The 54,432-nt window shown below is 43.9% G+C and overlaps 2 protein-coding genes and 1 long non-coding RNA gene across 5 annotated transcripts in view; 2 read left to right on the top strand and 1 right to left on the bottom strand.

The window, feature by feature from the left end:
* LOC146649625 (uncharacterized) overlaps positions 1-2,829 on the top strand; it is a 4,793-nt gene extending 1,964 nt beyond the window's left edge. The window contains exon 6 of one of the 2 annotated variants that reach the window (XM_085387787.1): positions 2,355-2,829. In XM_085387787.1, the coding sequence (XP_085243913.1) occupies positions 2,355-2,654 (300 nt within the window). In that variant the 3' untranslated portion in view covers positions 2,655-2,829. Of the gene's footprint in view, positions 2,312-2,354 lie in introns of those variants that run through there. The other variant, XM_085387788.1, reaches the window with a different exon arrangement.
* Positions 2,830-10,712: 7,883 nt separating this feature from the next.
* LOC146649624 (uncharacterized) lies at positions 10,713-15,180 on the top strand. Of its 2 annotated transcripts, XR_014908359.1 has the most exons (4): positions 10,713-10,775; positions 13,835-13,883; positions 14,052-14,115; positions 14,456-15,180. It is a non-coding gene; the product is annotated as an uncharacterized LOC146649624 (long non-coding RNA). The 2 variants fall into 2 exon arrangements; XR_014908358.1 differs by lacking the exon at positions 10,713-10,775 and having other exon boundaries at positions 10,855-13,883.
* A 3,516-nt stretch (positions 15,181-18,696) lies between these two features.
* LOC146649623 (protein NLRC3-like) lies at positions 18,697-51,262 on the bottom strand. Its single transcript, XM_085387719.1, has 6 exons — positions 51,109-51,262; positions 28,666-28,850; positions 26,751-28,569; positions 25,902-26,075; positions 23,734-23,907; positions 18,697-18,874 (listed from the first exon to the last, which is right to left on the bottom strand). The coding sequence occupies exons 1-6, from the start codon at positions 51,234-51,236 to the stop codon at positions 18,697-18,699; spliced, it is 2,658 nt and encodes an 885-aa protein (XP_085243845.1). The 5' UTR covers positions 51,237-51,262.
* Positions 51,263-54,432: the final 3,170 nt, after the last annotated feature.

The raw sequence follows: 54,432 nt of genomic DNA, 5'->3' as shown, positions 1-54,432 counted from the left end.
CATGTCAGTCAGGCACATCACTGGGTGCATTTGATGAGCTGTTCAAGTGCCACTTTGTTTTCAGTGTGAAATATGAAGACGCTCTGTCCAGCCTGTACACATTTTTGCAGACCACTGTGTACAATATTGATGTAGGCACAACAGTGGAAAGTCCAAGAGTCAAAGAGTTGCGAGCAAAGCTGTTGAATAAGTAGTAACCAGGTTATGCATTCAAAATGTTGACCTGCTTTCTCTGTGCTTTATCCTTTGCTACAGCTTTACTTTTGTTCAGACATTTAAAACTAGTTCATGGAATGTATCCTGGCAAAAATTTGAAACTAAAATGTGGTCAGATAGGATGTTGTTTACAATTCTCAAGTTATTCTGGATTTAGAAGACATCTGAATAAGATACATGCTACTGTTAGCACATGTGTTCCTCATGAGACCCCTTCTGACCATGATACCCAACAGTTTAGTAGTTCTCAGTGCTTAAATGATGAAACACCATCCACATCATCTCAGTGCCAAAATTCTGAAGCAGGCCCTTCATTCTCAAATCAGAGCAAGGACATGTCTGCCTCCATTATTGCCAGACTTTTAGGAAGTGGTGTACCAAATACTGTAGTTCTTTCTACAGTTCAGAACTTAGAGGAATTTGTGGGAGATTGGCAATCTAATATTCAGGAACAATTATTGACCCTATTACCAAATGACAGTCCCTCCAGATCAGCCATTGCAGATTTATTTAAAAATTTGGACAATCCGTTTAGTCACTTGAATTCTGAAAGCAAATGTAAAAAATATTTTAGAGATAAGTGGGAAATGGTACAGCCAGTTGAATTGCACCTAGGAGTAAGATACGATACTAGACGATGTACCAAAACTAGAACCTATGAGCAAGTCCCAGTAAATGACAAATTCATATATATTCCCATATTGAAAACACTCCAGTTCATTTTTAAGAATGAAAGTATTTGTGAGATGATGCAAATATGCACCCAGTCTGACACATATCAGGACTTCTGTGATGGAAGCTACTTCAAAAGTCATCCTTTGTTTTCAGGTAGCAAGTTTGCTATCCAAGTCCAATTGTACTATGACGAATTTGAGTGTGCAAATCCTTTAGGTTCAAAAAAGGGTATACACAAAGTTGGCTGCCTTTACTTCATCCTTAGAAATCTTCCTCCCAGTCTGAATTCGGCTTTAATGAACATTCATCTGGTATCATTATTTTATGCACAAGACGCAAAAAAATATGGAATTGATGAAATCCTGAAGCCCCTAGTAAAGGACCTGAAAATATTAGAGACGAGTGGGATTGCTGTTCCATTTGCTAAATTTCCTGTATTTGGTACTCTGGCACAAATTACAGGTGATAACTTGGGGATGCATAGCATTCTTGGATTTTTGGAATCGTTTAGAGCTAATTATTTTTGTAGATTTTGCTTAATTGATCAGTCTTCAGCTCAATTAGTTTTCTCAGAGGACGACCCATGTTTAACTCTTAGATCACCAATTCTGAATAACCAACATTATAATAATTTGGTAGATGATCCAACATTAACATCTTCATTCGGCATAAAAAGAAAGAGCATACTTAATTCATTAAAATATTTCAATATTGCGGAAAATTATGCCGTTGACATCATGCATGATATTTTGGAAGGGGTTGGTCAATATGAAGTCAAGTTGCTATTTCAATATTTAATCGAATACTTCATCTCTAAAGATAGCTTGTTAAATAGGATATATGCTTTTAATTACGGCTATATGGAAAAGAAAAATAAACCAACGAATATTAACCTGGATCGTGCAGGGCATGGAATAGGTTTAAATGCATCACAAACACTTTGTTTGATCACAAACATACCTTTGATATTTGGTGACCTGGTACCAGAGGATGATTTGCACTGGCATTTGTTGCTTTTGTTGTTGCACATTCTAAACATAGTTTTCTCATACTCTATCACTGAAGGAATGACTGTGTATTTAAAGCACCTGATTATTGAACACCATAGACTCTTTAAGGAACTATACCCATCAAACAACTTAATTCCAAAACATCATTTCATGGTCCACTATCCAAGGTGCATTCGAAAGATTGGTCCTCTCATTCATATCTGGACCATGAGATTTGAAGCCAAACACAAATTTTTCAAAGACTGTGTTAAGAACTTTAAGAATTTGACTGTATCACTTGCAAGGAAACATCAGTTTGCATTAGCTTATCATTGGGAATGTATGAGTTTAAAAGAAGTTGAGTCTGGTCCAGTTAAAATGCGTTCACTTGAAACACAAGAATACTCAGAAATTATATCTCCATATCTTCATGTTGATTTACAGAACACTGTCAAACTCACAAACTGGGTAAAGTGTAGTGGAGTTGAATATCGTGTTGGGCTTTTTGTTTGCACAGGCACTTATGAAAACATGCCGGTTTTCAGCAAGATAACTTCAATCATTTTACATGATGGTAAAGCTGTTTTTGTTATGGTTGAGCATGAAACGTGTTTCCATTATCATTTTCATGCTTATCAGGTAAATGAAACCATTCCTAAGAAGATACTGGTCCTAGAAAGGGAGAAGTTAAGACATTTCAAAAGTTTTGATGGCCAAATGTCATATGGGTGTGATTCACAATTGTATGTCGTGTCAGACAGTTGCATTATTTAATTTGTTGGCTTAATGGAGACCTTATAGAGTCTTTTTCATGTTAACACTGCATTACAATAAGTGCTTATTCTGTAGTCTTTTTTTTTTTCTTTAATTCGTTTTTTTCCCCCAATATTAGGCCTATCTGACCACACAATGTCTCAACTGTTTAGCTGCCATAATTGTTGCTGTTTTAATGTCGAATGTTACACTATTATAGTGCTGTTACACAGAATGTATGTTAGTCCACTGAATTTTGAATATGATACTGTGGCGGACCACCAGGTGGCTCCACTCACACACAAGTTGAAGGGAAGTGTGGGGGTGGAGATTTTGGCGCTGACTATATGTGAAGTTCTGTCAGTTAATAAAGTTGTTGGAGTGAGACACTGAGACCTCTCCTGTCGTTGTTACATACCTCCACATTGGTGACCCCTGTAGTGAACATGCTAAGGCTCGACGACGAAGCCAGCTCTGGCCTGGAAGCATCGGCGGCCGCCGGACCTTCACCTCCGCCGATGGCTGCGTTTGTTGTGGCGCTTAAATTGCCGGATTTTTGGCTTCACGATCCTCCTTCATGGTTCATGCACGTAGAAGCTCAGTTTGCTCTTCGTGGAGTTTCAGCCGACGACACTAAATACCACCATGTGGTGGCCTCACTTGACCCGCTGTCAACCCGCCGTGTGATGACTCTCCTCCGGGATCCCCCAGCCCAGGGCAAGTACGCCGCCCTCAAGGGGCTGCTGCTGCGGCGTTACTCCCTCTCTGATGCTGAGCGGGCCGAGAAACTCCTTTCCATCGCGGGCCTAGGCGACGGCACCGCCCTCGAGCTCATGGAGAGCATGCTGTCCTTGCTGGGCGCGGAGGACGGAGGATTTCTCTTCACCCACCTCTTTCTTCGACAGCTGCCGGCTCCAGTGCGCGCTGGCCTTGCCAACTCCCCGCTATTGGCCACGAAGGATTACCGCTCCCTTGCGGAAGAGGCGGATCGCATCCTCCTGGCTACCAGGACTTTCGGCGTCCAGACGGTTATTCAGGACCCACCAGCGTTTTCCCCCTCCCCCTCACCGATGCTCCACGGGCCCTCCGACTCGTCCACTGTGGCCGGAATCGCTGCACGGCGGCACCGCGGAAAGGGGCTTTGTTTTTATCACCAGCGTTTTGGAGCGAAGGCACGGCGCTGCCTCCCGCCTTGCAGTTTCCAGACCCAGGGAAACGGGCATGTCAGCGCTCTGTAGCAGCCGCGACCGCTGGCAACAAGGAAAGGCTGCTTTTCTTAGAGGACTCACGCTCGGGGAGGCGTTTCCTGGTGGACTCCAGCTCACAGAAGAGCCTTCTTCCCCCGGCTGGCTCGGACAGGCTAGCTGAGGGTTGCGGGCCATTGCTAACAACGGCTAATGGCTCTCCCATCAAAACCTTCGGTGAAAGGTTGGTGACTGTTTGCTTTCACGACCGTGACTTTCAGTGGAACTTTGTTGTTGCTGCTAGCTCTGTGACTATAATAGGCGCTGATTTTCTTTGTGCTCATGGACTACTGGTTGATGTGGCTAACAGACGTTTAATTGATGTGTCCTTTTCCTCATTACCCTGTTTGACTCGGGGTGCTCAGCCCGTGGTGCATGCTAACTCAGTAGATTCGGGTGACGTTTTTCAGTGTTTGCTTTCTGAGTTTCCCTCACTCACTGTCCCCACTTTCTCGAGCACGGTGACGAAGCATGGGGTAGAGCATTACATAACTACAGTAGGGCCCCCGGTGTTCGCGCGCGCGCCGCCTCGACCCCGCCAAACTGGCTGTCGCTAGGGAAGAATTTGCCACCATGGAGCGTCTGGGCATCGTGCAGCGTTCGAACAGTGCCTGGGCTTCTCCGTTACACGTGGTGCCTAAATCTGATGGTCGGTGGCGACCTTGTGGGGATTTCCGCCGTCTTAATAATGTCACGGAGAACGATCGTTATCCCATTCCCCACATCCAAGATTTTTCCGCCCATCTTGCGGGGACCTCGGTTTTTTCTAAGATCGATTTGGTACGGGGATATCACCAGGTTCCCGTGCGCGCGGAGGATGTCCCCAAAACCGCCGTAATTACACCTTTCGGCCTTTTCGAGTTTCTGCGCATGCCGTTTGGCCTGAAAGGTGCCGCCCAAACCTTCCAGCGGTTGATGGACTCAGTCTTGCGCGGGCTGCCCTTTGTTTTTGTATATCTTGATGATATACTGGTGGCCAGCAGCTCGAAAGAGCAGCACATGTTCCATCTGCGTCAGGTTTTTCAGCGTTTGGCGGAGCATGGACTGATTATTAATCCGTCTAAATGCCAGTTTGGGTTGCCCGTTCTCGATTTCCTTGGGCACCGTGTTTCCGCCGAGGGCGCGGTTCCGTTGCCTGACAAAGTCCGAGCTGTTTCGGAATTTCCGCGTCCCACGACTGTTAAGGCACTGCAGGAATTTTTGGGGATGGTGAATTTTTACAACCGTTTTCTCCCCAGAGCGGCACATCTGCTGAAGCCCCTTTATGGGGCGTTAAAGGGTAAAAAAGCTAATGACCCCGTTGACTGGTTTCCGGACAGCATCCAAGCGTTTTCTGATGCTAAGTCAGCATTAGCTAATGCTGCCCTTCTGGCCCACCCATCCCCCTCAGCGCCGATTGCGTTGACCACTGATGCGTCGGACATAGCGGTGGGTGCGGTGCTGGAACAGCGAATCTCGGGTGTCTGGCAACCGCTCGCCTTTTTCAGCCGTACGCTACGTGACAGCGAACGCAATTACAGCGTTTTTGACAGGGAGCTACTGGCGCTCCACCTGGCGTCTCGTCATTTCCGGTTTTTTCTCGAGGGTCGTCACTTTACCGCATACGTGGACCACAAACCCTTGACGTTTGCCATATCCAAGGTTTCCGATCCATGGAGTGCACGCCAGCAGCGCCAGTTGGCAGCCATTTCTGAGTTTACCACGGACATTCGGCACGTGGCTGGTAAATCCAATCATGTGGCTGACTGTTTGTCCCGTGCGCTGGTTTCTCCCGTCTTTCTCGGCATAGACTACTCCGCCATGGCTGCCGATCAGAGCGGTGACCCTGACATCCTCGCGCTTAAATCCACCCAGACGGGCCTCATACTGGAGGACAGACCCGTGCAGGACGGTGGTCCCCTCCTCGTCTGTGACGTTGCCACCGGCCGCCCTCGCCCTGTGGTTCCCGCTTCCTGGCGTCGTCAAGTTTTTGACTCGGTACATGCTCTCTCTCATCCAGGGGTCCGGGCCTCTGTTAAACTGGTCAGCTCTAAATTTGTTTGGCCAGGCCTTCGCAAATCTGTTAAGGAATGGGCGTCGGCGTGCATTCCCTGCCAGCGCGCGAAGGTTCATAAACACACCAAGGCGCCCCTGGAGCCGTTCTTCATACCCGGCAAACGTTTCGATCATGTGCATGTCGATCTGGTGGGTCCCTTGCCGCAGTCACAAGGTTTTACGCACCTTTTGACTGTTGTTGACCGGACCACCAGGTGGCCGGAGGCGGTCCCCCTGGCGTCCACTACCGCAGCAGTGGTGGCCAAGGCATTTTTGTCGACCTGGGTCTCGCGTTTCGGCCCACCCGCGGACATTACGTCAGACAGAGGGCCCCAGTTCATTTCCGAGCTTTGGTCGGCCATGGCTGATGGACTGGGGGCTAAAGTCCACCGCACAACCGCATACAACCCGCAGGCTAATGGGATGTGTGAACGGTTCCACCGGTCGCTGAAGGCTGCCTTTCGCGCCTCCTTAAAGGATGGCAATTGGGTTGACCGCCTCCCGTGGGTTTTGCTTGGGCTGCGCTCTGCGGTTAAGGAGGATCTCGGCGCTTCCCCAGCTGAGCTAGTGTTTGGTCAGCCCCTCCGCGTGCCTGGAGAATTCTTGCCTGAAAATCCTCCTCCCTGCTTCGATCCATCGGTGCTCTCTCTCACCCCGCTTTTGCACTCGCTTCGGGTTCCTGGTCCGGTGCACCATTGCGTGCCTGACACCTTTGTTCCAAAGACTTTAGAGACTGCTAAGTTTGTTTTTGTCAGGCACGATGCCCACAGGACACCGCTGCGGCCGCTGTATGACGGCCCGTTCAGGGTTATTGAACCGGGCCAGAAACATTTTGTTTTGGATTTTGGGGGTCGAAGGGAGACTGTGTGTGTTGACAGACTTAAACCAGCACATGTTCTTCCGGACAGTGATGTAGTGCCGGCCCAGGCCCCTCGCCGTGGCAGACCTCCTGTGCTGGGGTTGACAGTCTCTGGTTTTCCCCCCAGGACTACCCCCGGACCACCAACGTTTGAGCCTCCTCCTGCCTTTCCTGCTCGCCTTCACCAGCCTCGTTCACAGGATGGACCTTCCTCTGCCTGTTCTCTCCCTCCCAGGTTCAGTCGTGCGGGTCGTTTGCTTAGACCCAGGGTCCTGGACTGAATGGAGACCTGACTGTGTGTTCTAGGGGGGGTATGTGTGGCGGACCACCAGGTGGCTCCACTCACACACAAGTTGAAGGGAAGTGTGGGGGTGGAGATTTTGGCGCTGACTATATGTGAAGTTCTGTCAGTTAATAAAGTTGTTGGAGTGAGACACTGAGACCTCTCCTGTCGTTGTTACATACCTCCACAATACTTTTGATAAATAAAATTCATACATTCATAATAATCAGTATTGTGTTTTTGTAGTAATTGTCACCCAAAACCTTTTTTCATTTGATGAGTAACACTATAAAAGAGTTAATATCAAAATGAACTCTAGTTATGAGTTACATTTTACTCTTTATGGTAGTAGAAATTTTACTCCATGAGAGTTTAGTTTTAACTCCTATAAAGAGTTGAAAAATCAACTCCCAGAAAAGAGTTACTCTAACTCTGCACTAGAGTTTATTCGATGGTCACGCATGTACACTCAAATGTAGTTAATCTGAACTCCCAGAGAGTTTATTCCAAAGACCAGAATTTGCTGTGTATGAGTACGAATTTTGACCTAATTGTGTGGATGCCCTCAAAGGCATCCACACAACTAGAAGTTAAGACATGAGGCTTGTGCCAATATATCTTCAGACACTCCTGATGCTCACAATTCAAGAATATATTTCTCACCTATTACCGTTCTGAGATGAGTTACACTTGTTTGAGGGTAGGAAATTTGTTCTTCGCTCAGATTTCATCAGATTTAAAACTCTGGAAATGAGGCACTTTTTTCTCTCATCATATCTTTTTGATGGATTTCCACAGAGCCCTGAAAATTTCCATGACTGTTTACCAAAGCCTGCTGTTTCTTACGGTGAAAGAATGATTTTGATGCTCCATAGAGATTTAGAGTTACAAAACATTGTTTGAGGGCATGTCAAGGCAGTTTTTGCTTCACCTCTACTTAGTTACAGTGTTTTACAAGTCATATATCTTTAACAATTTATATTTTATCTCTGAATTATGAAGACCTGAAGATTCCCCCCATCTCTTCTGAACAAAACGATGTCTAAATGTCCATTCTAGCCCCTACGGTTAGGAAATTATGGCCATTTGTTCGAGGGGAATCCTGAATGTCAGAAATACACTGAAGAAAACTCATACCTCTCTCTGTGTCTGTGTGTGTAAGGGCTGACTACAGCAGGTGCAGCTAATTCAACTGACCTACATATACCAAGCCCAGACTCTCAACAGCTCCTGTTCACTTTACGCTCTGTGTATGTGTGTCTGTGTATCAATATTTCTCCCATGTTAAAGTATTACTCCTCCATAATAGTATTTCTGCTAAATCAAAGTACTTCTACTACATTTTAGTACTTCTGCTCAATCATAGTATTTTTGCTAAATCATAGTATTTCCAGAAGAATTCTGGTAGCAGATCTAAGTGCTCGGACAGGAGTGTGTAACTTGAGAAGCTCATTGAGGTAGCTTGGTGCCAAGTTATTAATGGTTTTGTAGGTGAAAAGTAACATTTTAAATTGAATGCGGTATTTAATTGGAAGTCAGTGCAAGCCAGCGAGAACAGGAGTGATGGAAGAAAACTTCCTGCTACCTGTCAAAAGGCGTGCCGCCGCATTCTGGACAGTCTGCAATCTAACGAGAAGGGTGGAGGAAAGGCCAATGTAAAGAGAGTTGCAGTAGTCCAACCTGGAAGTCACGAATGCGTGAATGAGTTTTTCCAAGTCAGTGTGCGGAATATAGCGCTTAGCCTTAGAAATGAGGCGCAGCTGATTAAAACTAGACCTCACAACAGCAGACACTTGCTTGTCAAATTTAAGCGAGCTATCCAGTAGTATGCCCAAATTACTGGCATAATCAGAAGGAGAGCTAGCAAAAGGCATCAGAGCAGCGCACAGTTGGTCGCAGGGGATTTTACTATCAAACACCACGATCTCCGTTTTCTTTTCGTTCAGGACAAGAGAATTACTCTTGAACCAACCTTTAACCTCACGCATGCATTCATGAAAATAGTGAAAAGACATAGCAAGATCGTCAGTAATCTCAAAATAAATCTGTATATCATCAGCATAGCAATGAAAGGCAATATTATACTTCTCAAAAATTGCTCCAAGAGGGAGCAGATATAGCGAAAAGAGAATAGGGCCTAATACAGATCCTTGAGGCACACCACAGCGTACAGGTACCGAGGAAGATGAGAAGTTGCCCAAATTAACCGAAAAAGACCTGTCAGCAAGATAGGATTTAAACCAGTTGAGGGCAGTGCCTCTTATACCCACAGTATGCTCAAGTCTTAGTAGAAGAATGTTATGATCAACCATATATAAAGCAGAGGAAAGGTCCAATAAAACCAGGACCACAGAGCGTCCAGAGTCAGTGCTTACAAATAGGTCATTGAGAACTCTAAGCAAGGCCGTTTCAGTGCTGTGCCGTGGCTTAAAGGCAGACTGAAATTTCTCTGCAATGTTGTTCGCGTCTAAGTATGCCTGAAGCTGAGAAAGAACTAGTCGCTCCAGGATCTTGGACAGAAACGGAAGCTTAGAGATTGGTCGATAGTTCAAAAGATCATAACAATCAAGATTCTTCTTTTTCAGAATAGGCTGGACTACAGCATGCTTAAAGGCCAGTGGGACAGATCCAGAGAGTAGAGAAAAATTCATTAAGAACAGAATGCTCGGTCCAATTACATCAAAGCAGCCCTTAACAATGCGTGATGGGAGAATATCAAACACAGCATCGGTGTTTTTTAGTTGATCAACCAGCTGCTTCAGAGTCGAAAGCGACACAGGCTCAAATTGATGAAAAGTTGAATTACACTCAGAGGAAAAGACAGGATAAGATGTAGACGAAGAGGAAAGCTTAAGGGATGAAACCTTATCTAAAAAAAAGAATTTGAAAATGCTCACAAAGAGCTTGTGAATACAGTAAAGGCATATCAGGACCGGGATTAACAACAGAATTAAAAATTTTAAATAGCATACGGGGGTTGTGACAATTAGCCAAAATGACTTTGGAAAGAAAAGATGCCTTAGCCATTCTAGCAGCAGTTTGAAACTGTGAGCAGCTGGTCCGTAACATATCATAAGAAACCTGAAGTTTATCTTTTTTCCACCTCCTCTCATCACGGCGACAGACACGTCGTAAGGCACGTGTAGTATCGTTTAGCCAGCAATGAGAGTAGGTTCTAGGGCGCTTCATTTTGATGGGAGCAACAGAATCAAGAATAAAAGAACAAACAGATAACAGGATATTAGCACAACCATCAACCGAACAGAGAGAACAGTCGTCAGGTACAGTCAAATCAGAGGTAGATGAAAATAATGATAGCAAAATATCAGCATAACCATCAGATGAGCGAACTGAGCAGCAGTCAGGAATTATAGGTGCCAAATCTAAAAAAGACACAGCAAACTTTGACAAAGCTTCAGAGCTGAGTACGCGTTTATTTACCTCTTTTCAGCACATAGTTTTACTTCTTCTGCTCTTTTCAGCAGATTCCACTACAAGGCATCCACAGCATTTTCGCAGGAAATGCAAATTTTTCTAGTTTTTATTCCTTTCAGCTGATTGACCAATGTCATGTCAATCACAAATTTAACCGTCCAATCAGAGAACAGATGGGTTTGACCGTCGGAGGGGTGATTTTTCTGTCACACTTCACAGATTGTGTTGATTGCTGCACATCAACAGCTAAGCTGTGTGTCTCTGTGTTAATTTTGTTTCTCTTTATGGTATGTATTTGGCACTTTACTTTTGTTGCACTCTGGTACTCTGGCCGCGGCGCGGCAGTAGCACGCAGCGGCCACTCCGGAGCCAAAGTGGTGCTGCATTGTTTATTGTTTACGTTTTTGTGTGTAGCGTGTTTATTTTGCACTATGTATGGATATCGTCGCAATTGGTGTCGGTGTCCGTGCATACAACAGCCAGACACTTTTCAACCTAAATAACCCGGTTGACGACATCCAGGATGGGCTGCGGGAAACGCTGCGTGAACTCTGCTTGCTCCGCGAACCAGGCCTCGAAGCCTCGGCGTTGCCTGATGTCGGTGGCCGGAGGTGGGGACATCGGAAGCGTTGCGCGAGGAAGCGGAAGCGCGGCAAGCGGGCGGGAGTCTGTGATAGGCTAAAAACAAACCCTAGCCGGTGTTCCAGATCTACTGGCGTTTAGATCAACTGGCGTTGGTCGAACAGCTGTGTGGCAGTCTTGCGTTTCAGGAGCTGCTACCGACAAACCAGCAAAAAAACGCCAAATGTGGCATCTGTGACACTTGTGAGGTTATGTCAAACACACTCCGTCAGTCTTGATGCTGTTGAACAACAAAATGTTTAAAAATGTGGCGAGTTTACCTGGTGATATCCTCATGCGCGACGCGATCGCGAAAACAGCAAACAATTAACACCACGCCGATGTTGTTCACAGGACAGCAAGAGTAAACGATCGGGAGACTCTTGTCGTCGTTATCGTTCCCCTCGCACGGTTTATTTCTCCGAATTCAGCGTTTTTGCTTCACAACTACAGCGAGCAGTTTACTTTGTGCACTAACATGGACTCGAGTCAACCAGCGCCACCTCTGGCCAAGTGCCACAGCCTACAGCCAGATCAACCTGTGACACACATCTGCACCACGTTTGAATTCGTGTCATGCACATTTGTACCTTTCAATTGTGTCTGTTTGTGCGTCATGCAAATAAACCTTTGAAAAGAATGAAATGACACTAATATTTCACTAGTGTTGTAACATCACATGTTGTTAGTGTAGTCTGCCTGTGTCTTTTCTCTGCGAACAAACATTGTAGAGTTGGTTGTTATATACAGTATGGTTACTCCTAATGATCATTTGTAAGGAGATGGCAGTTACTGTGAATGTACAGCGGGTGATTAGTAATAAACAGTCAGACAATGACTCTGAAAATCTCATTCAGTCTTGCAGATTGAATGCACCTTCTGTGGAAAGTGGTACCACACAGTGTGTGTGGACTTCCCCTGTGCAGAAGGCGACTACAAATGTTGTGGGTGCTACATAAACAGAAACAAATGATCCCTGTTGTCTTTGCTTACTGATTGTTTTCAGTGTTGACAATCCACATTGCCGGGATTGTATCTGTCAACATGTTTGTGGGTAGATCTGGATGTACCAGGGGTTAGTGCAGCCACTCAGCCTCTACTCAATGTGATCATAGCAGCAGGTGCAGATGTGTCACAAATTAATCTAGTAGTAGGCTATGGTACTTGGCCACAGGTGGCAGCAGTGGACTCCATTGGAGACTGCTCCAGCTGCTGTGTGATAGTGGATCTGCTACAAATTGAAGATCATAAGCAAGTTTTGGAAATTAACCCTTGTATTAAGTTGAAGAACAAACAATTGACATTGATTTTGTTGCAGGTCATTTTGACCCGTACTGTGTAAATCCACTCAGAATTATCCAAAAACTGCAATAAAACAATAGCAACTTTATTTTCCATTAGATAAACATGTAGAACACAGACATACAACAGTTAGACTTTCCATAACTATTTTAGGAACAATTTGGTTTTTCGTTCTTACAAACACATTTCTTTTGAACTTGCCCAACGTTCTCAGTTTCTCAATGCTCAACATTTTCTATTTTGTCCACATGATGGACAGAATGTAACTGTGTGCTTTCTGCAGATGTACTTCTTGCATTTCTCACAAAAAGTGCTTGTTTTCAAACAGGAACCTTCCTAACTAAGATTTAAAACAAAGGATTTCTACGTCTCCTCCAGTCTCACAAACAGATGACAAACCAAGCGACACACCTGAGTCACTGACTTTCTTAAATCCACTCACTCTCACTGGCTGTTTATTACTAATGACCTGCGGTAGCGCTCTTTCCTAAACTGTGGGTGTAAAAGTCTATTGCGGAATGAGCTGCTCAGTACTCATACAGTGTCATGCAGGGGGTGGATGGTGTTGTCCATGATGGATGTTAGCTTAGATAACATGCTCTCCTCCCCAACCCGCTCAATGGACTTCAGCGGACAGTCCAGGACAGACTTAGCCCTCTTGACCAGTTTATTAAGTTTCCCCCTGCCCCTCTCTGCCATTCCAACACTCCAGCAGACCACAGCAGAAAAAATAAGAGATGCCACCACAGTGTCGTGAAACGTCCTTAGAAGAGTCCTGGATCTCAGCCGCCGTAGCAGGTGGAGACAACTTAGACCCTTACATCAAGAACATCTCTTTAAACAATGAAGCTTTAGTACTGCCTATAGGACACAATGCTGTTTGTGTCTCTTACAACACATAAAAACTGTAAAATAACTGTCCTATAAAATAGTAATTGTTTTTACTACACTGTAAAATGTAATATTGTGTTTAATTAAAAATATTAAATAGGCTGAACTCAATTTTTATCAATTTGTTATTAGAACTCGATTTAAATAAGTTACCAGTACTTTTTATGCAAAAATGCTGATAAACTCAATTTATTTGAGTTGTCTTAACTTAGAAAAACTAAGTAAGCTGGAAGTTTACTTTTAAGATATTTTCAGGCAAGAATGTAGCTGTGTAAAGTTCAAATATCTCCTCGATTTATCAAGACATCACATATTTGCAAAAATGCTCCGACGTTTTCAGAGACGTCCATTTTTTTCATGCTTTGTGGCAGCTTTTGAACATCTGTGGCATCTATTAATGCCAAATCTAGCCTTTATTTAACAACATAAGCAAACTCTATGTTACAATAATTGCACAGCCATTAAGGATCAAATCGGTTTCTGAAAAATGTTCTGTTTTTTCTCCCTCTGCTTGCTTCTTACTGTCTTTGAGGCTCGGGACCAGCACTCCTGTTGTTGGACAGAAAGACATCAACTCAGTGGTAAGTATTTTTGTTTTCCAATATATTAGCAACTGTCAGTGACATTTATATTAATCAGGCTGGACTTTAATCATACTTTAGATCAGCCTGTTTTACTTATTGTTTTATTTGTGCTTTGGTTTGGGGAAGTTGTTTCTTTACTGATCTTTTCCTGTCTTCTGTTATTAGACTTGAGATATGACTGCACTAGGCTGTTGCTGGTGACTCCAGTTAATTCTACAAGACATGCTGTGTAAGTAAACAAACAACAACAGTTTGGTCTGCATTTCTTGAAAGATCACATCCCCCAAACTTAGTTTAGAGGGTCAATCATTTTGCACATCATTAGAATGAAAGTTATTGGCCATGTTTGCATAGCCCTTTTTAAAATGATGCTTTCATGACATTATTGTTTGTTGGGTGGTGGTCACGGCTATCCAGACTGACAATTGGGACATTGAATGTCACCTCGCCGGTGGGGAGGGAGCCTGAGATTGTGTAAATTGGAGTCTGTTTTATACCAAATGCAGAAAAAAATGTTTTAAGAAAGCAATTAAGTTCATGTTCCAAAAAATATGATGGCTTGCTTGCAGGACAACAGGAGAGATGAGACCTCCGTCACAGATGGTGTGGTCACCATCTGTGACCTGTGCTGCAGGTTCAAGCTCATTGCATCTCCAACCCACATCCACTGCCACTGTACTTAAGGGAAGTTAAAGACTTTCTTCTGCACCTACATTTGGATCACCTCGATCCATGACAGTCACTCAGGCAGTAATGCCTGAACTGGAAACAAGCCATCCTTAAAATATTACAACATTCCAGCTCATGTGTTGGAATGAAAAACAAATGTGTTGTTTAAATCAGAGACTGCACTTGTGACAGAACAACAAATATTTTATTTTGATTATATAAGTAATGTAAGCACAAAACAAACTTGTGGTAGGCCTAAACTTATTTTCAGAATAATTACACCTGAGACTTTGTTCATTGTAAGATTATAACAGTGATGGCAATATAATTGTTTGTTGTTCAGCAGAACAGTGTCCAGTATGTTGGCTGTTATACTTTGTTGTGCTTGAAAATAAAAGTTGGGCTGATTTTAACATCATTACAAAAAGTTTTGTTAATTATTTTTAATCATATTCAGGTTACCACAAATTGTTTTTTCATTTAGTTGAACTTGAAATGTTTGTCAGTAGGTAAACAATTAGTATTGTACAGCCAGAAATATCAAGTTATTCTTAATACTGCAGACTTGCAATGTGTAAGTTGTTCTAACAGTCATCTTAAGTAAGCTTTACTTAGTTTTTTTGAGGCAACGAATTTCCTTAATTTTTTTGAGTTCTGGGAACTAACAAGGCTGTACAGTGTACTCAAAATGAGTAAGTTGCCCTAACTTGGTCATCTTACGTAACCTTGATCCAATTTTCTTGAGTTCTGGGAACAAATGAGCTTGTACAGAGTACTCAAATAAGTTGTCCTAATTTAGTCATTTTTAGCTAAGCTTTACTCAATTTTTTTGAGGCAACGAGTTTCCTCAATTTTTTTGAGTTCTGGGAACTAATTAGACACTCGAAAGAGTGACCTTTATCCTTAAGATGCAGATGGACTGCTGAGTCTTGTCCTGTGGAGGTGGCTCTTCTATGTTGTGCCATGCGCTTGTGAACCAGTTTTTGTCTGAGCGTGTTGCAGCGACGAATGCCCAGACCTCTACATTGGAGAGACCAAACAGCCACTTCACAAGCGCATGGCACAACATAGAAGAGCCACCTCCACAGGACAAGACTCAGCAGTCCATCTGCATCTTAAGGATAAAGGACACTCTTTCTAGGATGCCAATGTTCACATTTTGGACAGAGAGGACAGATGGTTTGAAAGAGGAGTGAAAGAAGCCATCTATGTCCACTGTGAGCGACCATCTTTGAACAGAGGCGGTGGTTTACGACACCAACTCTCTTCCATCTATAATCCAGTTTTGAGATCCCTTCCCAGACGCCTTAACTCACATCCTGGGCCATCTGATCTCAGGAATTCGCATGATAAGGTGAGGCCAGGTTTCACAATGAACTCACCCGAAACTCTGGCTGATTGGGACCCACACCCAGTTTCACACCTTGACTCAGGCGATTAGAGGATCATCAGGGGGTCCTTTTGTCCCTCTGTGGGGGGAAACTCCCACTAGGTTTATATCTGGAACTCTCCACCATTTGACCTTAGAACTGAAGAAGCTTCTCAGATGAGAGGTGAAACGTCTTCAAGTAACTTAAAGAAGTCCAGACGCTTTTCTTTGCAAGCTCCTTTGACTACGATGACCTGGATGACTGAGAACCTTCACAGACATATACAATAGGATAAAAATAGAATACAAATGCTATATACAACTGAGTAAAAATACAACTTTGTCAAAAAAGAGTATTGCACTTAGTCTTATTGCACATGTGTGGGTTTGTGTGTGTTTGATCAGCAGCAAAAGTCTTTGTTGTGGAGTCTGACAGCAGTGGGGAGGAAAGACCTGCAAAATCTCTCCGTCCCACACCGTGGGTGCAGCAGCCTGCCACTGAAGGAGCTCCTCAGTACTGTCAGAGTCTCCAGCATGGGGTGGGAGAGGTTGTCCAACAGGAATGACAGCTTAGCCACCATTCTCCTGTCACTCACCACCTCCACTGGGTCCAGAGCGCATCCTAGAACAGAGCTGGCCCTGCAGATCAGCCAGTTCAGTCTCTTCCTATCCCAGCAGAGATGTTGCCACCCCAGCAGACCACACCATAAAAGATGGCTGAGGCCACCACAGAGTCATAGAAGGTCTTCAGGAGTGGGCTCTTCACTCCAAAAGACCTGAGTCTCCGCAGCAGGTACAGCCTGCTCTGCCCTTACCTGTAGAGGGCGTCTGAATTATGAGTCCAGTCCAGTTTGTTGTTCAGATGAACACCAAGGTACCTGTAGCTGTCCACAGCCTCAATGTCCATACCTTAAAAGCCTAGATAAAAGCCTCTTATTCCCGTCATAGGGGGACACAAATATAACCCTGTTCTGATTAAAGAATGGTCATTGCACATGGAGAGTGCCCGCATGAGATATAAATTGAACATTAACTGCAGTTCTCAATCATTCCACAGGGTGACATTACAACATAAAGAAACAGTGATAAGCAGACACTTTGCAAGGGTTGACAGCCAACTAAGCTGCCTCTGCACTGTATACATGGTTGTAAATGCTGTTCTGTAAATGTCCTAAGCAGACATGATCTGTAGTTTAATTCTGGCTGCAGAATATCCGTGAATAAAAAGATGAAATAAAATACAGATTGAGTAGGTGCGTGAGTGTGAAACAGAAGGGGTGGAGGACTCTCTGTGTGTACAAGGACAGAACAGTTCAAATACACTAATGATCCAGAGGGACACACAGGGGTGATGCTGGACTCTACATCATGTCTGACAGTGGAGTTGTTCACAGAGCAGTTCACTCTGCAGCACTGAAAATCATCTGCACATCGTCCCATTCATCTGTCAGACACTGAAGAATGAGTCCTTCCACTATAACAGAATTGATATGTGAATCAAGTGTTTCCATAGGGACTCTTCATCAGCCGTCAGTCAGTAAGACAGCACATCCAGTGCAGAAAGCAGGAGAGGAGTCGGGGAGGAGCTGTGTAGTGTAGCCAGCTTCCTTTTCAGCTCTGAATGTTAAAAGGAAGTTCAGTCATGTTGGACTGAACTTAGTAAGCTAAATGCTCACACTTGCAGAGATTTTTAGCATCAAATCTGCAGATGTCATTCAAGTCCACAGTGGAAATAAATCACGAGACTCCTGAAACACTTTAGTGATGGATTATCTATGTTCACCTGAAAGAAACAGCTTCTGTGAGGTGATGACTCCTCTGTCAGTCACTTCTGGATGAAGCTCTGCTCTCCACTCAACCTCCCAGTAACATGGCCCAGTCAGAGCAATGCTACTTCAACATCATCAAGACACAGCTTATCCTCTCTTGGCACACACGCTGTCTTGTTTACCAAAATGACTTCACTCTGCAGAAAAAAACAACATATTTTCTAACTGATTGTTTACAGATATTGACAGTCATCACCATCTCCTGTCTGTCAGTAATGCAGAATGTCCAATATGAAGCAGGGACCTGATTAATGTTCAGAGCAAGAGTGGACCATTTCCTGTTGTTCCACTAAAACAGAGTCTTCATGTGTTCATAATAGGGCTGTCAACATTAATGCGGATTAATCCGTCATCACGATTAACGTGATTAAAATATTTAACACAATTAACCCATCTGGAATAACTCAAAATCCCTGAAATGTCTCTGTCAATGCATTTCGGGCAGTTTCTCCAAAGTTTGTCCATTCTGCACTCCAGATAGGTTAAACATGTTAAAATTTTAAGCTCATTAACCGTGATGATGCGTTAACGTTGACAGCCCTAGTTTATAAACATATCTGATTCTGAAATATCAGCTGACTAATAAACATGGATGCTGTTACTGAACTGAAAGCACTGACAAGACAGATGTATAAATATGTTTCCTGGAACTTGGCAGAACTTGTGCTCTCTATGAGTATTAAATGGTTACTAAATGCAATTTTGGTTCTCTGAAATAAGAGCCACTGATTTGCAGGCTTTAGTCAGAGTGATTCCAGAACTGTGACAGAGATGAAACTGACAAGTTGTATAGTGTTGAAAAAACAAGCAATGGCTTGGACATGTGCAGAGGATAGTGGATATATTGGAGGCTTCAGGTTTGCAGGAAACACTGGGTCTTTGCTTTCATAAAACTCTGTTTAGGAAAATATTACTGGAGCACCACTCCAACCTTTTACTGACCTCAGATCCTAAGATCCAGTCTACACTGTGGACTCTTCAGAAGCCCCAACAGCTGCTGCACATCTAAATTCTGCAACTTGTTGTAGCTCAGGTCAAGATGTTTCATATGAGAGGGGTTGGACTTGAGAGCAGAGACCAGAGCAGCACAGCTGATCACTGACAAACCGCAACGATACAATCTGAATAAAAAGTAAAACATATAAATAAAATCATTTATAATCTAATCAGATCTCCTGAGTCAACCTATAACCTGTATGCCCAGTTGTAAGTGGCTATTGTATAAGAATCCTCCCAAAACTCTGTAATTATTAAATTACCAAATGTATGGTGCATAGATGTGAAAACACTCTAAGTATGTTATCACTGCTGACGAAAAATTGAAGAGGGTGAGCAGAAGTCACATGCTTCTAATCAAATACGTTTGATTAACTGATTATCAGTTTGTGGTGTCATGAAGTACTGTGCTTCAAATTTTGGACCCAGTATATAGGACACAGGGGACACGGTTCAAATACATAGGCAGCTGTATTGCTGGAACTCAAAGGAACAAAATACCAAAATACAAAACTGGGGCAAGGCAAGAGCCGAGGAAATTCGAACACACAAGGCACACAGCATGAAGGAGGACACGACAATAAACTGAGGGAGACACGAGATAATGAGGGAGGATGAAATAGGTGGCAGGACAATTGGGATCAATCAGAAGACACTGGAAGTAAAACTGAATTTTAAAAAAGGGACAAAAAAAACTGTCAAAATAAAACAGGAAATAACTAACATGGAGACACAGACACAACCCTACAAACTTGACACAAGAACAGAAAGGTAAACAAGCATGGACCAGACCAGACCGACTTTACAAATGAGATACTAAGGACAAAACACAGAGACAAGACTAAGACAGAAAAGACACGTAAGGGAACAAACACCATAAAGCTAGCAAAAAAAAAAAAAAAAAAAAAAAAAAAATGGTCAACTCAGCTTTTACAGGTCAGTGTGTGTGTGTGTGTGTGTGTGTGTGTGTGTGTGTGTGTGTGTGTGTGTGTGTGTGCTGATCAATCAGTGTTAATGGGGGATGTGTTTTAAGATGGCGCCTGTGTGTTTGGCATGCCGTCAACCGCTCCTTTTTATTTGTTTGATTGTATTGTTTTTAGCGAATGTTGTGCAACATGTCAGTTCAACACTGTCGTATGATCGCCAGACTTTATTGGAAAGCGGCTTATCCACCAAAGTTTCAGTTTGGTTTGGTAAAGATAGCCAGGGTTTTCTGCCTCCCTACCTGGAAACAGTACCATTGCGCTGGCATCCCCTACCACTGCCACCAGATATGCGGAAATGACGCAGGAGACGGGGTACCCGTGGAGGTCGCCTTGTTAAGCTGAGAATCCAGATTTCTTAGCTTCCTCACGATCTACGCTCTGTTCGTCAATCTTTTCCACGACTCTTGGTACCATCGCGTACACTGGATCCTGTGGATTCCTGGTTGGTCTCCGTTGTCGGCTCTATCGGGAGCAGCCCTGTTAAATCATTCCCTCTTCGGCATCTGTGTTGGAGGGGAATGGACCGATCAAACCTTTGATTGGTGGATCTGGTTGTCACTGCCGCGGAGGTCTCCGAACCAGCTCCCCTCAGGTTGGGTTTAATAAATGCCAGATCGGTGGCGAATAAGACCTTCATCCTGAAGGATTTCTTTTCTTCCCATGCATTGGATTTCCTCTGTTTGACTGAAACCTGGAGTTCACCCGGTGAGTTAAGCATTTTTTCTGAACTGCTGCCCGCCAGCTGTGCTTATTTTAGCGCTCCGAGAGCTTCTGGTCATGGCGGGGGGTTAGCTGTTGTTTTTAAATCACACTTTGAGTTTAAGCAACTATCCTCATGGACACGCCACACCAGCTTTGAACTTTGCCTGTGTGAACTTGGCCACTCGCCTTCATTGCTGTGTGCAATAGTTTATCGGCCTCCTAAATATAACAAGGAGTTTTTATCTGAGTTTTCGGAGTTTCTCGCTGACTGTGCATCCCGGTATGACCAGGTCCTGCTACTCGGTGATTTTAATATACACGTCTGTTGCCCAGGGAAGCCCCTGGCTAAGGAATTCATGGACCTGGTGAATTCTTTTAATCTTGTTCAATCTGTTAAAGGTGCCACTCAAGAACGTGGTCACACATTGGATTTGGTGTTATCATATGGGTTATCTGTCTGTAACTTACATGTGGAGGATGCTGTATTCTCTGACCATATGCCCATTTTATTTGACGTTGTTCCTCTTAGTCCTGTTGTTAAACGGGTTGCACCTATGCAATGCTATCGTACCTTCGGCTCAGATACTGCTGAGGATTTTTCAACACTATTTGAACAACTTGTGTCCAGTCCCTCTGAGTCGTCCTCCGTAGATGGATTACTCTCTCATCTGGGCTCTGTTTGTAAATCTGCCCTTGATGTTGTTGCACCTCTAAGACTCAGGCAGTGTAAACCCAAGGCCAGCCCTTGGCTAACCGATTTTACTCGAGCCATTAGAAGAGAATGTAGGAGATGTGAAAGACGATGGAAAAAGGACAGGCTGTGCGTTTCTCTGGAAGCTCTTAAGACGAGTTGGAAAGCTTATCAGAGGGCAGTAAAGACCGCCAAAAACTCCTATTTTTCACAACTTATTGCTGTTAATTCACATAACCCTTGTGTTCTGTATAATACCATTAATTCTGTACTGAATGCAGAGGATCATGTTCTTTTGCAATCTTCAGAGGTTACGTGTAATAGGTTTCTTAATTTCTTTGTGGATAAGGTTGCCAGTTTGAGACCCTCCACTTTATCTTCTGTTGGCCCGGCTGTGCATGTTCCCTGTTTAAATTTGCTTATTGCTTTCCAACCGATTGTTCTACCTGAACTAGAGAAGCTTGTGTTAAGTGCTAAACCATGTGGTTCTCTGAATGATGTCGTTCCACCGCGTTTTCTGAAAGAGGTGTTTCCTACTGTTGGACCACATATTTTAAACATAATCAATACCAGCCTCTTGTCAGGTCAAGTACCAAGTGAGTTTAAGCATGCAGTTATTCATCCCTTACTTAAGAAGCCAGGCTCAGATATTTCAGTAATGTCAAATTTTAAACCCATCTCTAAACTTCCTTTTCTGAGTAAGATCTTGGAAAAGGTTGTTCACACTCAGCTGATGGATTATCCAAACAACTCTCATATGTTTGAAGTTTTTCAGTCCGGCTTTAGGACGTTTCATAGCACAGAGACAGCTCTCATAAAGGTTATGAACGATATTCTGGTAGCGACGGACTGTGGTAAACACGTAGTGCTTATACTACTAGATATGACTGCTGCATTTGACACAGTGGATCATGACCTGCTGATCTCTCGTTTACAGCATTGTGTGGGCATTTCTGGCTTTGCACTCCTGTGGATAAAATCATACCTCTCAAACAGGAGCTTCTTTTTTTTTTTTTTTTTTTTTAAATGACATCAGAAACAGCAGTATGCGACATTACGTGATGGCAGAGCTTCAGTTCATCCTTTGTCATTTTTTTTTTTTTAATAAATAGGACAGGGGGAATGAATGAGAGAAAGAGGGGGAGAGAAAGAAAGAAAACCAAAGGGGAGAAGAGACGGTGAGAAGGGGGGGGAAGAGAGAGAGAAAAAAAAAAAAAGAACTCCTGGGTCACCTGTATGGAGAAAAAAAAAACAAACAAACAAAAAAAACAGGAGCTTCTGTGTTAAGTTGGGCTCGTCATCATCCTCTGTGGCCCCTCTACCATGGGGTGTACCACAGGGATCTATTCTTGGACCATTACTGTTTTCATTGTATCTCCTGCCACTGGGTGCGATCTTTTGTAAACATAAAGTTTCATTTCATCTATATGCTGATGATTGCCAGCTTTATTTTCCTTTCAGTCATTCTGATAGCTCCCAAATTAGACTCCTGCTTGATTGCCTTAGTGATGTTAAGTCATGGATGGCTCAAAACTTTTTAAATTTTAACGAACGTAAAACGGAAGTAATTCTGTTTGGCCCGAATCGTTCCTCTGCTATCCCTGATGTTGACCTTGCTGCTCTGACCCCTCACCTGAAGAGCTCAATTACCAATCTTGGGTTAAAAATCGACTCTGCACTTACCCTTGATGGCCACATGAATGGGGTGGTGAAATCGTCATTCTATCAACTCAGGCGTCTGTCGAAGGTTAAACCTTTTCTTTCAAGGCGTGACTTGGAGACTGTTATCCACGCTTTTATAACCTCATGCTTGGATTATTGTAACTCCCTTTTAATAGGGGTTGGACCGGGCACTCTGACATGCCTGCAACTAGTACAGAATGCTGCGGCACGGTTTTTATCTGGTAAAAGGAAATTTGAGCACATTACTCCGGTTCTGGCCTCCCTGCACTGGCTTCCAATTGAATTTAGGATTCATTTTAAAGTTCTTTTATTGGTTTTTAAATCTTTAAATGGTCTGGCAATCTGTCTGATTTGCTGAAGCCCTATGTCCCCACTCGTTCGCTCCGGTCAGCTGAGCAGCTGTTGCTCTCAGTCCCCAAACCACGGTTGAAACTGAGAGGAGACCGAGCGTTCTCTATTGTGGCTCCTAAGCTTTGGAATAATCTTCCTCTTCACATTAGGCAATCGACATCAGTGATGGCTTTTAAATCCAGATTGAAAACGCATTTTCATTCACTGGCTTTTGATTCAGTGGTTGACTGACTTGTATCTTATTGTTTTTGCTATGTTTATTATTTTATCGTATTTATTATTCTTATGGTATCTATTATGTTTCTGTTGTTCAGCACTTTGGTCAGCCTTGTGTGTTTTAAAAGTGCTATATAAATAAACGATGATGATGATGATGATGATGATGATGATGATGATGATGATGATGAAATTATCAGACACTACTGTGATGTTGCACTGAATTAAATAAAATAAATGCTAGCATTTCACCGGACATCCTCAAAATATATTAGAATACATTGTGAAAAGAAAATTTTTTCAGATCATATATTGGGAGCGAAAGGGTGAGTGAGAGAGAGGTAAGTAAACTGACCTCAGAGTCTCCAATCTGCAGTGTGGACTCTGAAGAAAATCACATAAGTGTTTCACTCCTGAATCTTGCAGCTTGTTGAGACTCAAGTCCAAATATTTCAGATGGGAGTGGTTGGACTTGAGAGCGGACACCAAAGCAGCACAGCTGACGTCTGACAAACTGCAATCCCATAAACTGAATAAAGAATTATTTATAATCCAATCAGATGTGTTTAAGTGTTAAATGTGCATCTCAACATTAGTACGTGCTGATGAACAAACCTATCTCTAAAACGAGTAGTGACTTGGTCTGTGTTGTTAGTTCTATCATTGTGTATAATTATCGTCATGTCAGACTTCTACACACATCATCTAAATGTCAGTATAGTATTCAATAACCTGTTCATATCAACACAGTTACTATGCCTCCACTGCAGCTCAGAAGCAAAACGCTGTGTAAACACTAGGGATGGGTACCGGTGTCCGGTGCCATGATGGCACCGGTTCTGACATAAACGGTAGCAACCAGACCGAAAAGCAGCGCACATTTTGGTGCTTTATTTTGGTGCTTTTTTTTCCTGAGCTGTGATACACTTCTAGCCAATCATTTTACGTTTCCGAGGATAGTAGGCGGGCCCAGGTACGTACGTTCTTTTAGAGCAGAGCTACAGATTAAAAATGTCCAAGGCGAAGCGGTCAAAAGTCTGGCTGTACTTCACAGCAAAATATGCAAACTCAGCAGCCTGCAACAAGTGCTTTAAGCTGATACTGTGATACTGTCAAAGGAGGTAACACCTCAAATCCGATGAAACACCTGGCGACGCATAGCGGTTTTTTTAAAAGCCCAGAAATACGCCGTATTTGATAGCTTGCTGCGAGACCTCACACTGAGCACATCTACTGTGGGTGGGTTGCCTGTTATGCAACATCCCCCAAAAACACGAAGAGGAGAGTCCTGGCCCCTAGCCCTGCCAGTGTAGCAGAAATGATGACGGATGATGATGGCAGCAGCCGTTCTTCTCTGCATGAGTAGCTTAATGTTGTTCGTGTGTAATTTACGTTGAGTAGGCTAACCACGTTATTACATTAATGCATGTAAGGTGAACTAGCAAACATCATCATAGCTACATGCGGCTGTCCTCTTGTTTGATGGCAGATACTCCCTTCACCCTGGCCAAAAAGGCTAAAATGACCAAAGAAAAAGTGGAAAACAGTTAAACATGAGAGGTTTAGGACAAAGTTTGTGTTTTTTCCATTGTTTAAGCACTGCTTCCAGCCAAGAGCGATACCATATATGCCCTATAGCTGCAGAAAAAGCTAACATTGTTATCTTTTTACAAAAAACAGCTGAAAATGAGAGGTTTATGGACCAATTTTGTGTTCTCCATTCTTTAAGCACCGGTTTGAGCACCGGCACCGTTTCAAAAGTACCGATTTGGCACCGGTATCGGATAAAACCTAAACGATACCCATCCCTAGTAAACACCAAGAAAAAAAACACACATGATGAGCCAATTTTGAAGGTATTTCACATCTGCTACAGGAACAAGTGGTCTTCAGCTGTCTCTTGTCATTTTTTGTGTGTGTATGTGTGTGTGTGTCCTGGAATTGCAAAACTCAATTCAATTATGCACCTATGCACCTACATCCACTAAAATTCAAGTCCTGGACACCCAAACCTCAAGGCTCATATAATTGGCATTAATTATGGAGCTCCTCCTGGTTCTGTGATGGGACCAAATGTATTTGCATTATGCATTCTTCCCTTAGGCAGTATTATTAGAAGGCATAGAATACATTTGCATTGCTATGTTGGGGTGATACTCAACTTTATCTGTCTATCTGTCAACAAAAACAGACAAACACACCAATTAATTAAACTGAAGAAATGTAAAGGTATAAGGACCTGGATCACCTCCAATTTACTGCTTCTAAATTAAGATAAAACTGTGGTTATTGTATGTGGGCCTAAAAATCATAGGAACATGTTTTCAAGTTTTTCATTCAGTGGGAATGAAACACATATTGTGATGACTCTATGGGTCTTCATATTTTAATGTAAAGCAGCTTGAGTTCACTATTGTTGTGATCTGGCACTATGTGAATAAAACAGAATTGAAATTAAATTGAATATTGACATTCAAATTATTACAATATGTTCAAAATAAAAAACAGTCTTGATGAACTGACCTTAGAGTCTCCAGCCTACAGTTTGCACTCTCTAGGCCAGTAAACAGCTGCTTCAAAGCTGAATCAGGGAGTTTGGCTCCACTCAGGTCCAGCCCTGTTAGATGGGAGGGACTGGACTTCAGAGCTGATGCGACAATTTCACAGTGACTTTCTGAGAGTTCACAGCTAGAAAGCCTGTGATGGAAAATATATCACCACACATGTTATAAAGTGGACAAATGAGTTTTCCTCCATTTGATGAGAAACACTTGAAAAATTTCCAGCTTCATCTACATAAGTGGAACATTTAGAGTCTGTTGTCCAAACAGTATAGAAATTAAACTAAAATTAAACTAACTGAACATCATCAGATTCAATATTAGCACAATTTAAAATTGCTGTAACTGAACCATTACTTAAAATCAGTTACTTATTCCGCTTGTGGTAGCTAACTATAATTTGAATTTGAAAGACAGAGATCCTCTCTACTTTTAAGACTAGCCTTTAAAATGTACTTTTTGTATTGCAAGGGCTGGATGAGGTGGCCCTGAACCATCACTTTGTTATTCTTCTATCATCTCATGCTGGGAATTTTCCATAATGAACTCTTTTGCAAGCGCCTGGGTATGAGATAGGCCACCATGAACTACTCAGAGATGCAAGTAGGTCAGACAATGTAAGACTGACAGTGGCAATGTGGCTATTCTAGCAGGCAGGAAATCAGACAGAATGACCATGAGAAGCTAGAAAAGTACTGTCAAAAGATCTTGTCAATTTCTGCAGGATGAGTCTTTCTCTCATGTAATCGGTACTTTAGAACATAGATTTGAGCACAAATTATTTTTTGATGATAACTATATCTGGTCTTACCGTGCCTTTCTGCAGTTTCTTATAGCTGGAATAAGTCTTCGTTGTCCCTCCTTTGATGTATTATACTTATTCAGGTCCAGGTCATCCAGAACCTCCTCTGACATCTGGAGCATGTAGGCCAGAGCTGAGCAATGGATGTCAGATAGTTCCTTCTCTGATCTGTTTTCTGATTTCAGGAACTCTTGGATCTCCTGATGTACTGAGAAGTCATTCATCTCCATCAAACAATGAAAGATGTTGATACTTCTATCAGGAGAGATTTTATCACTCTTCATCTTCTTCAGATTATTGATGACTCTCTGGATAATTTCTGGACTGTACTCCATCTTATTGAGCAGACCTCCTAAGAGTCTCTGGTTGTAGTCTAGTGACAGGCCATGAAGAAAGCGGACAAATAGATCCAGTTGGCCATTCTTACTTTGGAGAGATTTCTGCATGACAGTGGAAAGAAAGTCCTCTTGAAAATAGATGGGCATACCATCATCAAAATCATCAGTAAATAAATCTGGAAAATCATTCCTCAGAAACTTCTCCAGCACCTCTTCCTTCCTGTTGCTGTAACAGTGGAACATGTAGACAGCAGCCAGAAACTCCTGAATGCTCAGATGAACAAAGCAGTAGACTGGTTTCTTGAAGATCGCACACTCTCTTTTTAAGATCTCTGTACAAATGCCTGAGTACACTGAGGCCTCTGTGACATTCAGACCACACTGCTCCAGGTCTTCTTGGTAAAATAGGATGTTTCCTTTCTCCAGATGTTCAAAGGCCAGCCGCCCCAGCTTCAGGAGAACATCCCTGTCAGCCTGCATCAGCTCCTGTGGACTCGTCTCATGTCCCTCGTGGTATTTGTGCTTCTTTCTCTTTGTCTGAACGAGCAGGAAGTGTGAGTACATGTCAGTCAGGGTCTTGGGCAGCTCTCCTCTCTCCTCTGTAGTCAACATGTGCTCCAGAACCGTAGCAGTGATCCAGCAGAACACAGGGATTCTACACATGATGTGGAGGCTCCTGGATGTCTTCATGTGGGAGATGATTCTGCTGGACAGCTCTTCATCACTGAATCTGCTCGTGAAGTACTCCTCCTTCTGGGCGTCAGTGAAACCTCGTACTTCTGTTACCCTGTCAACACATATAGTAGGGATCTGACTGGATGCTGCAGGTCGGGAAGTTATCCAGACGAGAGCCAAGGGAAGCAGATTCCCCTCGATGAGGTTTGTCAGCAGCTCGCTGACTGATGACTTCTGTGTGACATTAGACACAAGCTTCCTGTTGGTGAAATCCAATGAAAGTCTGGTTTCATCCAGGCCGTCAAATATGAACAAAAGTTTACAGACAGCGAGCTTCTCTGCTGTGACCTTCTGTAATGCTGGATGGAAAACATGGAGCAGCTCTAGAAGACTGTACTGCTCATCTGTGATCACGTTCAGCTCCCTGAATGAAAGCAGAATCACCACACTGATGTCTTGGTTCTCCAAACCTTCTCCCCAGTCCAGAGTGAACTTCTGTACTGAGAAGGTTTTTCCAATGCCGGCAATGCCATTTGTTAGAACAACTCTAATGGGTCTCTGTTGGTCAGCCAAAGCTTTAAAGATGTCCTGGCACCTGATTGGAGTGTCATTGATGGTCTTGGAAGCTGTCTCCAGCTGCCTCACCTCATGTTGGGTATGAACTTCTTCACTCTGTCCCTCTGTGATGTAAAGTTCAGTGTAGATCCTGTTGAGCAGAGTCCCACTTCCTGTTTCATCACTTCCTTCAGTCACATGTTCACATCTCCTCCTTAGACTGATTTTATGTTCATCTAATACCTCCTGCAGACCAACATCTGCTAAAAGAAAGAAAAACAATAATGCTAAATAGATAGAAAACTCTTTAATACCCATCACAATAAGAAGTCCAGGCTTTAGATGTTCAGTCGTACTTTGAGCACAACCTCTCTGACTGGCGGTCTGCAGTCTGGACCTGCATCCAAACTGTGGACACAAGGAGTCTCTCCCTTGTCTGCAGAACCAGTGTCTACAATTGGTAGAGACTGGATCCTTCAGGATGTCCTGACACAAAGCACAGTAGGACAGCTGCTCCTCCACACTAACATGACTCTTCTCTCTGTGGACATGAAGGAAAAAATATTCTGACCAGAAAAATACACAGTAAAGTCAGAAATATAAATATAATTAAAATATAAATATAATTATATAAATATAATTACTCAGTTCAGCAGAAACAGTCTCTTACTTTTTGTCTAAGGTTGCGGGTTCTTCACTGAAGTCTGGATTATGCTCTTTGGACCAATCACTCTTCGCAGACACACAGCTAGATTCTGCAGATGATGTGATGTGTATGTGGTGTTGATCTCTGGAAACACAAACAAAGCATAAACAAACTAAACCCCCCCCCCCCAAAACCCTTGTCATTCATGGACATAAAATGTTTTTTGTTGTTTGTTTTTTTTCATGGCAGCTTTTGAGACAGTTTTGGGTTTTGCCATGAAACTAGGCTGAGCAGTCAGGCCACTGTGATTAAGAGAGGATTTAAGAAGTGCTCACTTGTAACTTCCTGATTGCATCACATTCAAAAGCACAGACTATTGACTCAAACATGGGCTGCAGGTAGTCCAACTTTTCCAAAATGGCACATTATTACATCCCATTGCCATAAGGGTTGCTTAGTCTCCCAGCACAGTCTCAAGTGTATGAAGGTCCAGCAGACAGGCAATTAATCTAGGAGTAAGTTAAACAGAGCCGTAGAATGTCCTTACCAAACAATTGTCTCTAACCAAAAAATTAGAAACAGACTTTATGAGGGTGACCTGACGGCCTGACATCCTCTAGTGGGATCTGTGCTTCTTGCCCAGCACCATGAATGATGCTGGTGCAATGGCTGCTGGGTTCCTCCTGGTCTACAACAATGTCCAACCGCATGTGCCCAGGGTATGCAACTATTACTGGAGGAACTGGCTGACCCCCACGGTTGCCTGACCTGAATCTAATAAAATATCTCCTGGACATTGTCAGGGTTCCTGGGTCGGTGACCCAGTGTTTTCAGTTTTGTTCATGTTCAGTTTATTTTGCCACTTCCATGTGCTCACTTCCTGCTTTTCCTGCTTGTCTTGTGTCATTAGCCAGATTATGTTCAGCTGTGTACTCACCGGTCTCTCATTATCATCCTCATCAGTCTGTGTATTTAAGCCCTCTGTTTCTACTCGTTCACTGTCGTGTCATTGATGTTATGTTGTCCTTCCCGTGTGTTCCCTCAGTTCAGTCCGCCATTCAGTTGTCCAGCCAGTCAGTGTCCGTTCACCCACTCCTTATAATAAACCTCACCTACCTGCCAGTCCTGCGTTTGGGTTCTTTCTTCCTCGCCTCCACACAACGCCTGACAGAATGACACGACCCGTGCCACGAAGACACAATTGGAACCCAGCGGACTCGGACCTCTACGAGCGGCAGGAGGTAGCGCTCTCCTTGTGGGCGGAAAAGCTCAAGGAGAGACAGCGGCTCTTCGTGGAGCGAGAGCACGTCTTCGAGGGTACTCGCTTGGCTCTGGGCGGGCCTTGGAGACACCGCGTTCACCCACCTGCTACCTCCCATGCACCGGAGCATCTGCCGCGGAGTGTGGGCGTTTCACGCCGTGCTTCGGCCGCTCCCTCTCTCGCCACTTCGCTCCTCGCTCACACACCCGCCGCCTCATTCGCCGGACCTCCACCATCGCCACGGCACAGCGGCTACGCCTCACACCTCGGCTCAACGGAGGCTACCGCACCAGAGGCTCTGCTGTTTACCCCGGCCGCTTCCTCTTCCCGGAGAAAGCGGCGCACACGCCGCCATAAAACGGACTACTTTCAGCCACTCCCGATGGTGAGCTCCAGTGACTGTTTTTCGCACTCGCCATCTGATTATTCACTTAAAACGCACAATAGACTCACTTCTGATTCATGGGGAGTCTCCCTCCTAGACGAGGACGTGGACTGGGAAGAGTTTTTCTGCTCTGCTCCAAAGACTGTAAATAGTGGTGGCAGAAAAACCAGAACAATCCCCAATTAACCTGCCAGTAACACACACACACCGTCACTATTTCCACACCCGTTACTCAGCCATTTCCCACCAGCACGGCGGCCCAGATTCGGCCTTCCCCTTCAGCCGTTTCACCTCCTCTGATGGCTAGGGCCCAGTCTACACCCACACCAGTGCCAGCTCCCAGGAGGAGGGCAGCTGCGACCCAGTCTACCTCCACACCCGCTTCTGTTTCTCAGGTGGGGGTGACTGGTGTCCAGCCACCTCCCGTGCCTGTCCCAGCACCCAGGCTGAGGGCAGCCCGAATCCAACCTGACCATCCCAGAGGCCTAGCTGAGGCTCTCCAGCCAGTGCCCTCATGCTCCAGAGGCTCGGAAGAGCTAGCCTGCTTACTCATCAGCCCACCACTTCATCCACCACCTGATCCAGCCTTTCACGCACTAGCTTTATCCCTGGTTAGGCTGGCTGAAGTGTCCCCTGCTCAGGCACCAGCTTTACTAGCCCAGGCTGTAGCTTTATCTCCCTCATTTGTCATGGTCCTGGGCCATGTTGGCCCAGTGTTCTTAGTTTTCTTGTATGTTTGTATTTTGTTCCTTATTTAGGCCATGTTTTCTGAGTCATGTTTCCCCAGCCCGTTATGTCTGTGTTTTCCCCGTGCTCTCTCTCCTCCTGTCTGAACCTCTGTGCACTTCCTGTTTACTTTGTGACTCTCACGCCTGTACATGTCATGTTCAGTTCACCCCGCCCTGTCTCGTTATGATTATCAGTGTCACCTGTGTTCCCCATGTGTTCCCACTTTCCTCGTTAACCCTCTGTGTATTTCTGTCTGCGTCTCCCTCTGTTCGGCGTCGCGTTCTCCCTCATGTTGTGTGTTATTCTCCCCGTGGTTCGGTTCCTTGTACATCTCATGCTTTAGTTTTCCCAGTTTTAGTTTATTAGGGCCCGAGCACTGACAGTGCGAAGGCCCTATTGTAATTGCTCTGTTTATTAGGGCCCGAGCACTGACAGTGCGAAGGCCCTATTGTAATTGCTCTGTTTATTATTATTATTATTATTATTATTATTATTATTATTATTAGGGCCCGAGCACTGATAGTGCGAAGGCCCTATTGTAATTGCTCTGTTTATTATTATTATTATTATTAGGGCCCGAGCACTGACAGTGCGAAGGCCCTATTGTAATTGCTCTGTTTATTATTATTATTATTATTATTATTATTTCGGCAAATGAATTGGCCGTTTGAGGGCCTAAACATGCTCGAAAACTCATGAAATTTTGCACACGCGTCAGGTCTGGTGAAAATTTACGTATTTTAATGTTCTCAGACATGGCCAGGGAAAATTAGCTCAGTAGCGCCACCTAGAAAAATGAAAAACGCGAGCCCCCGGTATGGGTATGACCTACATGTTTGAAAGTTGGTACACCTATATAACGTTCAGAGTCGAACAAAAAAGTCTATTATGGCAATGTCCTAAACCCAACAGGAAGTCAGCCATTTTGGATTGAAGGTGACATTTTGGGTCTGATTTTACCGTTTCCATGCCTTGTACTTTAACGAACTCCTCCTTGGGATTTGGTCCTATAAACTTCAAATTTGGACAGTGTCAACTACACCCTTGTGCCATGTTAAATTGCGGAGCTTTTGAGTTTTCACAATACTATGAGGCCGTGGCGCCATGGCGAATTTTGATGACTCGCCATGAAAATCTTATTGCCTCTCATTCTGTCATACATGTTCCGATCTGGACCAAAGAGCACACATATGATAAGGCTCCACCCCTGAACATATTTCAACTGCCATATTTGACATCAAGGACAGCGCCACCTAGTGGGAACAGGAAATGTCATGTTTTACACTTTGGGGTACAGTATAGTGATGGGTGACATCTGCAGCCTCAAATTTCTCCAGGAAAGCCTTAAGGAGTTGGTCTTGGGTTACAGTGAAAACTGTGACTTTTCGCAAAAGGGTGTGACCCCAGCAGCATGGCGAACTTTGATGTCACGCCATGAAGAAACAAATTAGTATAACTCAATGAAATCCAGTCTGATCAGTACCAGACTTTACAGGCATGATGTCAGACCCGCCCTGAACAGATTGATGTGCCCATTGTCGGGAATACGGACAGCGCCACCTAGTGGCAACAGGAAATGTCATGGCTTTAATTTTGTTGTACTGATTTTCACAGGTTCATCGTGGCCACCTCAAAAGCGGTGAATATCACCATCAGTCCCTCGTGATGCTTCAGTGCAAAAATTGTGACTTTAAACTGAACGGCGCACCCTGGTGGCAACGCTGTTCACCATGAAAGATGAAGTGGCTTTTGAGGGTCTTGGCAAGTTTATAGAGGCTTGAAATTTGGCACACACCTCCAAATGGATGAAGGCTTTGTTGGCATGTGATCATTTTCATTGAATAGCGCGAAATGGCTCCACAGCGCCCCCTACAAAATTTCAAAACCACAGCCCCTGCTCTGTGTTCTATGTATGATTCTGAAACCTGGTAAGCTTATAGGAGATATCAAGATGTACAAAAAAGTCTCTTGGTGCAATATCCCAAATCCAACAGGAAGTCAGCCATTTTAAAATGAATGTGCAATTTTGGCAACATCTTCCCCTCTTTCCAGGCACCGTTCTTTGACGAACTCCTCCAAGGGATTTCATTATATTGAACCAATCTCCAGTGTGTGGAATCTAAAGACCTTTGTGATGTTAAATTGCGAACGTTTTTACGTTCAGGGAAACGGGTGGTCATGGCGGCACGTGGAGTTTCAGTCACTCGCCAAAAAGCAGTAATCTGCTGTCACTCAAAATCAAAATGTCCAATATGTCCCAAAGGTCGCAGGCGTGATGAGACTCGAGCTGGGAAATGTTTGTTATGCCATTTGTCAGTAATGGTTAGAGCGCCACCTAGTGGGACGACTATAATCATGATTGAATGAGATGAAATGTTAGCTGGTGGTTGAATGCATGAATTTCATCAATGTGACATCAGATCGGACGTGCTGGTTGTAGGTGTTGGGCGTAGCTCGACGCGATGGGGTGCGAGGGCCCTCATAACGCTGCTTGCAGCTTTAATTAGGGCCCGAGCACTGATAGTGCGAAGGCCCTATTGTAATTGCTCTGTTTATTATTATTATTATTATTATTATTATTTCGGCAAATGAATTGGCCATTTGAGGGCCTAAACATGCTCGAAAACTCATGAAATTTTGCACACGCGTCAGGTCTGGTGAAAATTTACGTATTTTAATGTTCTCAGACATGGCCAGGGAAAATTAGCTCAGTAGCGCCACCTAGAAAAATGAAAAACGCGAGCCCCCGGTATGGGTATTGCCTACAAGTTTGAAAGTCGGTACACCTATATAACGTTCAGAGTCGAACAAAAAAGTCTATTATGGCAATGTCCTAAACCCAACAGGAAGTCCGCCATTTTGGATTGAAGGTGACATTTTGGGTCTGATTTTACCGTTTCCATGCCTTGTACTTTAACGAACTCCTCCTTGGGATTTGGTCCTATAAACTTCAAATTTGGACAGTGTCAACTACACCCTTGTGCCATGTTAAATTGCGGAGCTTTTGAGTTTTCACAATACTATGAGGCCGTGGCGCCATGGCGAATTTCGATGACTCGCCATGAAAATCTTATTGCCTCTCATTCTGTCATACATGTTCCGATCTGGACCAAAGAGCACACATATGATAAGGCTCCAGCCCTGAACATATTTCAACTGCCATATTTGACATCAAGGACAGCGCCACCTAGTGGGAACAGGAAATGTCATGTTTTACACTTTGGGGTACAGTATAGTGATGGGTGACATCTGCAGCCTCAAATTTCTCCAGGAAAGCCTTAAGGAGTTGGTCTTGGGTTACAGTGAAAACTGTGACTTTTCGCAAAAGGGTGTGACCCCAGCAGCATGGCGAACTTTGATGTCACGCCATGAAGAAACAAATTAGTATAACTCAATGAAATCCAGTCTGATCAGTACCAGACTTTACAGGCATGATGTCAGACCCGCCCTGAACAGATTGATGTGCCCATTGTCGGAAATACGGACAGCGCCACCTAGTGGGAACAGGAAATGTCATGGCTTTAATTTTGTTGTACTGATTTTCACAGGTTCATCTTGGCCACCTCAAAAGCGGTGAATATCACCATCAGTCCCTCGTGATGCTTCAGTGCAAAAATTGTGAGTTTAAACTGAACGGTGCACCCTGGTGGCAACGCTGTTCAACATGAAAGATGAAGTGGCTTTTGAGGGTCTTGGCAAGTTTATAGAGGCTTGAAATTTGGCACACACCTCCAAATGGATGAACGCTTTGTTGGCATGTGATCATTTTCATTGAATAGCGCGAAGTGGCTCCACAGCGCCCCCTACAAAATTTCAAAACCACAGCCCCTGCTCTGTGTTCTATGTATGATTCTGAAACCTGGTAAGCTTATAGGAGATATCAAGATGTAGAAAAAAGTCTCTTGGTGCAATATCCCAAATCCAACAGGAAGTCAGCCATTTTAAAATTAATGTGTAATTTTGGCAACATTTTCCCCTCTTTCCAGGCACCGTTCTTTGACGAACTCCTCCAAGGGATTTCATCATATTGAACCAATCTCCAGTGTGTGGAATCTAAAGACCTTTGTGATGTTAAATTGCGAAGCTTTTTACGTTCAGTGAAACGGGGTGGTTATGGCGGCACGTAGAGTTTGAATCACTCGCCAAAAAGCAGTAATCTGCTGTCACTCAAAAACACAATGTCCAATCTCTCCCAAACGTCTCAGGTGTGATGAGACTCGAGCTCGGAAGTGATTGTTATGCCATTTGTACATAATGGTTAGAGCGCCACCTAGTGGAACAACTAACTAATCATGAATGAATGACTTGAAATGTTAGCTGGTGGTTAAATGCATGAATTCCATCAATGTGACATCAGATCGGAGGTGCTGGTTTTAGGTGTTGGGCTTGGCTCGACGCGCTGGGGGTGCGAGGGCCCTCGTAACGCTGCTTGCAGCTTTAATTATTATTATTATTATTATTTCGGCAAATGAATTGGCCGTTTGAGGGCCTAAACATGCTCGAAAACTCATGAAATTTTGCACACGCGTCAGGTCTGGTGAAAATTTACGTATTTTAATGTTCTCAGACATGGCCAGGGAAAATTAGCTCAGTAGCGCCACCTAGAAAAATGAAAAACGCGAGCCCCCGGTATGGGTATGGCCTACAAGTTTGAAAGTCGGTGCACCTATATAACGTTCAGAGTCGAACAAAAAAGTCTATTATGGCAATGTCCTAAACCCAACAGGAAGTCCGCCATTTTGGATTGAAGGTGACATTTTGGCTCTGATTTTACCGTTTCCATGCCTTGTACTTTAACGAACTCCTCCTTGGGATTTGGTCCTATGAACTTCAAATTTGGACAGTGTCAACTACACCCTTGTGCCATGTAAAATTGCGGAGCTTTTGAGTTTTCACAATACTATGAGGCCGTGGCGCCATGGCGAATTTCGATGACTCGCCATGAAAATCTTATTGCCTCTCATTTTGTCATACTTTTTCTGACCTTGACCAAAGTGAACACATATGATAAGGCTCCACCCCTGAACATATTTCAACTGCCATATTTGACATCAAGGACAGCGCCACCTAGTGGGAACAGGAAATGTCATGTTTTACACTTTGGGGTACAGTATAGTGATGGGTGACATCTGCAGCCTCAAATTTCTCCAGAAAAGCCTTAAGGAGTTGGTCTTGGGTTACAGTGAAAACTGTGAGTTTTCGCAAAAGGGTGTGACCCCAGCAGCATGGCGAACTTTGATGTCACGCCATGAAGAAACAAATTAGTATAACTCAATGAAATCCAGTCTGATCAGTACCAGACTTTACAGGCATGATGTCAGACCCGCCCTGAACAGATTGATGTGCCCATTGTCGGAAATACGGACAGCGCCACCTAGTGGCAACAGGAAATGTCATGGCTTTAATTTTGTTGTACTGATTTTCACAGGTTCATCGTGGCCACCTCAAAAGCGGTGAATATCAACATCAGTCCCTCGTGATGCTTCAGTGCAAAAATTGTGACTTTAAACTGAACGGCGCACCCTGGTGGCAACGCTGTTCACCATGAAAAATGAAGTGGCTTTTGAGGGGCTTGGAAAGAATATAGAGGCTTGAAATTTGGCGCACACCTCCATTGTGCTTAAGGCTTTGTTGTCATGTGATCATTTTCATTGAATAGCGCAAAATGGCTCCACAGCGCCCCCTACAATATTTCAAAACATCAGCCCCAGCTCTGTGTTTTATCTATGAGTCTGAAACCTGGTAAGCTTATAGGAGATATCAAGATGTACAAAAAAGTCTCTTGGAGCAATATCCCAAATCTAACAGGAAGTCAGCCATTTTAAAATTAATGTGTAATTTTTGTGATATTTTCCACTCTTTCCAGGCACCGTTCTTTGACGAACTCCTCCAAGGGATTTCATCATATTGAACCGATCTCCTGTGTGTGGAATCTAAAGACCTTTGTGATGTTAAATTGCGAAGCTTTTTACGTCCAGGGAAACGGGGTGGTCATGGCGGCATGTGGAGTTTCAGTCACTCGCCAAAAAGCAGTAATCTGCTGTCACTCAAAATCAAAATGTCCAATATGTCCCAAAGGTCGCAGGCGTGATGAGACTCGAGCTCGGAAATGTTTGTTATGCCATTTGTCAGTAATGGTTAGAGCGCCACCTACTGGGACGACTATAATCATGATTGAATGAGATGAAATGTTAGCTGGTGGTTGAATGCATGAATTTCATCAATGTGACATCAGATCGGAGGTGCTGGTTGTAGGTGTTGGGCGTAGCTCGACGCGATGGGGTGCGAGGGCCCTCATAACGCTGCTTGCAGCTTTAATTAGGGCCCGAGCACTGACAGTGCGAAGGCCCTATTGTAATTGCTCTGTTTATTATTATTATTATTATTATTATTATTATTATTATTATTATTCCGGCAAATGAATTGGCCGTTTGAGGGCCTAAACATGCTCGAAAACTCATGAAATTTTGCACACGCGTCAGGTCTGGTGAAAATTTACGTATTTTAATGTTCTCAGACATGGCCAGGGAAAATTAGCTCAGTAGCGCCACCTAGAAAAATGAAAAACGCGAGCCCCCGGTATGGGTATGACCTACACGTTTGAAAGTCGGTACACCTATATAACGTTCAGAGTCGAACAAAAAAGTCTATTATGGCAATGTCCTAAACCCAACAGGAAGTCCGCCATTTTGGATTGAAGGTGACATTTTGGCTCTGATTTTACCGTTTCCATGCCTTGTACTTTAACGAACTCCTCCTTGGGATTTGGTCCTATAAACTTCATATTTGGACAGTGTCAACTACACCCTTGTGCCATGTTAAATTGCGGAGCTTTTGAGTTTTCACAATACTATGAGGCCGTGGCGCCATGGCGAATTTCGATGACTCGCCATGAAAATCTTATTGGCTCTCATTCTGTCATACATGTTCCGATCTGGACCAAACAGCACACATATGATAAGGCTCCACCCCTGAACATATTTCAACTGCCATATTTGACATCAAGGACAGCGCCACCTAGTGGGAACAGGAAATGTCATGTTTTACACTTTGGGGTACAGTATTGTGATGGGTGACATCTGCAGCCTCAAATTTCTCCAGGAAAGCCTTAAGGAGTTGGTCTTGGGTTACAGTGAAAACTGTGACTTTTCGCAAAAGGGTGTGACCCCAGCAGCATGGCGAACTTTGATGTCACGCCATGAAGAAACAAATTAGTATAACTCAATGAAATCCAGTCTGATCAGTACCAGACTTTACAGGCATGATGTCAGACCCGCCCTGAACAGATTGATGTGCCCATTGTCGGAAATACGGACAGCGCCACCTAGTGGCAACAGGAAATGTCATGGCTTTAATTTTGTTGTACTGATTTTCACAGGTTCATCTTGGCCACCTCAAAAGCGGTGAATATCACCATCAGTCCCTCGTGATGCTTCAGTGCAAAAATTGTGAGTTTAAACTGAACGGCGCACCCTGGTGGCAACGCTGTTCAACATGAAAGATGAAGTGGCTTTTGAGGGTCTTGGCAAGTTTATAGAGGCTTGAAATTTGGCACACACCTCCAAATGGATGAAGGCTTTGTTGGCATGTGATCATTTTCATTGAATAGCGCGAAATTGCTCCACAGCGCCCCCTACAAAATTTCAAAACCACAGCCCCTGCTCTGTGTTCTATGTATGATTCTGAAACCTGGTAAGCTTATAGGAGATATCAAGATGTACAAAAAAGTCTCTTGGTGCAATATCCCAAATCCAACAGGAAGTCAGCCATTTTAAAATTAATGTGTAATTTTGGCAACATTTTCCCCTCTTTCCAGGCACCGTTCTTTGACGAACTCCTCCAAGGGATTTCATCATATTGAACCAATCTCCACTGTGTGGAATCTAAAGACCTTTGTGATGTTAAATTGCGAAGCTTTTTACGTTCAGTGAAACGGGGTGGTTATGGTGGCACTTAGAGTTTGAATCACTCGCCAAAAAGCAGTAATCTGCTGTCACTCAAAAACACAATATCCAATCTCTCCCAAACGTCTCAGGTGTGATAAGACTCGAGCTCGGAAGTGTTTGTTATGCCATTTGTACATAATGGTTAGAGCGCCACCTAGTGGAACGACTAACTAATCATGAATGAATGAGATGAAATGTTAGCTGGTGGTTAAATGCATGAATTCCATCAATGTGACATCAGATCGGAGGTGCTGGTTTTAGGTGTTGGGCTTGGCTCGACGCGCCGGGGGTGCGAGGGCCCTCGTAACGCTGCTTGCAGCTTTAATTATTATTATTATTATTATTCCGGCAAATGAATCGGCCTTTTGAGGGCCTAAACATGCTCGAAAACTCATGAAATTTTGCACACACGTCAGGTCTGGTGAAAATTTACGTATTTTAATGTTCTCAGACATGGCCAGGGAAAATTAGCTCAGTAGCGCCACCTAGAAAAATGAAAAAGGCGAGCCCCCGGTATGGGTATGACCTACACGTTTGAAAGTCGGTACACCTATATAACGTTCACAGTCGAACAAAAAAGTCTATTATGGCAATGTCCTAAACCCAACAGGAAGTCCGCCATTTTGGATTGAAGGTGACATTTTGGGTCTGATTTTACCGTTTCCATGCCTTGTACTTTAACGAACTCCTCCTTGGGATTTGGTCCTATAAACTTCAAATTTGGACAGTGTCAACTACACCCTTGTGCCATGTTAAATTGCGGAGCTTTTGAGTTTTCACAATACTATGGGGCCGTGGTGCCATGGCGAATTTCGATGACTCGCCATGAAAATCTTATTGCCTCTCATTCTGTCATACATGTTCCGATCTGGACCAAAGAGCACACATATGATAAGGCTCCACCCCTGAACATATTTCAACTGCCATATTTGACATCAAGGACAGCGCCACCTAGTGGGAACAGGAAATGTCATGTTTTACACTTTGGGGTACAGTATAGTGATGGGTGACATCTGCAGCCTCAAATTTCTCCAGGAAAGCCTTAAGGAGTTGGTCTTGGGTTACAGTGAAAACTGTGAGTTTTCACGAAAGGGTGTGACCCCAACAGCATGGCGAACTTTGATGTCACGCCATGAAGAAACAAATTAGTATAACTCAATGAAATCCAGTCTGATCAGTACCAGACTTTACAGGCATGATGTCAGACCCGCCCTGAACAGATTGATGTGCCCATTGTCGGGAATACGGACAGCGCCACCTAATGGCAACAGGACATGTCATGTCTTACACTTTGTTGTACTGATTTTCACAGGTTCATCGTGGCCACCTCAAAAGCGGTGAATATCATCATCAGTCCCTCGTGATGCTTCAGTGCAAAAATTGTGAGTTTAAACTGAACGGCGCACCCTGGTGGCAACGCTGTTCAACATGAAAGATGAAGTGGCTTTTGAGGGTCTTGGCAAGTTTATAGAGGCTTGAAATTTGGCACACACCTCCAAATGGATGAAGGCTTTGTTGGCATGTGATCATTTTCATTGAATAGCGCGAAATTGCTCCACAGCGCCCCCTACAATATTTCAAAACCACAGCCCCTGCTCTGTGTTCTATGTATGATTCTGAAACCTGGTAAGCTTATAGGAGATATCAAGATGTACAAAAAAGTCTCTTGGTGCAATATCCCAAATCCAACAGGAAGTCAGCCATTTTAAAATTAATGTGTAATTTTGGCAACATTTTCCCCTCTTTCCAGGCACCGTTCTTTGACGAACTCCTCCAAGGGATTTCATCAGATTGAACCAATCTCCAGTGTGTGGAATCTAAAGACCTTTGTGATGTTAAATTGCGAAGCTTTTTACGTTCAGGGAAACGGGGTGGTTATGGTGGCACTTAGAGTTTGAATCACTCGCCAAAAAGCAGTAATCTGCTGTCACTCAAAAACACAATGTCCAATCTCTCCCAAACGTCTCAGGTGTGATGAGACTCGAGCTCGGAAGTGTTTGTTATGCCATTTGTACATAATGGTTAGAGCGCCACCTAGTGGAACGACTAACTAATCATGAATGAATGAGTTGAAATGTTAGCTGGTGGTTAAATGCATGAATTCCATCAATGTGACATCAGATCGGAGGTGCTGGTTTTAGGTGTTGGGCTTGGCTCGACGCGCCGGGGGTGCGAGGGCCCTCGTAACGCTGCTTGCAGCTTTAATTAGGGCCCGAGCACTGACAGTGCGAAGGCCCTATTGTAATTGCTCTGTTTATTATTATTATTATTATTATTTCGGCAAATGAATCGGCCTTTTGAGGGCCTAAACATGCTCGAAAACTCTGGAAATTTTGCGCACGCGTCAGGTCTGGTGAAAATTTACGTATTTTAATGGTTTTACATATGAGCACTGGGAAATGGCTCTAGAGCGCCACCTATGCCTTGTTAAATGCAGCCCTACGACCACATCGTTTCAGCTACATGTATGAAATTTGGCACACATGTGTATCATGCCAAGACGAACAAAAAAGTCTGTGGGCCCATTGACGCAAACCCAACAGGAAGTCCGCCATTTTGGATTGAAGGTGACATTTTGGCTCTGATTTTACCGTTTCCATGCCTTGTACTTTAACGAACTCCTCCTTGGGATTTGGTCGTATAAGCTTCAAATTTGGACAGTGTCAACTACACCCTTGTGCCATGTTAAATTGCGGAGCTTTTGAGTTTTCACAATACTATGAGGCCGTGGCGCCATGGCGAATTTCGATGACTCGCCATGAAAATCTTATTGCCTCTCATTCTGTCATACATGTTCCAATCTGGACCAAAGAGCACACATATGATAAGGCTCCACCCCTGAACATATTTCAACTGCCATATTTGACCTCAAGGACAGCGCCACCTAGTGGGAACAGGAAATGTCATGTTTTACACTTTGGGGTACAGTATAGTGAAGGGTGACATCTGCAGCCTCAAATTTCTCCAGGAAAGCCTTAAGGAGTTGGTCTTGGGTAACAGTGAAAACTGTGAGTTTTCGCGAAAGGGTGTGACCCCAGCAGCATGGCGAACTTTGATGTCACGCCATGAAGAAACAAATTAGTATAACTCAATGAAATCCAGTCTGATCAGTACCAGACTTTACAGGCATGATGTCAGACCCGCCCTGAACAGATTGATGTGCCCATTGTCGGAAATACGGACAGCGCCACCTAGTGGCAACAGGAAATGTCATGGCTTTAATTTTGTTGTACTGATTTTCACAGGTTCATCTTGGCCACCTCAAAAGCGGTGAATATCACCATCAGTCCCTCGTGATGCTTCAGTGCAAAAATTGTGAGTTTAAACTGAACGGCGCACCCTGGTGGCAACGCTGTTCAACATGAAAGATGAAGTGGCTTTTGAGGGTCTTGGCAAGTTTATAGAGGCTTGAAATTTGGCACACACCTCCAAATGGATGAAGGCTTTGTTGGCATGTGATCATTTTCATTGAATAGCGCGAAATTGCTCCACAGCGCCCCCTACAAAATTTCAAAACCACAGCCCCTGCTCTGTGTTTTATGTATGAATCTGAAACCTGGTAGGCTTATAGGAGATATCAAGATGTACAAAAAAGTCTCTTGGAGCAATATCCCAAATCCAACAGGAAGTCAGCCATTTTAAAATTAATGTGTAATTTTGGCAACATTTTCCCCTCTTTTCAGGCTTCATACTTTGACGAACTCCTCCAAGGGATTTCATCATATTGAACCATTCTCCAGTGTGTGGAATCTAAAGACCTTTGTGATGTTAAATTGCGAAGCTTTTTACGTTCAAGGAAACGGGGTGGTCATGGCGGCACGTGGAGTTTCAATCACTCGCCAAAAAGCAGTAATATGCTGTCACTCAAAGACACAAAGTCCAATCTCTCCCAAAGGTCACAGGCGTGATGAGACTCGAGCTCGGAAATGTTTGTTATGCCCTTTGTCTATAATGGTTAGAGAGCCACCTAGTGGGACGACTATACTCATGGTTGAACCAAATGAAATGTTAACTGGTGGTTAAATGCATGAATTCCATCAATGTGACATCAGATCGGACATGCTGGTTTCAGGTGTTGGGCATGGCTCGACACGCCGGGGGTGCGAGGGCCCTCATAACGCTGCTTGCAGCTTTAATTATTATTATTATTATTATTATTCCGGCAAATGAATTGGCCTTTTGAGGGCCTAAACATGCTCGAAAACTCATGAAATTTTGCACACGCGTCAGGTCTGGTGAAAATTTACGTATTTTAATGTTCTCAGACATGGCCAGGGAAAATTAGCTCAGTAGCGCCACCTAGAAAAATGAAAAACGCGAGCCCCCGGTATGGGTATGACCTACATATTTGAAAGTCGGTACACCTATATAACGTTGAGAGTCGAACAAAAAAGTCTATTATGGCAATGTCCTAAACCCAACAGGAAGTCCGCCATTTTGGATTGAAGGTGACATTTTGGCTCTGATTTTACCGTTTCCATGCCTTGTACTTTAACGAACTCCTCCTTGGGATTTGGTCCTATAAACTTCAAATTTGGACAGTGTCAACTACACCCTTGTGCCATGTTAAATTGCGGAGCTTTTGAGTTTTCACAATACTATGAGGCCGTGGCGCCATGGCGAATTTTGATGACTCGCCATGAAAATCTTATTGGCTCTCATTCTGTCATACATGTTCCGATCTGGACCAAAGAGCACACATATGATAAGGCTCCACCCCTGAACATATTTCAACTGCCATATTTGACATCAAGGACAGCGCCACCTAGTGGGAACAAGAAATGTCATGTTTTACACTTTGGGGTACAGTATAGTGATGGGTGACATCTGCAGCCTCAAATTTCTCCAGGAAAGCCTTAAGGAGTTGGTCTTGGGTTACAGTGAAAACTGTGAGTTTTCGCAAAAGGGTGTGACCCCAGCAGCATGGCGAACTTTGATGTCACGCCATGAAGAAACAAATTAGTATAACTCAATGAAATCCAGTCTGATCAGTACCAGACTTTACAGGCATGATGTCAGACCCGCCCTGAACAGATTGATGTGCCCATTGTCGGAAATACGGACAGCGCCACCTAGTGGCAACAGGAAATGTCATGGCTTTAATTTTGTTGTACTGATTTTCACAGGTTCATCTTGGCCACCTCAAAAGCGGTGAATATCACCATCAGTCCCTCGTGATGCTTCAGTGCAAAAATTGTGAGTTTAAACTGAACGGCGCACCCTGGTGGCAACGCTGTTCAACATGAAAGATGAAGTGGCTTTTGAGGGTCTTGGCAAGTTTATAGAGGCTTGAAATTTGGCACACACCTCCAAATGGATGAAGGCTTTGTTGGCATGTGATCATTTTCATTGAATAGCGCGAAATTGCTCCACAGCGCCCCCTACAAAATTTCAAAACCACAGCCCCAGCTCTGTGTTCTATGTATGATTCTGAAACCTGGTAAGCTTATAGGAGATATCAAGATGTACAAAAAAGTCTCTTGGTGCAATATCCCAAATCCAACAGGAAGTCAGCCATTTTAAAATTAATGTTTAATTTTGGCAACATTTTCCCCTCTTTCCAGGCACCGTTCTTTGACGAACTCCTCCAAGGGATTTCATCAGATTGAACCAATCTCCAGTGTGTGGAATCTAAAGACCTTTGTGATGTTAAATTGCGAAGCTTTTTACGTTCAGTGAAACGGGGTGGTTATGGTGGCACTTAGAGTTTGAATCACTCGCCAAAAAGCAGTAATCTGCTGTCACTCAAAAACACAATGTCCAATCTCTCCCAAAGCTCATAGGCGTGATGAGACTCGAGCTCGGAAATGTTTGTTATGCCATTTGTACATAATGGTTAGAGCGCCACCTAGTGGAACGACTAACTAATCATGAATGAATGAGTTGAAATGTTAGCTGGTGGTTAAATGCATGAATTCCATCAATGTGACATCAGATCGGAGGTGCTGGTTTTAGGTGTTGGGCTTGGCTCGACGCGCCGGGGGTGCGAGGGCCCTCGTAACGCTGCTTGCAGCTTTAATTATTATTATTATTAGGGCCCGAGCACTGAGAGTGCGAAGGCCCTATTGTATCTGCTCCGTTTCTTATTATTATTATTATTATTATTATTATTATTATTATTATTATTCACCCCAAACAAGGGCCTTTTTGAGGGCCTAAACATGCTCAAAAACTCATGAAATTTTGCACACATGCCAGGTCTGGTGAAAAATTTTGTATTTTAATGGTTTTACTTATGAGCACTGGGAAATGGCTCTAGAGCGCCACCTATGGCTTGTTAAATGCAGCCCTACGACCACATGGTTTGAGCTACATGTATGAAATTTGGCACACATGTGTATCATTCCAAGACGAACAAAAAAGTCTGTGGGCCCATTGATGCAAACCCAACAGGAAGTCCGCCATTTGGAAGAGAAGGTGACATTTTGGCTCTAATTTTGCCATTTCCATGCCTCGAACTTTAACGAACTCCTCCTTGGGATTTGGTCCTATAAACTTCAAATTTTGACAGTGTCAACTACACCCTTGTGCCATGTTAAATTGCGGAGCTTTTGAGTTTTCACAATACTATGAGGCCGTGGCGCCATGGCGAATTTCGATGACTCGCCATGAAAATCTTATTGCCTCTCATTTTGTCATAGATTTTCTGACCTTGACCAAAGTGAACACATATGATAAGGCTCCACCCCTGAACATATTTCAACTGCCATATTTGACCTCAAGGACAGCGCCACCTAGTGGGAACAGGAAATGTCATGTTTTACACTTTGGGGTACAGTATAGTGATGGGTGACATCTGCAGCCTCAAATTTCTCCAGGAAAGCCTTAAGGAGTTGGTCTTGGGTTTCAGTGAAAACTGTGAGTTTTCGCGAAAGGGTGTGACCCCAGCAGCATGGCGAACTTTGATGTCACGCCATGAAGAAACAAATTAGTATAACTCAATGAAATCCAGTCTGATCAGTACCAGACTTTACAGGCATGATGTCAGACCCGCCCTGAACAGATTGATGTGCCCATTGTCGGAAATACGGACAGCGCCACCTAGTGGCAACAGGAAATGTCATGGCTTTAACTTTGTTGTACTGATTTTCACAGGTTCATCGTGGCCACCTCAAAAGCGGTGAATATCAACATCAGTCCCTCGTGATGCTTCAGTGCAAAAATTGTGACTTTAAACTGAACGGCGCACCCTGGTGGCAACGCGGTTCACCATGAAAGATGAAGTGGCTTTTGAGGGGCTTGGAAAGTTTATAGAGGCTTGAAATTTGGCACACACCTCCAAATGGATGTAGGCTTTGTTGTCATGTGATCATTTTCATTGAATAGCGCGAAATTGCTCCACAGCGCCCCCTTCAAAATTTCAAAACAACAGCCCCTGCTCTGTGTTTCATTTATGAGTCTGAAACCTGGTAAGCTTATGGAAAATATCAAGATGTACAAAAAAGTCTCTTGGAGCAATATCCCAAATCCAACAGGAAGTCAGCCATTTTAAAATTAATGTGTAATTTTGGCAACATTTTCCCCTCTTTCCAGGCACCGTTCTTTGACGAACTCCTCCAAGGGATTTCATCATATTGAACCAATCTCCAGTGTGTGGAATCTAAAGACCTTTGTGATGTTAAATTGCGAAGCTTTTTACGTTCAGTGAAACGGGGTGGTTATGGTGGCACTTAGAGTTTGAATCACTCGCCAAAAAGCAGTAATCTGCTGTCACTCAAAAACACAATGTCCAATCTCTCCCAAAGCTCATAGGCGTGATGAGACTCGAGCTCGGAAATGTTTGTTATGCCATTTGTCGGTAATAGTTAGAGCGCCACCTATTGGGATGACTATAATCATGGTTCAATGAGATGAAATGTTAGCTGGTGGTTAAATGCATGAATTCAATCAATGTGACATCAGATCGGATGTGCTGGTTTTACGTGTTGGGCGTGGCTCGACGCGCCGGGGGTGCGAGGGCCCTCATAACGCTGCTTGCAGCTTTAATTATTATTATTATTATTATTATTTCGGCAAATGAATTGGCCGTTTGAGAGCCTAAACATGCTCGAAAACTCATGAAATTTTGCACACGCGTCAGGTCTGGTGAAAATTTACGTATTTTAATGTTCTCAGACATGGCCAGGGAAAATTAGCTCAGTAGCGCCACCTAGAAAAATGAAAAACGCGAGCCCCCGGTATGGGTATGACCTACATGTTTGAAAGTCGGTACACCTATATAATGTTCAGAGTCGAACAAAAAAGTCTATTATGGCAATGTCCTAAACCCAACAGGAAGTCCGCCATTTTGGATTGAAGGTGACATTTTGGCTCTGATTTTACCATTTCCATGCCTCGAACTTTGACGAACTCCTCCTTGGGGTTTGATTTCATAACCTTCATATTTGGTCAGTGCCAACTACACCCTTATGCCATGTTAAATTGCGGAGCTTTTGAGTTTTCACAATACGGTGAGGCCGTGGCGCCATGGCGAATTTCGATGACTCGCCATGAAAATCTTATTGCCTCTCATTTTGTCATACATTTTCTGACCTTGACCAAAGTGAACACATATGATAAGGCTCCACCCCTGAACATATTTCAACTGCCATATTTGACATCAGCGACAGCGCCACCTAGTGGGAACAGGAAATGTCATGTTTTACACTTTGGGGTACAGTATTGTGATGGGTGACATCTGCAGCCTCAAATTTCTCCAGGAAAGCCTTAAGGAGTTGGTCTTGGGTTACAGTGAAAACTGTGACTTTTCGCCAAAGGGTGTGACCCCAGCAGCATGGCGAACTTTGATGTCTCGCCATGAAGAAACAAATTAGTATAACTCAATGAAATCCAGTCTGAACAGTACCAGACTTTACAGGCATGATGTCAGACCCGCCCTGAACAGATTGATGTGCCCATTGTCGGGAATACGGACAGCGCCACCTAGTGGCAACAGGAAATGTCATGGCTTTAATTTTGTTGTACTGATTTTCACAGGTTCATCGTGGCCACCTCAAAAGCGGTGAATATCACCATCAGTACCTCGTGATGCTTCAGTGAAAAAATTGTGACTTTAAACTGAACGGCGCACCCTGGTGGCAACGCTGTTCACCATGAAAGATGAAGTGGCTTTTGAGGGGCTTGGAAAGTTTATAGAGGCTTTAAATTTGGCCCACACCTCCCAATGTGATGAAGGCTTTCTAGTTATGTGACCATTTTCCTTGAATAGCGCAAAATGGCTCCACAGCGCCCCCTACAAAATTCCAAAATATCAGCCCCTGCTCTGTGTTTTATCTATGAGTCTGAAACTTGGTAAGCTCATGGAAGATATTAAGATGTACAAAAAAGTCTCTTGGAGCAATATCCCAAATCCAACAGGAAGTCAGCCATTTTAAAATTAATGTGTAATTTTGGCGACATTTTCCCCTCTTTTCAGGCTTCATACTTTGACGAACTCCTCCAAGAGATTTCATCAGATTGGACCGATCTGAAGTTTGTGGAATCTAAAGACCTTTGTGATGTTAAATTGCGAAGCTTTTTACGTCCAGGGAAACGGGGTGGTTATGGCGGCACTTAGAGTTTGAATCACTCGCCAAAACGCAGTAATCTGCTGTCACTCAAAAACACCATGTCCAATCTCTCCCAAACGTCTCAGGTGTGATGAGACTCGAGCTTGGAAGTGTTTGTTATGCCATTTGTACATAATGGTTAGAGCGCCACCTAGTGGAACGACTAACTAATCATGAATGAATGAGTTGAAATGTTAGCTGGTGGTTAAATGCATGAATTCCATCAATGTGACATCAGATCGGACGTGCTGGTTTTAGGTGTTGGGCGTGGCTCGACGCGCCGGGGGTGCGAGGGCCCTCATAACGCTGCTTGCAGCTTTAATTTTGTATTGCTTCTCGTGGCCAGCAATAAAGCTGTGTTTTTTGAGTTTATCCCCGTGTCTGTGAATCTGCATCTTGGGTCCTTCTCCTGCCTGCCACACAACGAACCATGACATCATTAGCTCAGTCTATAGCTCAGCCATCAGCTGTACCAACCTCAGCTCAGCCATTAGCCTCACCGACCTCTGTTTATCCGTTAGTCTCCTCAGTCCAGGCAGTTCACTCACCTGCCCTCCAGTCCCCTGTGGTTCAGTCTCCTCCTGCCCTCCAGTCTGCTCCTGTCCAGTCTGTAGTCCAGTCTGTAGTCCAGTCTGCTCCTGTCCAGTCTGTAGTCCAGTCTGCCCCTGTCCAGTCTGTAGTCCAGTCAGTCCAGTCTGCTCCTGTCCAGTCTGTAGTCCGTTCTGCTCCTGTCCAGTTTGTAGTCCATTCTGCCCCTGTCCAGTCTGTAGTCCAGTCAGTCCAGTCTGCTCCTGTTCAGTCTGTAGTCCAGTCGCCTCCTGTCTCCCAGTCGCCCGTCCACCATCCCGTTCAGTTCCCGGACCTGCAGCCACAGCACCCAGAGCCAGCTGTGAGCTCTCCTGCTCCTCAGCCAGGGGTTTCCGCACCCGCTGGCCCGGCCGCTCTTCAGCCAGGGGTTTCCGCACCCGCTGGCCCGGCCGCTCTTCAGCCAGGGGTTTCCGCACCCGCTGGCCCTGCCTGTCTCCAGCCAGAGGCTTCCGCGCCGCCTGGTCCGGCATCAGACTCAGCCGCTGCCTCGCCTGGTCCAGCCTCAGCCTCTGCTTCGCCTGGTCCAGCCTCAGCCTCAGCTTCAGCTTCGCCTGGTCTGGCCTCGGCTTCTGCTTCGCCTGGTCCAGCCTCAGCTTCGCCTGGTCCGGCCTCGGCTTCTGCTTCTGCTTCGCCTGGTCCAGCCTCAGCTTCGCCTGGTCCAGCCTCAGCTTTGCCTTTTCCTGTGTCAGCTCGTCTTGTGTCATTAGCCAGATTATGTTCAGCTGTGTACTCACCGGTCTCTCATTATCATCCTCATCAGTCTGTGTATTTAAGCCCTCTGTTTCTACTCGTTCACTGTCATGTCATTGATGTTATGTTGTCCTTCCCGTGTGTTCCCTCAGTTCAGTCCGCCATTCAGTTGTCCAGCCAGTCAGTGCCCCTTCACCCACTCCTTATAATAAACCTCACCTACCTGCCAGTCCTGCGTTTGGGTTCCTTCTTCCTCGCCTCCATACAACGCCTGACAGACATTATGTTTTGGTTCATCTTGGATCACCAGGTTGCACCTCAGACTGTCCAGGAGCTTAGTGATGCCCCAGTCTAAATCTGGGACCAGATTCTCAATGACAACATACATCATCTCATTAGGAGCATGCCCTTACGTTGGTATTTGGCCTGCATGAAGCACATGGGAGCCACATAAACTATTTAGTACCAGTTTTAGTTGCAGCAATGACATTTTGGTGAAATAAACAAGCCTGCCACAAAACATTTCACTTTAAATTTCAGGGTGTCTTTGAATTCAGCCCTCTGTATGTTGATCATTTCCATTTCCATCAAACAATGTTTCATTCCTAACATATTACCCAGTCCATAACAGTATACTGTAGATATCCAGCATCATTCTTTCCCTATTGAGATCTAATGTGTTTTCCAAGTGTTACTTTTATTGAGCAGTGAGCAGTGTGTACTTCTAACATCAGCATCTGTTTATCTAAAGTTCAGCTTTTGCCATTATATTGTGACCAGTTCTTTTCAGGGAGATGACTTCATGGTCTTTGGTGGGTAAACACATTAGAAAGCAGTTGGATATAGTAAAGAGCATCAGTAGGTTTGAATGACTTTGTTTGTTCAATAGAAAAAGGTTAAAAATCAGAAAGTGGGTTAATCTGACACAATTAAACAGCATTTAGTTTTGTCTTCCTATGAAATGAATTATCTTCAGTTTGATCTACAGACAGAAAGTATCTCTTACTTAGTGTCTGAGGGTCTAGGTTCAGTGTTGAACACTGGAGGCTGAGCTTTGGACCAGTCACTCTTTATAGATAGACAGCTGGATCCTGGATACTCTGCTCTGTAATCCTCTTGATGCAGATCCCTCATTTTCAGTGCATCTGAGAGAACCCGGCAACACTGAAAGACAAAAACTTCACACCTAGAACAGGAAGTAACACACACATACACACTGCAGACAGGAGTCTAGAGTGTAATAAACCAAGCTGACAATTCTCATAAATGAGCAGATCCTTATTTTCTCTTGCAGTCCACGGAGAAACAGCAGACTCCACGTTTATTTTCCTCCACCATGCTCCTGTGTATGTTATGTCACAAGCGTGTGTACCAAATGTGCTACAGGTACAAAGATGTTCAGAATTGAGGCACATCTTTTCATTCAAAAACAATTGTTTATGATTATTCTTACACCATATAAATGCACAATAACAATTACCTTCTTTCCCTCCTTGAGCTTCATTTCTGTAAAATGAAGTTTGAACTCTAAATACTTTCACTATTGAGCAGAAAACCACTTCCTGCCATCTCAATTTTCAGGAAATCACATGCATGCATTACTGTACACGAGAACTGTTTATTACCGAACAAAGCCACGCAGTTACAGCAAGTCTGCCACACAGAAAATGGATGAATATTTATCTTGGTTTTATGGAAACTCAGAACCTGTAGAGTTACTTGGAGATCCTGTGATACACCACCTAAATGGTTTTCTCACTTATCATTTGGAGATTTTCTTTGATCCCTCACTGACACTGAATCTTTTGTAAAAACAAACAAACAAACAAACAAAAAAAGCAATAATTGAAAAAAAATAGGAGTAGAAATGACATACACTATAGGTAAAATGTCAGCTATTCTGGTGGTTAACATGGAATAAGGTCAGTAAAGTGAAAACTGTTGCAGTTTTTAGCGCTACAGTCGTGGATGTTTATGCTGCTAGCAGTGTTGGGAAGGTTACTTTTAAAATGTATTCCATTACAGAATACAGAATACATGCCCCAAAATGTATTCTGTAACGTATTCCGTTACGTTACTCAATGACAGTAACGTATTCTGAATACTTTGGATTACTTAATATATTATCATGCTTTTTACAACAACGTGAATGTGCTATTGCTGTGTGATTTATTACTATTACTGAAGGTCCGCGACTCCGAACTGTAGTAAAGGGACCTCTGACTAATAAGGCGGGGTCCCTGTCGGCTCGTAGCCGAAAAATAGCTTTACTTTGTTGGGGGGGTCAACTTTTCTTGCGAGAGACAGAGAGAGGCGTTGAAAGGCTGCTCCAACGGAACTTATTGTTTTCGGAGGAAAACACGAACACAGTGTACAGTCGAGTCTTAATAGCTTACTTACAACTGGGCTCGTGAGACACTCTTCTTGGCTGAAGTGGTTATTATTATATTTACATGCTTCCAGCTCCCATTTTTCCTCGATGACAACTCCAACCTTTCCACTCCCCTTTTTCTCTCTCCCTCCTCGCGCTCACAGACCCATAACGTGTATGGCAGTCCATTCTCCCTGCAACACGGACTACACTGCCCATGATGCTACATTCTTTAGAGCTATGCTTGTAGCATTCTGCCTGTTAGCTTAGCACAACAACAACAACAACAACGAAAAGGCGCTCTCTCACCCAGGAAACACACAGTCGCAGAGAGAGAGAGAGAGCGTCGCCCTGTAACCATGGCAACCGTAGCGCTGCCGCCTGGAACAACAGAACATAGCTGTCAAACAAAACCCAAACAGTCCTGACCCGCGACAAAATGGAACAGGAAAGTACCGCAGTGTAATCCATTTATTTCAACAAAGTAACTATATTCTGAATACCACCTTTTTAAACGGTAACTGTAACGGAATACAGTTATTCATATTTTGTATTTTAAATACGTAACGGCGGTACATGTATTCCGTTACTCCCCAACACTGGCTGCTAGCCTGCTAGCCTAAAGTTCACATGAAGACTACACCTTTGAGTTGAGGGATAGTGGTGGGGCACCAATGTTAGCAATACCTGAGTGCGCTTAGAAGAAAGTTACCTGCTCTCTGTGAATCTAATGTGACTAAAAATTTACCTGTTTGGGGATTACATTCAACAATTTCCTAACATGTACAGTTCAGAGACTTGTTCAGAGAATGATACTTTTTATAAATGTTGTTATAAGTTTACAGTCCTAAACAGCCTGTCACTTATGGAATCTGAGCTGTCTGGGTTAGACGTTAACAACTTGATCAGTGATTGTTCTCCTGTCATGGTGATCTGTCCTCTAAGGCTGAAATGGTTCTGATTCTGGACTGAACTAAAAGCCTTTGAGGTCTTCCAGTGGCTTCGGGAAGTTGTGGTTCCTCTTCCCTTTTCTGCATCTGTGGCCACAGCAGCTGAGGGTTGAAGGTTTCCCGGAGAGTTTGAAATCTGCCCTGACAAGCTGGAAATTTATTCCCCTTCGGCGTTTTTGCAGTAAGGCTGAAGCAGCTGAAGGAGCATGTGAGACAGTATACATTCTCTCTGTATGGTGGCTAGATCATTCGGATCTCGTATTGTCTGAATATTTTTGTCATTTTCTTGTTCTGGCTCGACTGCATGAACTGTCCTATCTTGCGGACTGAGATAGGTCTAAATAAGGCTTAAGGAGACAGCTTGACCTATCACAGTCCCCCGCTCAGGGAGTGCCCCTTTCCCTCTGAAAGAGCAGGAAATTTCAGGCCAGGGCTTGGAGCTCTGAGCAGTTTGACATGCACACTTCCCTCTTCTCGTAAGAGTCAGCTGGGCACTTGTTAAACAGTGCTCTCTGGTGGCCAACTGCCTGCAGTACAAAGATATTCAATGAGAGTGGTTAAGAAAGGACACACATTTAAAGCTTATTTCCTTTTTGTTCCTCAGGCTGTGTAAAGAGTGACTGTTAACCATCAAAATGTTAGACCTAAAAAATTTATCAATTTGATGAAGTCATGGCTCAGACATCATAACAGGCCTCTGGATACTTACATGGAAATCTATCTACACATGAGCTTAAGCAGCCAGAAAGAAATAGAAATGACTGTGAACTCTACTTCTGTTTGTAGCTCGTCTTCTGTCTCGATATTTGCATGTTTCTGTCACTGAATGACAGACAATTAATCACAAAAACTGTCATCTCAAGGCACTTTATATTCTAAGCTGGAGACCTTACAATAATACAGAGAAAGCCCCAACAATCAGATGACCTCCTATGAACAAGCACTCGGTGACAGTGGGAAGTAAAAACCTTTAACCTTTTAACAGGAAGAAACCTCGGGCAGAAGCAGG

This window comes from Rhamphochromis longiceps, linkage group LG17 (assembly GCF_057381845.1).
Source record: "Rhamphochromis longiceps isolate RC_006_pf linkage group LG17, R_longiceps_female_GT1.1, whole genome shotgun sequence".
Classification (NCBI taxonomy): domain Eukaryota; kingdom Metazoa; phylum Chordata; class Actinopteri; order Cichliformes; family Cichlidae; genus Rhamphochromis; species Rhamphochromis longiceps.
The sequence above is the reverse complement of the archived record's forward strand: the minus strand, read 5'-3'. Positions and strand labels throughout refer to the sequence as shown.

What these genes read in the sequence shown, in the direction of transcription:
- LOC146649623 (XM_085387719.1), bottom strand. Translation starts at nt 51,236, where the DNA reads ATGAGGGATCTGCATCAAGAGGATTACAGAGCAGAGTATCCAGGATCC. An exon ending in CCTAGACCCTCAGACACTAA is followed by an intron (nt 28,851 to 51,108) that starts GTAAGAGATACT and finishes TCATGTCCACAG; the next exon opens with AGAGAAGAGTCATGTTAGTG. An exon ending in AGAAACTGCAGAAAGGCACG is followed by an intron (nt 26,076 to 26,750) that starts GTAAGACCAGAT and finishes TTTCCATCACAG; the next exon opens with GCTTTCTAGCTGTGAACTCT.